This window comes from Pecten maximus, chromosome 13 (assembly GCF_902652985.1).
Source record: "Pecten maximus chromosome 13, xPecMax1.1, whole genome shotgun sequence".
Classification (NCBI taxonomy): domain Eukaryota; kingdom Metazoa; phylum Mollusca; class Bivalvia; order Pectinida; family Pectinidae; genus Pecten; species Pecten maximus.
Genome location: NC_047027.1, coordinates 22,061,470 through 22,120,902, shown reverse-complemented (window position 1 = coordinate 22,120,902; position 59,433 = coordinate 22,061,470). Strand labels below are relative to the sequence as shown.

The 59,433-nt window shown below is 35.6% G+C and overlaps 2 protein-coding genes and 1 long non-coding RNA gene across 3 annotated transcripts; 1 reads left to right on the top strand and 2 right to left on the bottom strand.

The window, feature by feature from the left end:
- Positions 1-29,920: 29,920 nt before the first annotated feature.
- On the bottom strand, positions 29,921-32,722 carry LOC117341256. Its single transcript, XR_004535600.1, has 2 exons — positions 32,557-32,722; positions 29,921-31,179 (listed from the first exon to the last, which is right to left on the bottom strand). It is a non-coding gene; the product is annotated as an uncharacterized LOC117341256 (long non-coding RNA).
- Positions 32,723-34,506: 1,784 nt separating this feature from the next.
- Positions 34,507-42,760, bottom strand: LOC117340546 (probable 4-coumarate--CoA ligase 1). Its single transcript, XM_033902305.1, has 8 exons — positions 42,563-42,760; positions 42,084-42,257; positions 38,709-38,917; positions 38,104-38,275; positions 37,315-37,414; positions 36,674-36,771; positions 35,883-36,024; positions 34,507-34,637 (listed from the first exon to the last, which is right to left on the bottom strand). Exons 1-8 carry the CDS (start codon positions 42,758-42,760, stop codon positions 34,507-34,509), a joined length of 1,224 nt encoding a protein of 407 aa, XP_033758196.1.
- Positions 42,761-51,219: 8,459 nt separating this feature from the next.
- On the top strand, positions 51,220-58,270 carry LOC117340234 (the record flags this gene model as incomplete). Its single annotated transcript, XM_033901987.1, is given in 3 exon segments — positions 51,220-51,340; positions 55,703-55,944; positions 57,918-58,270. Coding segments are annotated over 2 exon segments (592 nt in total), but the record flags the coding sequence as incomplete, so codon positions are not given.
- Positions 58,271-59,433: the final 1,163 nt, after the last annotated feature.

Here is a 59,433-nt window from a genome sequence, read left to right as displayed (position 1 = left end):
TATTCTCGTAAATATATGACAAATGGTTGCAAACATTGACTGACAAAGTTATTCGAACGAGTAATAAGGAAAGGCCAAGAATTATCTAAAATTAATAATGATGTTTCAAATACCATCGTGTGAAGCTGTGTTGAAATCATATGTTAATACAAAAAGGTCCGTGCATCAAACTTACTAGACACACTTAAACAGCTTGTTGAGATCAACATTGAACCAAACCAGGGACAGGAGGAACTTTAATATTCAACTTAAAGTACTGAGGTTCTCTATGCTTTGGTACCAGCAACTGGCCGTAAAGGAAGCGTGAATGAATTTTGAGACTTAGATACTCAAGGAAAGATAAATTAGAAGTCACAGAGAATAATAGCTTAAAGTTAATGAAAAAAAAATTCATTTACAGTGATAGTGGCCATATTAGAAAATAGGAAGCAAGGGTGTCTATATTGTACAATAAACAGTTGTGATAAAGGAAAGAGCTCAGAAACATCGGCCTAAAATGAAATGAAGTCGACGAAGGAGGAAGAAGAAGAAGACTCAGATGTAATAAGAATATCATTTTGAAACGACTTTGTTGTTAGAGAACATCTCCACGGTAAAGTCACTATGTTGACGCATATACTGTATAAGGCATTAATTGACCTCATTTAAAATATGGAGCATGCACAAACAACAGGACATTGATAGTCCAAAAATAGCTCAACGGCGTGCTAAGAAATAACTACCAGGAATAAAAGATATTTTATATGAAGAAAGATTGCGTCGCCTTACACTCCCATCGTTACTATATCGACTTAATATGGACAACATTATTGATGTATTCAAAATTTATAAGGGAGGCTATGAGTAAATAGCATCGCACGGATTTCTGCCAATAAAGCCAAAGAGAAGGCCCTGGGGGCATTCACCCAGCCTAGGTAACTAGGAAGCAGATAGGACAGGAGGACATTCGTTTACCCAAACATTGCTGACAGCTGGAACTCTTTACCAGAAAATTTAGCTCAAGGACCAAATTGAAACAGTTTCCAAAACCGTTTGAACAGATTTTGGAGCAACGCCATAACATAAGCACAAATATATTCTTGTCTAAATAGCGACTATTATCTGAATATAAAGCAATTGTGCCTATTGCATTCAGAATATACTAACTTATTCAAAAATACTTTGTGTGTATTTTTAAGTGCATATACAATTGATTATATTGTTGATGTTATGGTGGGCTGGTTAAATATAAAGATAATAGTATTGGGACAATACAAACGGATAATCAGAAACAACGAAAACATATAATTAATATTGTTGATACTGTATATCGTTTTTTTTTAGCGTATGTCAAATTTCGCGTTTTCTATACAAAGTATCATGTTTTATTTTTAGCGTATTTCATTTTTAGTGTTTACACAGCTAGTAAGTTTCATATACAACTCAAACAAAAAATACTAAGCAATCTTGTCTTGTCTTGTAATAAATGATATTTATTGACAATTCCAAATGTATACAACATGCAGTATACAATATACATCGTACGATATACTGTGTGTACCGCGTCCGCACACGCTTCGATGTACATATACATGGACACAGGGCCTACTGCACTACCACCACCTGCTTGCTGTTTGCCGATCTCGTCCGCATACCACAGCTCGAACAATTTAAAAAAAAATCCTTTGCACATTTATTGACACTAAGGTCCATTGGCTGGATATTTGTCAGTGCAGTTTGGATCGTTCGTCATTTTCAAGCGATTCTGCAAACTCTGACCTTTCCCTGGGACTTTGTTTATCCTTCGTACGTAACATATCTTAACTTAGCCATGTTTACACTGTCAAGGCCAGGCTCGTCATTATATAAACTCGGGAAACTTTATCTACAGTGATACATACAGGTAGGTAATTCCTCTATACACTAGTAGTAGGTAGATATATTACAAGCGTCAAACCAGCTGTCATGTCATACAGGGAAATATGTGTGAGTTTGTACTCATATCTTTGATCATACTGTGCCGGGGATAAAGATGATAGTATCCTATTAACTTCAATATTGAAATAGTTTATGCAAAACTTTTCTTTAGAAATATCATTATGATATGAAACAAAAAGTCCAGCAAGCAGGCTTGAAACCATGGAAGGACAAGAAGTTTAACATATCGGGACTTTTGAGAATTGTCTTACTTCAAACACGACAGCAACCATGTGAAAAAAAGGTTGTATCCCGCAATGAATAGTTGTAACGGAACGACCAGGCGTATTATCGGCCATCAAGTTAAATGTATAAGGCTAGTTTTATGTTGTACGAGGTTAGATAAGATTCACAATTATATTTCTTGTAGTGTATCTGTTAAAATAAAACTAGTCAGTTATTTCTTCTATCACCATACATTCCAGTAGAACAATTAATAAAATCAAGCAATTTTGGAAGTTACTGGTATAGTTCAACTTCCTTAAATAAATGTTCAATATACAGCTGAATGTTTATATACTGTGTCCGTGTTCAGTTTATCTAAACAACTGTTCAACATGTAGCTGAATATTTATAAAATGTATCTGTGTTCAGTTTCCTTAATTAACTCTTCAAGTTACAGCCAAATATCCATATCATGTGTCAGTGTTAAGTTTCCTTAATCAACTATGCAAGATACAGCTTAATGTTTTTGTTAAGTGTTAAAAGTTTTACACATTTGATAAATGAACCTGTTCATGCTATTCTGGAATAAAATTATCGAACAGACATTTTTTTGAATCCTAATTATGCTAAAATATTAGACATTGTCTTATAAGGCAATTGTTTTGAATTCACCTCGTATATTACACCAATTTAAGCAAAAATCAAAATATTTGCTCTCAAAACAACCACTACGGGAATAAATCTGATGAAATAAAATCGTCGAGTTCATTTGTATGGATATATATATATACCGCAAACGTACATATTTTAGTGGTAATCTTATTTATGTGATTTTCGCGCCGTGATTCTACTAATGGTTGTTTCCCTACATTGTTTGATATGGTACGCATTGTCGACACGGTAATTTATTACTCCGTTAATCTGTCTTAATTCGGTATTGTGCTAAAATTTGAGAACGCAAAAATATGTACATTTATAGTAGACAGGAATATATATATCGATTGTTTAGAGGAACAAGGACGTATCTCCAACATGGCGTGCTTAGAAGTAAAGGGCCGTATCTCAAATTTATCAGTTTTTAGATTTTGATAAAATTCCAACTGAGCTTTTCTTATAGAATATGCACATTATATCAATGGAAATTGTCTAATTCTTTTAAATCACACAGTATTTTAACAGAATTAGACCATTTCGATTGATATAATGTACAAATTTAATAAGGAAATATCACTCGTAGTTGTAATTTATTAGAATCTAAAAATGGATAAATAAACAATCGATATAGGCGTGACGTTTTAGTGCCTACTCTTTGTGACCTTCAGCGAAAAAGATGCCAAAAAAGCGTATGTAATCGTAATCAAAGCGACAAGTCTTTTCCATCTACACTAGAATCGCATGTATACTGATGTGAGCAACAGTGTATATGCCGATTCGTAACTGCAAGGTCACGAGTATATCTACAATTAGCGTTAGAAGAACATTACCAATCATTTTCATGTTGAACTGTTATCTTATCGTTGCATTTCACAAATAAATCGAGCTTCTGCAATGTAATAGACATTATTCAGAATCCCATCCATTAGAGCAACACAATCCGAATCGATATCATCATTGACATCGATAGTAGTAGATAAGAAGTTTGTGGCTAATAATGAATAAGGGGCAATAACGTTCAATGTTTTGTCCTAAGGGTTCATCACTGATGCTAGATATCAAAATCCAGATATATACTGACAACGGGCGAACCAGTCGTCCCATTCCAAAAAGCAGGAGTAGCAACTATTGCTATATCCCGATCAGGGGGACGGTGGAGGTCCCATAACAACCCTTATAGGGTCAAACGCTTAACCAATGGCCAAAAGATGAGGCAGTGTCAAGGAGACACGAAGACCTGCCATGGTTCAGCATCTCTTTATGCTAGTTTTCGTTCGACTACATTGATATACTAAAGGTTCCACTAAAAAATATGACTCAGCCAAACCCTTTAACAGTTCGCTTTCCAGCCGCTGTTGTTTTCTTGGTTTATGATGTGAAGATAATATCAGTTCCTAAATATTTCATCTGACTGAGGACAAATACAGAGAAAACCATCCGACCGTTTTCGTTCCAATGATTGGATATCATTCAGATCCTGCATTATGTACAGGAAGTGATGTCTTTGATGATAACGACAATGTAAAATGGGTACACATTATGGCTCCAAGTTTTCTGTTATCACTAGTAGTATTTTGTGGATGATTCGGCAGCAATCGTGACTCGTCTATAGTTTTCGTAAATAACAGATGCTGTTTGAGTCTGCAGGATGATATAGTCATCTGTCTGTACCGAGGTTACACACCGTGTAGTTGTTGTAAAAGACATTTCGTTTACATAAGACAGTGTTTTTTTAAGTTAGAAAAAACACTTGTGTCATCGAGTGCTTTTGTAACTTTGGAACAATAATTCACGAAAGTGAATGAAATATCATATACAAAACAATCGTGAGTCCTATTGACCTGTTTCACCTCAATTAAAAACGCTTCCGCAACTATGGATTGATCCCCGCGTGATTTGTTTACGATATTATAAAATCGGTAAGGGCATCCGGATATGACCTACAGTGGAACTTCGTTAACTCGAACTCGGATAACTCGAATACCCCGCTTAACTCGAAGTACCTCGCCGGTCCCGGCCGAATTCTCTCTTTATCTTAGTAAAATAAACTCGGATAATTCGAATTCGGATAACTCGAAAAACTCGGATAATACGAAGTAAAAATTTGGTCCCAACAATAAAAATCCTACTTAAAATGTTCGAATAACTCGAAGTAAAAAATTTTCGTCGATCGGTGGCAAACGCCGACATTTTTTAAGAGCTAAATTCCGTTTGTAATACTGAACATCTCGGCACTACTAACCTATATACTATTATAAGTGTTTCATAAATTCATCAAAGAAATTGTCGGTTGTATCTTATAACAACAAGTCTTGGTGATAAAAAGTACTGCTTTACTTACATCAGGTAATTTCCCAAGGCGGTCGCCGATATCAGTACACACGATAGTCAACAACTCATCTACCCGTTCGCTCAAGCGGAACTAATCTCTGACACACCGGTAGATCTACCCGGCTGATGTTTTTACAGGTGTAGAAATGACACAGTCACCGGCGCCTATTAAATCTTTAAACTGCTGAAACAATAGCGTAATTACTGCCGAGGTGTTCAGAGTACAACTGTAACGGTCAGTGCTGTCTATTAAATCGGATAAAACGCCAGCTCAGTTACAGTAACATTTTATACGCACATGCGCAGCCCAACTTCCGGTGCTAATACACATGGAAATGGCGTGGTTATCAATAAAAAGTAAGTAGGCCGATCAAACAGTATTTTATATATGTCCAATAAAAGGTAATGGTTCTGTTACTTTTTGTATGCAATCTGTGTTAAACTTAAACGGTTATTTGTTTTGACATTAATAACTTGTTATTTTGTCGAATTCCGTTTTATCGTTTACCTTTTGCAAACATGACTTGCACATCAGATCGTTATTGAAGTGACTAAGTGAAAGAAACTTTATCGTGACTGTATATCGGCAAAACTACACCAAATTACAAGTGACATAACGAAACATTACATATATATTTACATGTATTGACCAGTCTTCACACTAAACTGATGAGCGACAGAGCGAAGTTATAATGATTATATAATGTTGACAAATATTGACCAAACTTTTCACCAAAAACGATAACTCGCTTAATTCGAACACTCGGATAACTCGAAGTTTTTTCGTGGTCCCGTCGACTTCGAGTTAACGAAGTTCCACTGTATTATAAAATGACGCTTATTAATACGAAAAACTGACAACTTCAGAAATCAGCGGAAATACAATAATTTATTACAAAAAATAACAAGAAGTTAACGATTTTATTACCTTCAAAGCACTAAGTTGATATAAATCAATATAAAAAGATAGTTTTTTTTTAAAACAAAGCAAACTACTTTCTGTGTGTTATCATTTCCGTGACCGCGTGAATCGGCCCCGAAACGCCATCAAACCACGTGATTAAAAAGTAGTCCCAGTCAAAGTTCACCTTGTCAGTCAATCGAAATGCATTTACATTTTATTACAAGTGTGCTATTAACTGAAAGGTATTCAGCAGGTATGAGTTATCAATGTCTGGGGATTTAAATAACATCTAACAATTGTTGTAGTGGTCAACTCTATCAGAATTTTTTTCTGAATTAATTGTGATTAGCAATCAACAGAGGAAACAATATGCTGCAAGGGAAACCGTAATTCTAAAATAAATATAAACGAGTGTTAAATACAACGTACAATCAATAATATATAACTACATGGAGAACCTTGAAAGCGAATAATGATGTTACGACCAGGAGTTTCGGAGGGGAAGCGTCTTCTGCTTCATCGACGACGGTAGTCATACAAATTAAGGTCAAATGTGGGTTAAGTCATAGTCTCAAAGTGGGAACTAAGATGGTGACGACGGGAAATCATTAAGCACCAAATACGTCTGACGGCATATAGCAGAAGGAAAAGTATGTTTTCAAAATGCAACTTTATGTATGGAAGAGATAAATAAACATTCTTGAAAGTTTCTTGTTGGATGGTCAATGCTATCGGTAATACTATCAGCACTAACACGACAACTTCTTCAGTATATCTTAATCACACTTCACAAAATAATATCATTTCGAAATATCTAGGCGTGGTTAATTTAATTAAACGTTCCTTTTAGACAAGAACAGCGTGTCGTTCCGCGTTTCTCAGAAACAATGCAGCTTGTTTAACTTTGTCTTTACCTTAATTTTTGTTTTTAGAACTTTTTAAAGAAATCAGATCATTAAATCTCTATCTGCGTGATAGGGTTATGGATATGTATATGGTTAGCGCTATTTTGATGCTTACACAAAAACAGACAGAAACAGTTTATCTGATGATGTTACTCGCCTGCTTCATAACGTATATTGTGGAACGAAAATTTAATGTATTCGATCGGCCAATCACCATGCTTTAATTTTCTACATTCCGATTACTTACAGTTAATATAACCACGTGCAAAGAATTTTAAATCACACTGCAATGATGTAATCAATATGGGTCGTCAGCAACATTTTTGCAAACATGTAGGCATAGTTTAATAATTGTTTTTGAAAAAAAATTACGTTGGTTATTTGATTTTCATTACATTTCATTAAAAAATCGTGGTATCACGTTCGTTATTTAGGATATGAAATATAAAATCTAGCTAGGTAGGCTAATATGCGACCATTATATTAAATCGCAATTTCTGTGGAACGATTCAAATTTTGAATGTAGAATGGCCTATGCTCAGCTGGCTCGAAATTCGAATTCTTAATGATCAATGTCATATGTCGAGCTGGCTCGAGATCTAAATTCTTAATGATGAATATTTTAATTTTGTCGAGCTAGCTCGACATTCAAATTCTTAATGTTGAATGTCTCATGTCGAACTGGCTAGAAATTAAAATTTTGAATGTTGAATATCCTATGTTCTTAGGTGTAGGGCTAACGATAATCATATTTACTAAATTCCTTCAGTTTTCATGTTTTATCAGTCTCATTCTGGAATGTGATGCATATGCAACGGACAAGAAAAATATATGTTTATTCAAACATGATACCACTTTAACAAACATAAATAGTTTAAAGAACATAATAAATCAACATTAACAAAATAATAAGTATATATAACAGGGCTCCGTTGTTCAAAAGGTGATTAGCTTAATCACATTATTAATGAAACAATCATTTACTTCAAACCTTACGTGCGTGTATGCCTTAAAACAGGCAGGTAAAAAGAGACTAGAAGTGCTATATACTACTTTGTAACATTTTGTTTTACAGGTAATGAATTATCCAGGATTTAAAAAAAATGTTGTTAAACTGCGATTTACTGAATCACCTTTTTAACATCTGGGCCCTGGTGCCAAAAACATATATTTTCGATATGGGAAATAATGGTTATAGTGCTGCAAAATTTATGCTTTGTCACATGAAAAAAGAATTCAAAGATAAAAAAGATGACAACAAATGATTGCTTTACCTACCTAAATGAATGAGAAATTCCTCGATTATATCCTATATTTATCCATTTATCTATACTGATCTTACCCCTGCCCTGCAGGTAGGGCGTACGAATTGTACCTGCTGCCCGCCCATTGCACGATCGTAAAAGGCGACTAAATTTGGAATCTTATCTTTTCTCTTCTTTCTTAACAACTTTCCTCTTCCTAATGTCTCCCTTGACTATGCCTCACTTTTAGCCTTTAGTTGAGCGTTCGCCCCTGTGAGGAAGGCTTTGGGTTCTGTTCCCTGGCCGAGACATACCAGAGTCTTTAAAAATGATAGTTTCTACTCCTGCTTAGCGCTCAGCATATTAGGAGTGGGACGACTGGTTCGCCCGTTGTCAGTATAATGTGACCAGACCAGGTGAGGTGTGCTGCTGGGTGTCTTCGGCAGTATGCTTCAGTGAGGTAGCACTATAAATCGGCAAAAGTTCCGGCCTATCACAAGGAGACTTAACACGAACATACCGCAGCCTCAAAACACACATACGCACTCACCACACGCATGCATGTCGCACGCACGGGAGGCCGTCCGTGAATGACCTTAGCTGTTAATAGGACGTTAAACGAAATAAACCAAACCAAAATTATGTTTTCCTTTTTAACTCTTTCTTATGGTTTGGTCTATATCATTCGAACGGCCATTCGCCGTATATTTACCACCTGTGCAACGAATAACGTAAATAGAATATGATGTTACGATGGAATGATGGAACTAAAACGTTGCAATGTTAGGACAATTAATATTTGTATACATGTAGAAAATCCTTCTGTTGGTTTGTTATTGTTTAATGTCCCATCAACAGCTAAAGTCATTTATGGACGGCCTCCTTTGCGCAAAATACACATGTGTGGCAATTGTATTTGTAAAGCTGCAGTATGTTTGTGATTGTTTCCTTGTGATATCGCGGAACTGATGCCGACTTTATAGTGCAATCCCACTGAAACATACTGCCGAAGACAAACAACAGAATATTCCATCCGGTTACAATATACTGACAACGGGCGAACCAGTCGTCCCACTCCCGAAATGTTGAGTGCTAAGCAGGAGCAGATACTATCATTACTGTAGACTTTGGGTTTGTCGCGGCCAGGGGACAGAACCACAAGCCTTCTTCACAGGGTTCTTACTCACATCGTCGATCTTACTGTGTCAAGGATAAAGATGATACTTTTTAATAGCAATAATATTAAAATAGTTTTTGCAAAACATTTCTTTAGAAATTTCATGATGAGATGAAATGATAAAAATCATCAGTGGATGGCCTACTTAAAGTGAAATGGACAGTCCTTGGCCTGTATCTGTATTTGGAGGGGGCCACAATTTCACTACACATTTGCAAAATATAATCACCAACTAAAAAAATTGAATCATTTATTCAAGTTATTATGTTAATGAAAAATTTGAATTATATATTTATTTTCTTACACCATTTAAATCCCATTTAATTATGATAATCATATTGGAGTTATCTCCCTTCAATTTTTACATTTTAATTTAGATGACTATTATTGTTTTGTTGTGTGTTGAGTATGTATACTGTTAATGAATGTCTGTATTTTGTACCACTGTGTTGTTCTTAGGGAGAAGACTTATATAGGCAATGCCTGATGTCTAATCCCTTTGACAATTGTATTTTTGTCAATAAAATTATTTGAAATTGAAATGATAAAAATAATATGTATATATATAAATTGAATAAAAAAAAGATAAATAAAAGTCCAACACGCAGATTTGAAACCATTTTTGACGCATCGTTTTGCTTCAAACGCGACACCAACCACGTAAATAAAGCTTGAGTCCTGGTATTGTGTGTTTGAAAAGTTGTAACGGAACGACCAGGCGTATCAACGAGTTTTAAGTTTAAGGATAATTACTTAAGAACATTTCACAATAACATTTCTTGTATCTGTTAATATATAACTAGTTAGCTATTTATTTTATCACCTCACATTCCCTTAATAAAAGATAATAAAATCAAGCAGTTTAAGAAGCAATGCTATTCTGTAATTAATATCCTTGGAGAGTATGCTCTCTAGATATATATAATTCCCTAATTCCCTAATTGGGCTTGAATATTAGATATTCGTTCATTAATCAATGGTTTTGAAGTATCCTCGCATATTTCACCAATTGCAGCAAAAATCAAAATATTTGCTCCTAAAGCAAACAATTATTGAAATAAATATTTTGATATAAAAAACGTTTTCGTTAGATTGATAAGTATGGATATACATATCACATGCGTACATATTTAAGGGGTACTCTTACTTAAGCTATTTTCCCGTAGGAACCATTCCGCCTAATTGTGTTTGCACTATTGGTAGTTTCTCTACATTGTTTGGTATGGGAAGCATTGCTTAGAGTTTGCACTAAAATTCGAGTATGCAAACATATTTACAGTAAAAAAAGGAAAACAATAAACAAAATGGACTGATAAGCGATACGAATAAGTGCCTACTCTCTATGGACTTCATCAAACAAAAAGCCGAGGAAGCGTATGTTATGAGTGTACGATGTTGTAATTAAAAAGATAGTTGTTTTCCTTTCCACAAGAATCTTATGTACACCGATATGAGTATATATGTCGAATAGGCAAATTCAAGATAAAAATACGTGAGAAGAAGCTAACAAGATTACGAGGGTGTCATCACTCACGAACTACGAGTCATGGCGCCGCCATGAAACGTTCAGTTATTTCATGTTGAAATTCCATCAAATCACTGCATTTCACAAATAACTCGAGTTTCTGCAGTGCAATATACATCATTCAGTTTCTCATCCATAAGAACAGCACATTCCGCATTGATATCATCTTCATCGACATCGATAGTAGCTGGTACCCCATTGCTCCAGACCCATTCACCATCAACGTTCCTCAATCCAACAAGGTAAATCCAAAATCCCCATAGCTCTGTAAAAAATTCTTATCTTTAACATAACAAATATAGTGTTCGAGGTTCTATCCTGTTACAAAACAAAGGTATTGGGCTAAATAATGCAAAACCTTTGACACATCAATAGCATAATTGTAGGGGTTTTACCCCTGTAACACAATAAAGATATAGCTCTAGACCATTTACATAGCAATGGTACTATTTTAGGGGTTCTAAACGTTTAAAATATCAAAACAAACATTGGTGGTTTTGTTTGATGTAATTTTGGTAAAGGGCCTATCAGCGTCTAAGATCATTAAAGGGTCCATCCCATGTGTGCAAGATGCATGCGTGAGGTGTATACATGCGTGTTTTGGGAGACTTCGGTAGGTTTGTGTTTGTCTCCTTGTGATAGCAAAGACATTGTGCCAGAGGTTATACTACTGTATCACAATAATGATATTGTGTTAGGTATCCCAACTCTGTATCACAATGATATAGTGTTAGGTGTTCCAACTCAGTATCACAATGATAAAGTGTCAGGTGTTCCAACTCTGTATCACACAATGATATAGTGTCAGGTGTTCCAACTCTGTATCACACAATGATATAGTGTTAGGTGTTCCAACTCAGTATCACACAATGATATAGTGTCAGGTGTTCCAACTCAGTATCACAATGATAAAGTGTCAGGTGTTCCAACTCTGTATCACACAATGATATAGTGTCAGGTGTTCCAACTCAGTATCACACAATGATATAGTGTCAGGTGTTCCAACTCTGTATCACACAATGATATAGTGTCAGGTGTTCCAACTCATTATCACAATGATATAGTGTCAGGTGTTCCAACTCTGTATCACACAATGATATAGTGTCAGGTGTTCCAACTCAATATCACACAATGATATAGTGTCAGGTGTTCCAACTCTGTATCACACAATGATATAGTGTCAGGTGTTCCAACTCAGTATCACAATGATATAGTGTCAGGTGTTCATACTCTGTATCACAATGATATAGTGTCAGGTGTTCCAACTCAGTATCACAATGATAAAGTGTCAGGTGTTCCAACTCTGTATCACACAATGATATAGTGTTAGGTGTTCCAACTCTGTATCACAATGATATAGTGTCAGGTGTTCCAACTCTGTATCACAATGATATAGTGTCAGGTGTTCCAACTCTGTATCACAATGAAATAGTGTTAGGTGTTCCAACTCTGTATCACAATGATATAGTGTCAGGTGTTCCAACTCTGTATCACACAATGATATAGTGTCAGGTGTTCCAACTCATTATCACAATGATATAGTGTCAGGTGTTTCAACTCAGTATCACACAATGATATAGTGTCAGGTGTTCCAACTCAATATCACACAATGATGTAGTGTTAGGTGTTCCAACTGAGTATCACACAATGATACAGTGTCAGGTGTTCCAACTCTGTATCACAATGATATAGTGTCAGGTGTTCCAACTCAGTATCACAATGATATAGTGTCAGGTGTTCCAACTCTGTATCACAATGATATAGTGTCAGGTGTTCCAACTCAGTATCACAATGATATAGTGTCAGGTGTTCCAACTCAGTATCACAACAATGATATAGTGTCAGGTGTTCCAACTCTGTATCACACAATGATATAGTGTCAGGTGTTCCAACTCATTATCACAATGATATAGTGTCAGGTGTTCCAACTCAGTATCACACAATGATATAGTGTCAGGTGTTCCAACTCAATATCACACAATGATATAGTGTCAGGTGTTCCAACTCGAGTATCACACAATGATATAGTGTCAGGTGTTCCAACTCTGTATCACAATGATATAGTGTCAGGTGTTCCAACTCTGTATCACAATGATATAGTGTCAGGTGTTCCAACTCAGTATCACACAATGATGTAGTGTTAGGTGTTCCAACTGAGTATCACACAATGATACAGTGTCAGGTGTTCCAACTGAGTATCACACAATGATATAGTGTCAGGTGTTCCAACTCAGTACCACAATGATATAGTGTCAGGTGTTCCAACTCTGTATCACACAATGATATAGTGTCAGGTATCCCAGCTCTGTATCACACAATGATATAGTGTCAGGTGTTCCAACTCTGTATCACAATGAAATAGTGTTAGGTGTTCCAACTCTGTATCACAATGAAATAGTGTTAGGTGTTCCAACTCAGTATCACAATGATATAGTGTCAGGTGTTCCAACTCTGTATCACAATGATATAGTGTCAGGTGTTCCAACTCAGTATCACAATGATATAGTGTCAGGTGTTCCAACTCAGTATCACAACAATGATATAGTGTCAGGTGTTCCAACTCTGTATCACACAATGATATAGTGTCAGGTATCCCAACTCTGTATAACACAATGATATAGTGTCAGGTATCCCAACTCAGTATCACACAATGATATAGTGTCAGATGTTCCAACTCTGTATCACACAACGATAAAGTGTCAGATGTTCCAGCTCTGTATCACAATGATATAGTGTAAGGTGTTCCAACTCTGTATCACACAATGATATAGTGTCAGGTGTTCCAACTCTGTATCACAATGATATAGTGTCAGGTGTTCCAACTGAGTATCACACAATAATATAGTGTCAGGTGTTCCAACTCAGTATCACACAATGATATAGTGTCAGATGTTCCAACTCTGTATCACACAACGATAAAGTGTCAGATGTTCCAGCTCTGTATCACACAATGATATAGTGTAAGGTGTTCCAACTCTGTATAACACAATGATATAGTGTAAGGTGTTCCAACTCTGTATCACACAATGATATAGTGTCAGATGTTCCAACTCTGTATCACAATGATAAAGTGTCAGGTATCCCAACTCTGTATAACACAATGATATAGTGTAAGGTGTTCCAACTCTGTATCACACAATGATATAGTGTCAGGTGTTCCAACTCAGTATCACACAATGATATAGTGTCAGGTGTTCCAACTCAGTATCACACAATGATATAGTGTCAGGTGTTCCAACTCTGTATCACAATGATATAGTGTCAGGTGTTCCAACTCTGTATCACACAATGATATAGTGTCAGGTGTTCCAACTCAGTATCACACAATGATATAGTGTCAGGTGTTCCAACTCTGTATCACACAATGATATAGTGTCAGGTGTTCCAACTCAGTATCACACAATGATATAGTGTCAGGTGTTCCAACTCTGTATCACAATGATATAGTGTCAGGTGTTCCAACTCAGTATCACACAATGATATAGTGTCAGGTGTTCCAACTCAAGTAGTCCAACTACACAATGATATAGTGCTCAGGTGTTCCAACTCATGGTATCACACAATGATATAGTGTCAGGTGTTCCAACTCAGTATCACACAATGATATAGTGTCAGGTGTTCCAACTCTGTATCACACAATGATATAGTGTCAGGTGTTCCAACTCTGTATCACAATGATATAGTGTCAGGTGTTCCAACTCTGTATCACACAATGATATAGTGTCAGGTGTTCCTACTCAGTATCACACAATGATATAGTGTCAGGTGTTCCAACTCTGTATCACAACCATGATATAGTGTCAGGTGTTCCAACTCAGTATCACAATGATATAGTGTCAGGTGTTCCAACTCTGTATCACACCATGATATAGTGTCAGGTGTTCCAACTCTGTATCACAATGATATAGTGTCAGGTGTTCCAACTCTGTATCACAATGATATAGTGTCAGGTGTTCCAACTCTGTATCACAATGATATAGTGTCAGGTGTTCCAACTCTGTATCACAATGATATAGTGTCAGGTGTTCCAACTCAGTATCACAATGATATAGTGTCAGGTGTTCCAACTCTGTATCACACAATGATATAGTGCTAGGTGTTCCAACTCAGTATCACACAATGATATAGTGTCAGGTATCCCAACTCAGTATCACAATGATATAGTGTCAGGTGTTCCAACTCAGTATCACACAATGATATAGTGTCAGGTATCCCAACTCTGTATCACAATGATATAGTGTCAGGTGTTCCAACTCAGTATCACACAATGATGTAGTGTTAGGTGTTCCAACTCAGTATCACACAATGATATAGTGTCAGGTTTTCCAACTCTGTATCACACAATGATATAATGTCAGGTGTTCCAACTCTGTATCACACAATGATATAGTGTCAGGTGTTCCAACTCAGTATCACAATGATATAGTGTCAGGTGTTCCAACTCAGTATCACACAATGATATAGTGTCAGGTATCCCAACTCTGTATCACACAATGATATAGTGTCAGGTGTTCCAACTCTGTATCACAATGATATAGTGTCAGGTGTTCCAACTCTGTCTCACAACAATGATATAGTGTCAGGTGTTCCAACTCAGTATCACACAATGATATAGTGTCAGGTGTTCCAACTCAGTATCACACAATGATATAGTGTCAGGTTTTCCAACTCTGTATCACACAATGATATAGTGTCAGGTGTTCCAACTCAGTATCACACAATGATATAGTGTCAGGTGTTCCAACTCAGTATCCCAATGATATAGTGTCAGGTGTTCCAACTCTGTATCACAACCATGATATAGTGTCAAGTGTTCCAACTCTGTATCACAATGATATATTGTCATGTGTTCCAACTCTGTATCCCAATGATATAGTGTCAGGTGTTCCAACTCAGTATCACACAATGATATAGCGTCAGGTGTTCCAACTCTGTATTACACAATGATATAGTGTCAGGTGTTCCAACTCAATATCACAATGGTATAGTGTCAGGTGTTCCAACTCTGTATCACAACCATGATATAGTGTCAGGTGTTCCAACTCATTATCACAATGATATAGTGTCAGGTGTTTCAACTCAGTATCACACAATGATATAGTGTCTGGTGTTCCAACTCAATATCACACAATGATATAGTGTCAGGTATCCCAACTGAGTATCACAATGATATAGTGTCAGGTGTTCCAACTCTGTATCACACAATGATACAGTGTCAGGTGTTCCAACTGAGTATCACACAATGATATAGTGTCAGGTGTTCCAATTCAGTATCACACAATGATATAGTGTCAGGTGTTCCAACTCTGTATCACAATGATATAGTGTCAGGTTTTCCAACTCAGTATCACACAATGATATAGTGTCAGGTGTTCCAACTCTGTATCACACAATGATATAGTGTCAGGTGTTCCAACTCAGTATCACACAATGATATAGTGTCAGGTGTTCCAACTCAGTATCACAATGATATAGTGTCAGGTGTTCCAACTCAGTATCACAATGATAAAGTGTCAGGTGCTCCAACTCTGTATCACACAATGATATAGTGGCAGGTGTTCCAACTCAGTATCACACAATGATATAGTGTCAGGTGTTCCAACTCAGTATCACACAATGGTATAGTGTCAGGTGTTCCAACCCAGTATCACAATGATATAGTGTCAGGTGTTCCAACTCAGTATCACAATGATATAGTGTCAGGTGTTCCAACTCAGTATCACACAATGATATAGTGTCAGGTGTTCCAACTGTATCACACAATGATATAGTGTCAGGTGTTCCAAATCAGTATCACACAATGATATAGTGTCAGGTGTTCCAACTCAGTATCACACAATGATATAGTGTCAGGTGTTCCAACTCAGTATCACACAATGATATAGTGTCAGGTTTTCCAACTCAGTATCACAATGATATAGTGTCAGGTGTTCCAACTGTATCACACAATGATATAGTGTCAGGTGTTCCAACTCAGTATCACACAATGATATAGTGTCAGGTGTTCCAACTCAGTATCACACAATGATATAGTGTTAGGTGTTCCAACTCTGTATCACACAATGATATAGTGTCAGGTGTTCCAACTCAATATCACAATGATATAGTGTCAGGTGTTCCAACTCTGTATCACAACCATGATATAGTGTCAGGTGTTCCAACTCAGTATCACACAATGATATAGTGTCAGGTGTTCCAACTCAGTATCACACAATGATATAGTGTCAGGCGTTCCAACTCAGTATCACACAATGATATAGTGTCAGGTGTTCCAACTCAGTATCACAGAATGATATAGTGTTAGATGTTCCAACTCTGTATTACAACAAATATACAGTTTTCTATTTTTTGTATCATTCTATGAGAGGGAAGTGTCCATTCAAAAATTTCTAATGCGAACACGCTGTTTGTAAGGTGCTATTTATAATACATTTAAGATTATGTTTTAAAAAGCATTCTTTCCTCCTAATGCTTAGCTCACGGACGTTCACTCTTAATTTCATTTTGTCTTTCTGTGTTATTGGTCATGCTAATATATAAATATTAAAGAAAATAATAAAGAAATAAATAAACAAATAAATTAATAATAAATTAATGAATAGAATAAACGAAAGGACGGTTAATTGATAATAATATTGCGAATAATTATCAATTAAAAAGTATCGAATTCTTACCAACAAGTCTTCTTGTTTCAGTAGTTATGATAGAGCGTTTTCTTGGGGTGTCCAGAGCTGCCAGTCTTCCATTGAATCGGGTACAGAACATCTCACTGTATTGCTGGGGTTTATAATATATACAAAAATATACACCATCAATGTCGATGAAAGCGGTGGTGTAAATACCTTTTTGCGAGAGAACTGAAAATGAAACAGGTAGGTTGATAAATTATTGCTATAGATCAGTTTAATAGTAGCATAGAAAACTTCATTGGTGTAATATATATCTCAAAATCGTTATGTAAACACCTTTAGTTAATTTTAGCTTTTCGTGGGTATACTCATCCATGGTCATTAAGTCGACATATACTTGTAATGATACATAATGACATCATTGGGTTCATAGCGGTGATAATATACTAGCATATTTATAAACGTGAAGAGGACCATTTAGCTTATTAATGCATCAAATGTTATTATAGAAGTTTATTACGCATGTGCGACGAGAAAATATCTCCTCCATACGTTTTGTCGTAGAAACATACGCAGACGCAGAGGGTTATTTTAAATATATAGAAGATATGGAATGGTTTCCCGTTTAATATATAACATATATTTCACGAGTGTGACAGAATATTTCGATATTTTTCACTCGTTCTTCGCACTCGTGAAAATATCGATATTCTGTCATACTCGTGAAATATATGTTATATCAAACGGGAAACCATTCAATTTTCTTCATATTGCATTTTATATACTTCGAAAAATTAAAAGTATCAAAAACTGCGTGAATCAGTTACATAATTCATGACGTCATCTCTTTTTAACGTTACTCCACATCTACTTGACGGCGCCATTTTGAAAAAAAAACTGATCAACGCAATTTTAGCATTTTCTGCTGTTATCGAAGAATCTGTACATGAATAGTTAACGTCCAGTGAGTATTTTGTCAAAACTAGACTGAATTTTTCAGAAAAACAGTAAAATAACCAATTTATCTTTCTTCGCTTCGATTGGAAAAATCAGCAATTCTCAAAGAGTTGAATGCGAAGGTTCGCTCTGATTGGTCAAAAACGAAAACTTAAATTTTCACTGCAGAATCTTAAATTTTCACTGCAAAATCTTATATTTGCAGTGAAAATATGAGTTTCATTAGTTTGATACATTTCTATATTTCACTGACAAAAATGCAATAAACTATTTTGGTATATAAGATATCAAATAAAAAAAGGAGTACCCTCATTTTTTTTGTATTATAGCTCTAAATCATAAAGATATATTTGGGTTAATCCTTATACATTGTACTTGTATTTACTATATATGTACATAATCTCTTAAGATATTCACTTTTATTGACGAACTCTTTCTACTAAGAATTTACTACGCCACTGAACCGTCATATCAAAAGCGACGTAAAGAGCGGCGTCATTTTTTACGCGGTTGGCTGATCATATACATTTTCGCGCCAATAGAAATGCGTATTTAAAGAAAGATAAAATTATTACAACATTTTCCGTTTCTATAAAAGTGATTTTTTTCCTGAACACAAAATATAAATTTCAAGTGAACGCTGTTATAACTTAAAGATATAAAGATGATATTGAATAGTTTCCCGTTAAATATAACATAAATGCATGACAGATTAGCATTCATTAAAAATATCGATATTTGATAATGCTGGTGATGTATGTTTTACTCAAATGAAAATCATTCGATTGCAATTAATTCCATTTTTTAAGACGAGAAATGAGTTGAATAAGCGCAGGGATCAGGAGCTTAACGTGACGTCATCTCCTCATGACGTTAACAACTTGAAGGCACCATTGCTCACGGCAATGTCGGAATTAGCTGTTCTTAAATGTCAAGTTTTACTTGCATAACTGTTGTCAAATGAGTATTTCATCGAAAACTTAATATACCTTCGCTTCAATTGGATCTGTCAATACAACAGTTGAGTCATCATTAGTGATTATTAAGATTGTGAGGATATACTGTTATAGATAATGATAATAAGGATACGTTTGTAATTTAAGGTCCGATTGTGACATTATTTTCTTCCATCATTCATAAACTTCGATTCTATTAATCGCTAATTATTAAAGGGGAATTCCATAGGTTGTGCAGTAATTTATAAAATTGATAAATGAAAGAAGCTGATAATTGTTTTTTGGATAATTGTGATCGAATAAATATCATATTTGCACAGAAAGTCCACAAACGAGTTGTCGTTGTTAATTTCAGATAAGAATATCAAACACATTTTAAATATTTCACAAAAGCATTATCTTACTTACTCCTTCACGAAGTCCCATCAATTTGAGCAACACATGAAACAAACACATATGCAGTAATTACAAACAAACAGTGTGCATGGATATAAATGAAGGACATGACTACACATTTGGTACCAAGATAAGCCAAATACACAGTATACTTGAAAAATCATTTATTGTAGTTCGATGAGGTAATATTTGGTTTTGTCTGTGATTTGTGAGCACAGTGTCAAGTGTAACTTGAGCATAACTTTATTACGAATCTGTCAGGCTGTCGAGTATCCCGCAGAACTTTCCGGAATCAATGTGAATTTCTCGTTCGACTCGATGCTGCCTTCTCTGTTCTCTTCCCTCATTCCATCTAGTTGCCTATTTTTTTACGACTTTTTAGGAAGTTCTTTATCTTGCCGTGTCCCCATTTTATCGCCAATTCCGATTTCAGCGACCCATTAGCTAATCACTCATTGCGGAGCCGCGTACGCCATTTTCGTTTCTGGTCATTGACTTATTAGTCGTCGGCGACGATTAATTTTCGCGCTTTGCGTCAAAGCTACATTTTCAAAAATGTCTATTTTGAAGAATTTAAAGTTTGGTTATTTTTGGACTTTGGGTGTTATTTTACGGTAAAATGTATAACTTTAATCGTAACCTTAATTTTTTTTAAAGCATGAGCTTTTTCAACGACGGATTTTCTCTTTAATGTAAATCGGTAAAGGTGCAGGGGTGCAAGACTGATGTATGTTAGAGGCATTGAGGAAGGCAACATCTTTTAATACGAAAGCATAAAAAGAGATATACAGTTTCATGTGAACGTCTGTCTAAAACATAACTTACCTATATCTTTAAGACATCTATTCTCGTTTTCCAACACGACGCAGGCGGTTCCAGTTGGACATCCAGTGGTGAGACATTTCCCGCCGATTGACTGTAATCGGGATCAAATCAAAAGTAAGGAAATTGTCAACAAGGATTATTCATATTAACAGTTTTTGATTATTTAACGTCATTGCACATTAATGCGATGCTTTTTTTATAAACTGATCATTGTTATATTATCTGACTATGATATACAATTGTTCAAATAATCTTTAAATTTATTTGTTTTCCCCTTATAAATCATGATTTTCCTAAATATTGTTTACCGCAAAGAAGATATCATGTTTATATGAATGATATACGATATTAATTCTAGAAATTCATCTTCTTAAACTTGTTTTTGTGCACAGATATCATATCATGTACGCTACCTGATGTATTCCATCTCTCCTCTTGTATATAGTGGAGTCTGAAGGGCCTCAATACGCCTCACAGCCTGTAATAAAATGGAGAAAGCAGTTCTTCTCTGATTTGCTGTATCGCAGCACTTCACAATCGCGGGTAACGGATACATGCCCTCTGACACTGTATATATCCTATTGTAAACAAGGATAGGAATGGCTCCGTACATCTAATGTCTTCAGCAGAATCCAACAATGACGAAAATATTTGGTCAGCTTTCACATCGATGAGAAAGTAAATCAGCGTTTGGATTGACAATATTTTCCATATATCCATGATTTATTTGTAGTTTAGAACGCATTCAAACCAGGCATAGCGTTTGAAAATACCAGTTTGTCATACCTTGTAACTATTGTAAGCAGATACATAATAAAGTATATATATGTGAATATGTCCATCACATCAAACAAGCAGCTGAGGAAAGATGTGTGTTGTTTATGCCATAATTCAGCATCACTATATGTCACACGTGTTCGACTACATTGATATACTAAAAGTTCCACTAAAATAATAATATGACTCTGTCAAACTCTTCAACAATGCGTTTTACAGCCGCTGTAGTTTGTTTTGATACATCTTAGTATACAATATGGAAATATCTTTTCCTGAATATTTCATCTGATTGAGGACAAATACAGACAAAACCATCCGACCGTTTCTTTTCAATGATTGACTATCATTCAGATCCTGCATTATGTATAGGAAGTGACGTCTATGACGGTAACGATAATGTTAAATTGGTACACATTATGACTCCAAGTTGTCTGTTAGTAATAGTGTTTTTGGACGATTCGGCAGCAATCGGGACCCGTCTATATAATTTGGTAAATAACGGGTGCTGATTGAGCCTACAGAATGAAATATGAGTCTGTTCGTACGGAGGGATACATATATATATATATAAGTTTATCGTATTTGCTTTTTCAACAGTCTCAGTGTTTTGACAGTCCCATGCCGGAATGTAATGAATTGATAACGTGCCAGAAATATAATTCTTTTTCATGAAACTGATCTATTTGAACATCCCATCAAATACATATAGCTCACAGAGTTATAAACTTTCAGGAAAGAAATTCAATATTAGAAATATGTTAGTAATATAAAACATGGTTTCATTGTTCTAACAACTGGGCCCTGAGGGCCAATAAATCCTTTTTTTCACATGGCAAACCGTGGTTATAGTCCTGCAAAATTATTGCTTTGTCACATAAAAATGAATTCGAAGATATAAAGAAAAATGACTAAAAATAATAGCTTTAATTCCGAAAATAGATGTGAAATTATGTGATACTCTCCTATATTTATCATATACTTATCTTACATTGCAATACGACCAGTGCAACATTTATGAAAAATGATGACCAACAATGACCTAAATATAAATATTTTATTGCTCCAAAACATTGCATAAAATAGTAACACTTAAAAGCGTTTCATTTCTATTTTCAAAATGTATCATCGAGTTGATAGATAGAATGGGGTCCGATGTTGATGTTACGGCGGACCGTTGATATTCAATGTCAGTAGTATTGAGACAACATGAATACTTCAACAGAAACAACGACAAAAATATTTAGCATAATAGATACATTTTTTTTAAACGCGGGGTAACAGCTGAGTATACATGTAGATAACTAACCTATATACAAGCATTAGGTTAAGGTTTTTGGTTTCGTATTGTTTGACGTCCTGTCAACAGCTTAGGTCATTTACGTACGGCCACCTCTGTGTACGGGATGCAAGAGTGTATTGTGTGGTTCGGGAGGCAGTGTTATGTTCATGTTTTGTGTCCTGGTGATAGCGTGGAACGAATGCCGCCTTTAAAGTGCTATCTAACTGAAATATACTGCCAAAGACAACCAGCAGGACACCCCACCTGGTCTTATTATACTGACGGGAAACCGAGTAATCCAACTAGCAGAAACTGTTCAGACTCTGGTATGTCTAAGCCACGGGTCAGAACCTAAAAATGTTCTTCATAGGGGCTAACCCTAAATTAAAGGTCACAAGGGAACCATGGATACATTTGGAAAGAAAAAGCTGATAGAAAGAAGAGCAAAAATAATATATTCCAAATTTAGTTGCCTTTCACTATCATACAATGGGGTCAGCAGGTACCATTATTACGCCCTACATGTAGGGCAGCATTCAGGAGGTATTGATATCACGTCATACAGACTGCAATGTCATACAGGGAACACTATTAGCTCTATTTAGCCATACTGTGACAGGCTAGATGCAATATGTTTTTGAAATATAACTTCAATGTTAAAATAGTTTACACTGGTTACAATTTCTGTAATGTATTTACTTATTTATCTATAGTCACACCAAGAGGGCAACATGTCCTATTCTTAGTCGATAAAAATAGCACGAGTGAAAAAGTCCAATACAGGATCTTGAAATCATATTGTCCAAAATATCAAACTTTGACGATTCATATCGTTATTTTTTACGTTTATTATCGGATATTTACATATTTGCTATTTGTCGAACATCGAAGCCGTATCGATAGTTGCAAAACCCCGCAGATATTCACCGGATAATGTCCATGGTCAATAATTAAAATACACATATACTGTCAGCGACAAATGAATTATTCTAGCACCGATGAATAATTTATGAATGGGCACCACTTTCCTTTGTGATTGGAGTGTAAGGTATACCTTATTGTAAGTGTTTTTCAAACGTACCATATTTCACACAAGTGGTCACATCCTGAAATGTTCCGGAGCGGGTAAAGTGATTCGAAAAAACGGTATAAAAACAAGACGTCTTTTTTATGCGAAACGCAATGGTACCAACCTATGAAAACGGATAATCACTAAGGCGGAAAGTGTACGAGATTGTAATCAAATCGCTAGGTATATTTCGTCTACACATATAACCGTGCATGTACATGTATGTACAATGAGGTGGTGTGTTCCGCCTTTTTCACTGTATTTCACAAATGAATCGAGTTTCAGAGCCACAATCAACATCAGTAAGTATCCCAACTTTTATGGTTACACAGTGGTAATCGAGCGGGCCATCGGTATCAAGAGTAGCAGATACTCCATTGCTCCAGATCCATCTCTTGTCAACAAACCGCGCTCCAACAAGGTACACCCATCCACCCCACACAACTGCAACATAACATTTTTAAAGGGCTTTAATCCTGTAACGTAAGATAATTTGTAAGGTGTTCTAACCATGTAATATAAGAAGGATATTGTGTTAGGGCTTGTAATCTTGAAACATAATAAAGATATTGTGTTAGAATATTTAACCCTGTAATATAAGAAAGATATTGTGTTAGAGGTTTTTACTTTGTAACATAACAGATATATTTTATTTCAATGGTTCCAACCCTTTCGAATGACACTTATATAATGTTAGAGATTCTGATATTGTCTGTTACATAACAAATATAGTGTGGGGCTATAACCCTGAAACAACCAAGATATTGTGTTGAGGATTCTGAGGCTGTAGCATAATTAAAGTGCAAATATAGATTTTAAGTTTGTATTGTTTATCGTCATATCTAGAGCTATTGTCCTTTTATGGCGACATGTAATGCGATATTTGTACGTGTAGTAAATTAGTGCGAGATCCAAAAATATGATGCCTTGGCCAAGGGATATAGCAAAATGCAGAGGTGAACCTTTAATGTAATGCCAGAAACGAGTCGTTGATAAGGGGATATTTTGAAAAAGAACGCAATTCAGAAAGAAGAGGAAAGAGGATACTAATTTTACAACGGTTAACCCTGTCTGTAACCAAGCAAAGATAAGATGTAAATGTGATCTGGAATTGGAAACTTTCAAGCTGAAATTTACGTGTTCTATAGTTAAATGAATTGTTATTTTTATATGATTTTAGTGTTTGTATTTGTATATTTTAGATTTTGTTGGTGCTTTGTTCTTTGATTTTGTCGTTTTTTACATTATTTTTGTAAAGATGTATTATTATTGTGTGTTGGAAGTTGACATTATGTCATGTACCTCATTAAATTAAATTTTGTCATTACGTGTTCTTCCTTATCGAAGTACGGTTACTTTATGATAATATATTTGCAAAAAAACAATATCACGAATAACTATCAATAAAAAATGGTTAAAATTCTTACCATCAAGCCTTCTTGTTTCAGTAGATAAAATATGGCGTTTTCTCGGGGTGTCGAGAACTGCCAGTCGTCCATTGACTTGGTTACAGAACAGCTCACTATCGAACATGTTTCCTGGGTATATACCAAAATATACTCCATCAACGTCGACGTAGACGGTGTTGTGAAGAGCATTGTGAGAGAGAACTGAAAATGGAACATATATTTCCTTTAATCAAAGATTTCCTAGAACCGTATAATGGTAACATGGTTAATGTATTGGTGCAATATATATATCAAAATCGTAATGTAAATACCTATTCCTAATTAATTGAAATCTAGAAACATGCAACATCAACATTATCAGGGTCAGTGTGATATTGTGATGTCAACATAGATTTTATTCAAAATTGTAATGTATATGGAAGATCTGCAGCAAAATATTCACTTATTCGACATTTGCTTCAAATGGTTCAGAAAGAAAATCTGGTTATTTCAATGCGGTGATGAATGGGTCTAGAAAGCAATCCTCTCATTTTTCTGTATCGATGAAGATTATTGTCATGACTTAAGAGTTATAAGTTAATAATTTCTGATTTTTTACCGGTAAAATTGTAATAAGTAACGATAGCACAGATACTAATTGATGATATAAGGGTTTTATCTGCTGAATATTATAGTCGCTAAAACTGTAATAAATAATAATAGCAAATATACTAGTTTATGATTTAAGGGTATTTCTGCTAAATATCGTAGTCGCTAAGAGAAATAGTTTCGTTATCCCATTACATATAGTTTTTTGCTATCATTCACACATTTTTCTCCTTATATTCAGATTTGTTCAATATATTTTTGTCACACCATAGAGTGTGATTTCTCTGTCAACTTCTGGGGCTTGACAAACAACACCTGCTGGCACCAATGCAATGACGTCACGTCAGCAATTCGAATATGTCAAGTCAACAATTAAATCACGGCGCGTTAATATTAAATGGCATTTCAATACAACTGGACCCTATGTAAATAAAAGTATTCATCAACTTCAAATTGAGAAAGTGATATATCCAGCTGATATCGGGCTGATAATCTGCAGGGCTTCCGGTTAGAAACCAAGATATCACACCGTAGGTTGTAGATTTCTCTTTCACACCTAAGGTAGGAGAAAATTCTTCAAGGATTTGGTTGTTGCTGTTAACGATTTCTCTATCATCCCCCTAGGATGTGATTTATCTACTGTTTAGCAGATAACAGATGCTGGCAACAATCAATGACGTCACGGCAACAATTAAGTCAGACACGTGTCAACATTGCATTGCATGGCAATATCAATAAACATTTTTGAACAACACGACCATGCGTTAAATGAGAGAGCATGGTGGTAAAAAATAATGATCCCATCTTGCAAACGTGGCAGAAAACGTTTGGCCGTGTAACACCGTCAGCCTTGGGTTAGACGATCACGAACAACACTTTCCGGGTTGACGATTTCTCTACCTCACCTAGATATAGGGGAAGATTATATTACTACATTATAATTTATGAAAAGAGTAAAACTACATATATGCTTACATTTAGGGAACGCATTATATTGTAAGATGCGGTTGAAATGAAAAATAAATGAATAAATAATACGAAAGCAGGCATTTTCCAGTGAATACTTTTTAGAATATAATTTGGTTTTTGCCTTTTGCCTATAAGTACAAAACGTATATTACCTAAGTCTATTAGGCATTTATTCCCGTTTTCCATCACGACACACGTGGTTCTAACAGTTTTAGTTGGACAACCACTGGTGAGACAATAGCCTTCGATTGACTGCAACGGATAAATAGAGTTAAAGTAAGGACATTGTCAACAGGAATGATTTTTTTCTGACTTTTCAGTTAACGATTCTTTAATGTCAATACAAGTTAATGCAATTTGATGGTTCGTGATCTCATTAACAGTTTAGCATTGTGACAAATCATATTGTCATAGTTTAATAGTAGTTTCAATAATACAATTATCTAATCGTATTGTTCTTTACAGATTATATTGTAATATTATGTAAAATTATTTTCCTATTTGTTTTACTTCAATAAAGATCATAAGATAATCGTTCTAACAAAATTGTCTACGCTACCTGATGTATCCCATCTCTCCTCTTGTATATAGTGGAGTCTGAAGGGCCTGAATACGCCTCACAGCCTGTAATAAAATGGAGAAAGCAGTTCTTCTCTGATTTGCTGTAGCGTAGCACTTGACAATCGGGGTAACGGATACATGCCCTCTGACACTGTATATATCCTATTGTAAACAAGGATAGGAATGGCTCCGTACATCTGATGTCTTCAGCAGAATCCAACAAATATTTGGTCAGCTTTCACATATAAAAGAAAGTGAATCACAGTGTTGATTGTAAACATCTTCAATATAGATCCATGGTTATTTTGTAGTGTACTGCGCGTCCACAGCAGATGCAGCGTTGGAAATTTTGGTTATTGAACCATTGCTAGTATCGAGAAAACAACGCCCGATAAGCGATCATATTAATATTTCATAACATGTAAATCTAGTAAGCAGGAACATAATAAATTGATAGAGAAAAACGTGGTTTGAAATGTTGTGAATTCCAGAAAAAAAGTTATGCTATAAAAACAAACAGATAAACAATTCACATCCAATATGATGAAGTCTAATTTTCATTATGTTAGAACATTGCCCTGATCTAATATATTTTATATATATTATATAGCTTGACAGGTACATGTAGATACGTCAATGAGTTCAGGTTTGGTTATTGTTTGGTCCTACATTATGTATCAACAAATAGGGCCATACAAGCATGGCATTAGTGGTAATGTGGTTATGAAGAATACTTGCAACGACGTCACGCGGGATACCTCACCAGGTCACATCATACTGGCGAACCTGTCTTCCCAAAAGAAAGCAAACATCCATTTGGTATAGTATAATTTCCTAGCATGATGTTTTCTCATTCCACTCGCTGACATATATATATTTGATGGCCTTAACCTAATATAACCATTCTATACTCAACTTGCTAGCATATGAAATGTTGTTACTTAATTCATAATGTATATACAAGTACTCTGATATGTACTGTTATTCGCCTTTTGGTAGAAGTGTTAAATATTAAGTACGTTTGATTGCTAGACAGTATAAAAAAGTCATGACTTGTGTTTGTTTTTCATAGATTAGACATACGTCCACTCATATTCAACGTATTATAAACGACAGTAAAACAGGGACATATACAACGTGAATGCTCAATTTAGGGTAGCTTCGAGGTTAACGTATTTATTTAGAGAAATTAGATAAGTAAGCGTAGGTATTGTTGTTTACCGTATTGGCGGTATCTGCAGGATTTTACAAAAACAAACATGTTAAAAACATGTATTGATATGCAGGCTCATCCATCGGTTATCCTTGCTGGCTGGTGGGTTGTGAAGGTCAAATCGGTAGATGTTTTGTCTCATTATATTCTGTTAAGTGATTATTCTTTCGTGGACAATTCGGCAGCAATCGGGACCCGTCGGCACATTCCGTAAATACGAGATGGTGATTCATGCTGAAGAACGATATAGCCTTTTCTGTGGTACGGACGGAGATATATATGTACCTAGTGCAATTGCGTTTCTAAATTTGTTTTGATTAAAAAGCCCCACAGAAAATACCGATATGATAGCGAAACTGTAATTCAAAATAAACATCGAAAATATAAGGGCAAACTTATATATATATAAGAAATCCAGCCAGGTAATATAGTCATATATTAAATGCCTGAAACATGAATAAGCGATTGTATAATTGTTCATTCTAGTCATAAAAACCCGACTTTTGTGGATCAGATTTTTTTCAAAATTACATTAAAAGCATTGCTGATGTGATTATAAACTGGATTGCGAGTCTAGGTATGTTTTCTTTCTATTTTGTGATGCTAAGTAGTTTGTAAAAATATCATGTGTTTTGAAAACACATGACTAGCACATTATGTTACGTCATACGTCCGCTTCACATATGTATCGTCAGACACGTGTTTAATAACACGACGCCATAAACATATCACGTGATTGTATGTGGGTTACTGTTGGGCTCCATTATTATGCACATGAGGGTATTCATATAAAATATACAGTTTTGAACATTGTTGCAACTTGATGACGTCACATTGTTTACGTGTTTAGCATTTCAGTATTATTGTAAGTAACATTTGAATTGATGACCTCAGGAAATACCGGGTATGTAGTTTCAAGAAAAAGGTCCAATATCACTTTGAAAATGCATTCGTGGTTGTAGCCTGCATAGGTTGTCATAACAACGACCAGGTCAATGATTATACAACTGCATTGGCATCTACCAACTCGTACGAATAAAAAACGTTCTGCTAGATAAATATTTCTGTGGAAAGTATCTTCAAATAAACCAACTTCGATCGACTGCATAGTTGTCTATATCTGTTCCTTTGTATGTCCCCTTTTGATACTATCAAGCAACGAAGCACACCACTTTTCAACAATCAATTCTAATCAGCATTTTGAAGACTTTGAATTGAATATAGCGCAAAAGGAATATTTTGAATTGAATATCGCGAAAAGTGCCGTCCTTATTTTGCAAAACAAAAGCCTGAATTCGTCAAAATGAGAAAAGTCTTTAAATGAAATGTCGATTCGGGTCGCTTTTGCATGCTGTAGAATAACATTTTGAAATAAATATTTGGAAGAATGTAAAATGTACTGCACTTTGTTGTAGTTTCTAACAATGGAGAACAATTGCATTACATTTATTTATATACACTATGAAATACGTTAAATGTTTGCACTGGCAAGTTTTGTCGACCAAGTGTTAGTGTAGTCTCTCGAGTTTGTCATTTGACTACGTGGTAAAGTAAGAACGAATGCCATTAGACCCCGAACATCAGAATCCATCCACCATTTAGTAGAACAAACGAAGAAAAGCTGGAAGTATACACATCTTTGAATATGAACCTGTTATAATTATTAAGCACAAATGCAGCATTAACTCACATCCGTGGTACAAACCATAGCATTTAGTGGAAATGAGCCGATTCACTGGATAATAGGCCGAGCATATGATCAATCAAATTATTAACCTGGTTTGTTACATACCGTATTACATTGAAAATATTAGCTTTATCAAACTTTACATAGATGTACCATCACTTGTACAGAGAGCATTTACGTTGTGCCTTATGAAAGTTAAATATACAAAAAATCAGATCGAACGCAGATTCTACATTCTGCAAAAGAGGTTTAGACTCCTTAAATAAGCTGGATTGGGCTGAACGTCGGTGACCAGTTAGCTAAAATGGTTGGAGCGTCCGTCTAGAACTCGGAGGTTCCAAGTTCCTTTCCTGTCACATCTGTTGTCCAATCTAATACCCACGGAGGGCAGTATAGGGTGTCGTGTGTGTCTTCGGGGTCGAAGACTTTGTTGAGGAAGGCAGGAATGTAACCGAACTGGACTTGAATGAGGCAAGTGGCCTGGTTGCTGAAAGTTTTAGAGCGTCCGTTCAGAGTTCGGAGGTCCGGTGTTCGAGTCCGAGACCGGTCACTGCGTTTTCCCTTTCCTGTTCATAACTTCGTACAAATTATACCCTTCGGTTCGACTCCATTACTAGATGGATGTGTATGAATCATTGTCAAAAGAACACGTCTCATAGTCTTGTTATCAGATTCAATTATCAAATATAAACATCGAGTCGATGAGTGTCTTATTTGATTTGATTTTTTTTTACATTTTGTAGAGCATCCTCTTTATTTTAACAAATTGTTGCACAAAGGAGGAACATATTCGTGTTATCTTTACCATTTGACACAATACCCCTACTACTAATTTGATTTTTTTTTGTTTATGCACAAATGACATCATTGATGGTGGAAGGTATTCAGTAACTAACAAATATGTCCTTGAGCTGACGACGGATTATTTTACCGCTGTTTGATTTTGGAATTGTGTCCACAAATTTCACTCCTCCCGTCAGCCTCTTGTAGTGTATCACGTTTTCTGAGGAGCAATATTGAAAAAAAAAATGTCAATGTCATCAAATTGTTTTGTTTTTAGCATTGCTATAATTGCTGCATGTAGTTGTTACTCCTGCTTAGCGCTCAGCTATGAAAACTCTTTTCAATTCCGTGGATTCGAAAGCAGCACTATTTAACTTTTTGAAAGCCATTGATCTATTCTATAGACTTTAATGTGTTTAACCTTACTCTCATTGAGATTGTATATAAATCACAAAGTTCACATAATATATTCAGTATTTTTTATGTTTTTTTTTTTTTATTTTAACCAACTGTTTTTTAATGATTATCCAAATACATAATACGACTGCTTTTAAAACGAACATTTTTCTCTGATTTTAAAACTCAAATAAAATAGAATGATAGACTGTTTGGCCCTAAATGGCCCTAGCTGTCGATGCACCGTTAACAAAAGCAAACAAAATTTAAGCGCCCACCATCCGTGAAGTGAGACGACAGGTTCGCCCGTTGTCAGTATAATGTGACCGAGTGCGGTGTGTCCTGTTAATGAACAAATGAACTGAGTTTCTGGATAGCATTTTCATAACGACATCAATTCTGCGCTATCGCAAAGAGTAGTATACATTATTTATTATTCATTAATACATGTGTTTGATGAAGCTGTTCTTTTGAAAGGGGCAATGTGATGCTTTCAACGTATCCTACATAATATCTGATCTTTGCTATTAATTAATTATAAGTACAAACTTTTTATATAGAAAGTGTTATGAGCAAGAATATATTATTAATAGTGATTAAAATAGATATTATAGTGAGGGCTATACATAGCCATAGGTGTTGATAGAACGTTAAACAATATTAAACAAAACCAAATTTGGGCAGGTAGGTACCAAAAAAACCAGATCTGGCCATAAAAATGATCTATAAATCTATACAGTATTTGAGACGATGGAGGCTCCTGGTTGGAACAAATATTCAGATAGTGTATAATTTTCATGATTACAATAAACCTTATGCACGTGGTAGTTGGAACATCCAATCTCGTGCGTTGTCTTAATGTTACATGGAGCTATAAAACCATTTGCGATCTATCTGAAACACAGAGATTACAGATGCAAGCGAATCCTGTCGCACAAAAATATACATACTCTCTAAATAGTCTGTGTGAATGAAAACAAAACTTAGCTATGTCGATATCACATAACGTGGTCTTGTAAGGAAAGTAAATAATATATGCAATATAAATCCAATTATTACATTTTAACATACTATAAATATCATGATATTCAGACATTAAAATAGGTAAAATATCCAGAAATACTTGTATCAATTTTTCGCTATAAAATATACATGTATTGCTTTGTATGTTGACCAATTGTCACGGAAATTGCCAACTTACCTTCCACAAATCTGGCGACGTCCTCCTCCTTCAAACATGCATTGGGTTTAGGGACAACATAAGCTCGCGGGACCTCCCCAATACCCTCTCCTGCATCAAGACCGACAACGGCGGCATCCTGCACGCATGGATGGGTCAGTAACAAAGCTTCCAGTTCAGCGGGGGGTACCTGTTTAATAACATATTGCAGAATATGATATTATTTTCAAGCCTCGTTATCTCGAACTCTGATAACTCGAATACCACACTTTGCTCGAAATAAACGTTCTGTTCCGAAGGTGGATTTTTTTGATACAGTATACTCGTTTACCTCGAATATTCAGGATTAACTTTTATGACCTACTAACTTCGAGAGTCAGCTGTAGCCAGTCGATGGATATTGTAAACACTCATATTTAAGCTGTTATAATATTTTAGCGCTTTTCGCGTCGAATGCTTTCCGTTAAATCGTGATTGTGCTCATTGAATTTTCTGTAATATGCTTGATTTAACAAAATTATGTATGATTATACAGGCAAAATGTCTTCATGTCAATTCAATTCAAATTCTGGTCAATTTCAGGTCGATATTTTTATCCTGTCAAATTTAGTTCAAGACATTTTGCCTGTTTACAGTTACCAGCTTGTTGATGTGCGTTCTAATCAATAGCTGTTTACCCGGATAATCACTGGCAAGGATATGTTTTGTACCGTCTAAAATATATATCAGTATAAATATCTACTCCATTCGTCAACTTACATGGACGAAAACGTGATGTCTTCAAATATGATGATATACAATATAGGAATATTTAACAAGACATTTCTATGTAAGTTTAACTATAATTAAAATGAAAATTTGCACAAGATAGAAAAAGACATTGTTACGGTAGATGACAAATGTAACCATATATAATTTCAGATGAGATTTGCTTCATTGTAAGAACATTTTCATGTAATTACCAGGAGCACTTTTGCATATTTAAGTTGTAGTTTCTGTACAGAAGATCAATCCATTAGAGCGCATAAAGTCAACTCTCGGGTGAATGTTTGTCATCCCCAAAGAGAAAGACAATCGGAAAAAAGTGAGAGGAAAATTCAATTTATATTGCCCTACATACATGGTCCACTTGTACCTCTAAAATGTTACATAAAGATTTTCAGGAAACACAACATCAACATATTGCTGTGAATCAGCATTGTATTTTACGTACGTTTCCGAGGATTCCGGGTATTTATTATTCGGAAGGCTTCGTACTTTTACACTTCCAATAATTCAGCCCTCAGTTATTGGTTAGACAGACGTATATCCTGTTGATGCCGTTCTGTTTGATTTTGTTCGCCATATAAATACGATAAACTTCTTCACAACCCTATTCCAAATGCCTTTCAATTCCATCATATCATAACTTTCTGATGTGACAGACAAGACTTGTAAAATGAAACAGTGTGGGGAGGCGTATCTCATTCAATGAGTGAACTGTGTTCAGGACTATGTTAGAGAATCAGCAAGGACTTTGGACATAAGTGTCCATGAACATTAAGATAGGTCGAACCGAGCTATTTATCTGGTGAAGGGCGTATGAGACAAGTATCAGGTGACAGTGCCCACTGACCAGTCATTCAGCTGATGAAGGCCGTGTGATATAAGTATGGGGCGACAGTGACCACTGATAACTCATTGACCTGATGAAGTCCGTTTGTTATAAGTATGGGGTGACAGTGACCACTGACCAGTCATTCAGCTGATGAAGGCCGTGTGATGTAAGCATCGGGTGACAGTGACCACTGACCAGTCATTCAGCTGATGAAGGCCGTGTGATGTAAGCATCGGGTGACAGTGCCAACTGACAAGTCATTCGACTGATGAAGTCTGTTTATTATAAGTATTGTGTGAAAGTTCCCAGTCCGTGTGATGTGGCCGACATTTTCGAAGTAACGACACCGGTTTTGCTCTGTGTCATGGAAACATTTATACTACAAAGTTAATACCGTCTAGTCCCTCCAACAAGTGTATTACCTGAAACCCGCGACACTTGATGAGCTCTTTGAGTCTGTCCGATACAGTTAAGTACCCATCGTCATCATAGTGTCCTATATCCCCTGAGGACACAAGAATTTAAATAAAAAATCTATAATCATTATTATGTATCAAAATGTATGCCAATATCACAGTTATTTATAGAATATCGATATACCGTATCATGTTGTCTGTAGATAAAACTTTTTACCAAGGAAAATTCGAAAACATCAGGTATCATAGACTCCAACTACATGATCGCATTCATAATTCACGGATACTTGCATAAGCCACTGTATCTAGTATATTAATGCAGTGTGTGAATGAAGTTTAGGGCCAAAGAATCAGTTCAAGGGGATACGGAATATCTTAAACCTTCACTTTGGGTAACAGGGATCGTCTGTAACAGTTTCAGCATGGTCTATCTGACAGTAAATAACACAAATATATGAAAGACACATAAGGCAGTATCACCTTTTAAAACAAACTGAGTGTTAATAACGATATAGCCAAAAACAAATTTAACTGAATCATACATCTTGTTTCCCTTAATGAATTCTTCAGCGATATTAAGGTTCATTGATGTGTGGATCCCTGGGATTAAAGGGAGGAAACTCAAAATAGATATCTGGTCGGAGACACAGGCGTCTACTTCTGGTTGGTATTTAAAGAAAAATATTAGCCACTGCTCATATAGTAGGAGAAGGGGTTAATATTATTTTTATAAATACTAACAATTAACAGATGTATGTGTCTTTTGTAGCAGTAGGGACTAATATTGTTTTTATAAATACTAACAATTAACAGATGTATGTGTCTTTTGTAGCAGTAGGGACTAATATTGTTTTTATAAATACTAACAATTAACAGATGTATGTGTCTATTGTAGGAGTATGGACTAATATTGTTTTTATAAATTTTAACAGGAAAAGGATGCCTGTGTCTATTTTAGGAGTAGGAGCTAATATTGTTCTTATGAATACTAACAAGAAGCAGATGCCTATGACTAAAGTAGCTAACATATTTTTCAATAATTGTTTACTAAAATATATTAGCCGCTACTCCTCCTGTAGCGGCGTATATTTTTCTACAAAAACCGACCAGAAGTACACGCCCGTGTATATCGTAAGAGTAGCGGCAAATATTTTTTTCTATGAATACCGACCAGAAGCAGACGCCTGTGATGGAGAGAACAAACGAATCATAATCAAAAAAGTAATTATGATTTCAGTATTAGATTTCAACAGAACATAAAGTACATGTATAAGGTTATGTTTAACATCGAGAGTACGCCTTACTCGTTAACCCCATACATGTGTCATACATACCTGTGTGTAACCAGCCATCACGTATGGTGTCGTATGTCGCTGACTGGTTGTTTAGGTACCCCTTCATCAATTGAGGACCCTTGATTAAGATTTCACCTTTCTCTCCTGGCCCAAGGCACTCCCCACTCTCAACGGATATCACCTGGTCATGCAAGTAAAATGTACAGCAAAAAACAGGGAAAAAAATCCAAAAGTAAAGCTACGTCACCACAACATCAAGGAGATAGTGAGATTAAAAATGAATTATTAATTTATGAATGGATATATCACTTATAACCAACCACAATAACAAGTAAGCTAGCGGAGCCTTACAAATTTCAAACATCTCATCAGCACACTCGCATTAAGTCAACCGGAATACAGGATGAATATATCCTGAAAAAACATATCCGTATTATGAGTAACTTTGATAATCTTATCACATAACAACCGCGATATTCATTCTGTGGTATATAAAGTATTGCAAGTTTGGCGATTTGCCCAGATTAAGAACATACATGTATAGATATATTTTATGTTACTTTTGAGCTATTCAACATACAAACATCAATTAGGTTGACAGGTGTAAAGGATGAATATTTCCTGGAAAAAATATATATCTGTATTTTGAGTTACTACGATAGTCTTATCACATAATAACCGAAATATTCATTCTGTGGTATAAAAATTACAGCAAGTTTTGCGATTTGTCCAGATTAAGAATATAAAGACGTGTTTTATTGTCTTTTTGAAGTATTCAACATTTTAAAATAAAATTATTGGATCAATGACCTCCACTTTTATACCTGTACCTTACTTCGTGTGTTTGGCATCAGCTGGCCGACAGTCCCTACCCTTGGGGGAGCAACATCGTGATGGGTAGCTGGACTGGCTTCGGTCATTCCGTAGACTGTACAAATATACAATGTAACATTCTTACGCTGACCGAAAAGTGGTATTGGTGATTTAAATGTTGATTTATGATTTAACGAAGTGCAAGATACAGCGAAATTTTATTGATAATGACGACTGTCTATATAGGAAAAAGAACAAAAGCAAAAAACAATGCGCTTTGATAATATTGCTTTAAGTATGAAATGACATCAGAACCGTCAACAGATTGTCAAAAACTATTTCTATTTGTGTGTAACTTTCGTAAATTTCGATATACCTAACAAAAGCCCTATTCATTGCTCCATGAGTTTTTCTGGTGTGGATTCGTGGTCTTACGTATGAATTGTAAAATAAAGGTTTGAGTTAAATGTAATTTCATGACTCTATTTTAAAAAGGGACTTGGTGTTAGAAGCACTAAGTTTGTAAGATTAGCCCAATTAATTTGATAAAAGGTTTCAGCTTAAGGCTGGATATCAAAAGGGCACGCACTTTGTATTAAGTGGCAGTTTAGGCGGGAAGATACTTCATTTGAAAGTCCCGATCCTAACGGCGCCGCACCACATAAGATCCTCTTCACACTTGTGACGTCATAGTCTTGAACCAGTGGTGACTTGGCTAGAAACAGGACGACCGGCGGTGTCAAATGCATGTAAGATACCTTTAAAAAGAAGAGGATTTTGAAAAAAGAATCATTTTTAGGACAATCTGTACAGGCATATAACTTCCACTCATTTCAAGTGTGATATCTTCCGATATAAGTTTAATAAGCGATTACTGCGCTCTATTGGTAATGTGATTCGTTGTAGCTTGTATAACGTAAATCATTTTATTACCATTTTATGACGTAATTAACTTGTGACGACACAAAAATCTAGAATTGCCATTTGTAGTCAAAATTTACATCATATTGTTCTACGTAAACAACAGTGTATTACATGAGATTTTCCTCCCAAAAATACACGCATATCTCTCCGATATCATGGGAAAACGGTCCTTAAATGAATATAGCATTTGACAGGACGTTAACCAATGCAAAACCCAACCAGGTAATTCTCAAAGCCGTCACTAATATTCCATCAGTGGCTCCTATCATCATATATATGAAATGAAAATCCTTTCAAGATCATATATATACACAATTCCGTAGCACAATTACATATTCCGTTTACATTGCTACATTGTGTTATTAAACATTATAAACATATTTTTATGAAACCCGAACCCATTATTTCTAAAAGAACGAAAATATTTTGATAAAAACATACACAATTTCAGTGGTAATATAGGAATAACGGAAACTACATAATCTTGCGTCTTTCTTGTAATGATAATAGAATGAAATGTCACCTTATGTTTCTGAATTGCTCCTAACAAGGTCTGGGGATCCAAGCTAGGAAGTGTGACGAGTTTGGTCCCAAGACAAACGGATCCGAACTGTATAATACTCAGGCCGTATATATGGTAGAACGGAATTAGACCAAGTAAACATTCCCGGTCTGAATCAAGGGCCATAGGACCGCTGCAAACAGAGCGTAAATAAAAATTGTACATGTATATAAAATACAGATTTTGTACATGTTGTTCATAACTCGTTTTAATTTGTTATATTTCTCAAAGAGTGGTATTTAAGGAAATAGAACCGTTGATTTTGTGTTCATATTTTGCCATCGTTGCAATCGTCCAAACTACGCAGAAGGAAAGCTCCTGGTCCTTTTCCTTTTAACACTGCTTATTTTGGAAATAATGGTGAAGAACCGAAACAAAATTGATATATTAGTAAAAAGCATTTCATTAGTATTTTTAAATGTTCATTTCCCCATCAAAATTTAGAGATTCCAACCCTATTACAGCTTTTTGAACGCTAAAATTACTTGAAACAGAAGCATATTTAGAAAGGTCTGGAATGCAGTACATTTTGTACGTTGGATTAAAGAGAGAAAATGTTACATTACTTGATTAATTGCAGTAAGTTAGTGATGACGGTTTGATGAGTGAGCATGACGCCCTTGGGTAGCCCCGTGGTTCCACTGGAGTAAGGCAAGAAGAGAATGTCCTTATCTGGATGTATGTCTAAGTTTACCGGAAACGCCTTCCCATCATCCTCTTGTAGAACATGAAACGGTACACACCCATCTGCTGGCCCGCCAATGCTAATACACCACTATTTGAACATTAGACAGAAGGAAGAGAAGCTCAAAATTGAAATCAGTCTAAACCCGTCTACATTGTAAAGTGCAGAGAAGATGATGCTTCCTATTGAATTTTTGATGGTTTTGAAGAGATACATGTACGTTATCCTGTATACTCCTGAGATTACGTTCATGTTCTTTCTCTCAAATGAACAAACAGTAACGCAGTCCCTGAAGTATCGAGGATGCAGACAGTTCTTGATGCGAAAATTGAAATTCAGTAGAAGGTTGGAGTCAACCATTGATGTTCTATATTCTTTTGAATTGCGGTATTTGTTACACGAGGGAATATCGCTGTGTTGATTTTAAATCTATAATAAGAAATAAACACAATTTATTCTCTAGTGTATGTGTTATCTGTAACGTATACAAATGATTCTGTTGCGGTATTTTGTACCCAAATGATACTCATGTTTCCCTCTATCTATGACCTAGAAATTATACCCAAATGATACTCATGTTTCCCTCTATCTATGACCTAGAAATTATACCCAAATGATTCTCATGTTTCCCTCTATCTATGGCCTAGAAATTGTACCTAAATGATTCTCATGTTTCCCTCTATCTATGACCTAGAAATTATACCGAAATGATACTCATGTTTCCCTCTATCTATGACCTAGAAATTATACCCAAATGGTTCTCATGTTCCCTCTATCTATGGCCTAGAAATTATACCCAAATGATACTCATGTTTCCCTCTATCTATGACCTAGAAATTATACCCAAATGATATTCATGTTTCCCTCTATCTATGACCTAGAAATTATACAGTTATATATTAATTTCAAACAGATTTACCCAGATTGTGCCCTGTTGACGCTATTGACTATCGAACAATCTTTGAAATAATATAAAGCAAGGATAAAAATTACTTTAATTTCACCAGTTACTTCCTCGGACGAGTTGACTGATTGTCTGACAGAAGGTAAAAACTCGGGCATTGCGGCTATAGCTTTCGTCCTTGAATGTATTAGCTGTCTTGTTAACTCGCCTGCAATTTAAAGCAAACCCGTGATTGTACATTGGAAACTAACTATTTTCATCAATTATGCATAGCAATATCATTAATTATATCCAGAAAGCTTTTGACTTACCACGACGATTTTTTCGAATAGTGTGATGCGGTTCCCACTATGTTTGTACTGGTGAGTCAGTGAAATACACATCTCATGTCTTATTATAGCAATGTCATATCAAAACAATGTCATATTATAAATTTGTCATATTATAACAATGTCATATTGTAAATTATAATTGCGCGAGGACAGTTTCTGTGTTATAATTTTACTTTTCTAAACATTTTTTTTGTTTTGGTCAAGGATTCATTCATTAAATAAAAAGAAATACAAAAATAAATAAATAACATGCTTGATATCAACATTTTGTTAAAAATTTAGATATCAAAAACAAATGAAGGATGTAAGTAATAGTGTAATAATAAACAACAATCTCATTAGTGGTAGAGTCGATAAAGGCTTCCACAATGATGACCTGGGTTTAATTCCCACTTTACCATTTTCAACAAAAAACATGATAAAAGTTCGGATTGAACAATAAGATGAAAACAAAATAGAAAATAAACATGTACACTAGTTTATTCTGGCACAAAATTTAAGCTATTTAAGCTTTGTTAGGAACATTTGCCCTTTTGTCCAGATGAATACAAGCTGTAATTACCCAGTAAATTAACTTGTAACAAGCATTTCCATTGGCGTAATATTTTATGTTTTAACACACAATGTAAAAAATGACGTAGCTTTTTTAAAGTCGTTTTTGAATGGCTGACACTACAGCGTAGTAAATTCTATGAGAAAAGAGCCTACCAATGCAAGTAGATTTTCACAGGGGTTGTGTATAGTAAATTCAATTATATAAAGATTGTATAGAATACACAATGTATTTTATGTTGTGGAGCCATAACATAAACATTTGAGAGTACAATCCGTTTTTGTTATGATTCATGGCATGAAAATATATATCAAAGTTAATCCTTAAGATTTGTACGCTCTAAGTGCTCTCAGTCCACAAGTGAATTTTGTCAGAGTCTATACCCATCTGGTGTATAAGTGAATTTTGTCAGAGTCTATACCCACCTGGTGTATAAGTGAATTTTGTCAGAGTCTATACCCACCTGGTGTATAAGTGAATTTTGTCAGAGTCTATACCCACCTGGTGTATAAGTGAATTTTGGTCAGAGTCTATACCCACCTGGTGTATAAGTGAATTTTGTCAGAGTCTATATCCACCTGGTGTATAAGTGAGAGTCTATACCCACCTGGTGTATAAGTGAATTTTGGTCAGACTCTATACCCATCTGGTGTATAAGTGAATTTTGTCAGAGTCTATACCTACCTGGTGTATAATTTAATTTTGCCAGAGTCTATACCCACCTGGTGTATAAGTGAATTTTGTCAGAGTCTATACCCACCTGGTGTATAATTTAATTTTGTCAGAGACTATACCCACCTGGTGTGTAGGTGAAGTTTGTCAGAGTCTATCCACCTGGTGTATAAGTGAATTTTGTCAGAGGCTATACCCACCTGGTGTATAAGTGAATTTTGACAGAGTCTATACCCACCTGGTGTATAAGTGAATTTTGTCAGAGGCTATACCCACCTGGTGTATAAGTGAATTTTGTCGGAGTCTTTACCCACCTGGTGTATAAGTGAATTTTGTCAGAGACTATACCCAACCTGGTGTATAAGTGAATTTTGTCAGAGACTATACCCACCTGGTGTATAAGTGAATTTTGTCAGAGTCTTTACCCATCTGGTGTATAAATTAATTTTGCCAGAGACTATACCCACCTGGCGTATAAGTGAATTTTGTCAGAGACTATACCCACCTGGTGTATAAGTGAATTTTGTCAGAGTCTTTACCCACCTGGTGTACAAATTAATTTTGCCAGAGACTATACCCACCTGGTGTATAAGTGAATTTTGTCAGAGTCTACCTACCTGGTGTATAAGTGAATTTTGTCAGAGTCTACCTACCTGGTGTATAGGTCAATTTTGTCAGAGTCTACCAACCTGGTGTATAGGTGAATTTTGTCAGAGTCTACCAACCTGGTGTATAGGTGAATTTTGTCAGAGTCTACCAACCTGGTGTATAAGCGGGGTTCGCAGTCGTCAATACCAGTCCAAGAGCGGCACAAGCGAGGGTGAAAACTGTAAACAGAGGCGAATTGGTACATATGATCAGAACGGTGTCACCTTTCCGGAGTCCTAGACGTGTTAAACCGCTTGCAACACGGACAGACAACTCCTTTATCCGGCATGACTTGAACTCTTGACCTGTAGTATAGTCTACCTACAATGAAGGCATACAGTTTAGTAAAGAGAATGCAACAATCGTACATCAAGTAGTTTTGTATAATCAGAATTGACGACGATATATTTTGCTATACCCGATTTACCCGTGTTCGCGTGTTTCATAGGGGACAATACGCTTTCGATAAGGGATACGCTTGATTGGTCACGAATAAAGGGAGCCACCAGCATGCAGTTGTACGGGAAAAAAGGGATATTCCATATCTCCTCATACATGTTTCTGCTTTATAGAATATAGAATTTTCGAAATTTCGCTGGTAAAAATGTAATGAATAATGTACTTACCATCAATGTCTTGTCCTTGTGTTCATCCAGGTGTTGAAATATGAACTCCGCAAAAGTCAGTGAAGGGAAACTCATCTCTGGGAATGGACTGTTGAAGATTATTTCTCCTTGCGATCTCTCAATGAGTGATCGTTGTCCCATAGACATCCCACGTGATATACTATCATATCCCATGGCTCTGTCTGCTTTGTATAACATTTCCGATTTAATAGCGGCTCACTCCAAAGAATTGTTGGCGGTATTTTAAGTGATGAATGCAAAGAAAGAAATTTTCGTTGATAAGCCATCCACATTTTTCCTTCCGGATTGATGTAGTAAGAAATATTTAGACATTTTTTATTAGGAAATTATTCGAGAATTGAGAATTTTTGACCAATCACAAAAGAGCTTTGTCGATCATCGGGCTATAATCACAGAAAATGGAAGTACTGACTGGCTTGATAGGAAACGTTTCGGCTGTATTTCGGACACAGACCTACAGAATATAATAATGGTAAACATACACATATATAAACATCAAAACCACCAAAGGAGACAAAGGCTAAGCTATTCCAGGATTATTTTTGGGAAAAGACCATGACGTTACCTTTGAAAAACGAGATGTCGTAACGTTTTCCTTTCAATGAGGCAGTTGAAATGTGAATCTCTACTTAAGGAACAGAATAGGCATACTATTTTGAATACTAAATGGTAAATTGAAAGATTTCCCCCCAATTCGATGCAAATACATGTGTAACCCTTAAATATTGTTTTTTTGTCTTTTCTTTTTTTTTTTATTAGGAATGTAAATTTTAAAATAAATGTGAGATGTTTTATTGGTGAATTACGTTAAGGCTGTGTTAAATTCCTATTTATACAGCAAAGGATGGCATCAAAGCAATTATTTCATATAACAAAACAGTTATTGACGTTGTTTAGGTTAATAATAGGAATTATTAACCCCCGGGAAGGTAACATTTCTCTTGGCCTCCTTAACAAAGTCATTAATTGTTTGATATAGTTCCTACACGTGTAGTCAGGTCTAAGCTACTAGGATGTGTTTCTCATTAATAGATCATAACAATCATAGGTCGATGTCCCATGTCCGTTCCTATTAAAGGCATTAACATAATAATAACGCAATATCTTGCCGCCAAAGCAGAATAAACAAGTAAATAAGCAAATAAATAACCAAGTAAATGAAGTATGTATATAACTAAATAACTAGAAAATTAATTAACCAAAATAGATCAACAAACAAAACAGATAAATAGATAAATTAATAATGAATGAATGAATGAATGAATGAATTATTATTCACAAGGATACTGTTATGCAGAGGAAACATCGTGCCTTTCATTTTTACTGCAATAGCGTATATTGCCCTTCTGACTCGGCTAAAGGAGGATTTCTTATTTCCGTTTACATCATTCTTAAGAGTGTAAACAGCTTACTACTGCCAGTAATACTCAGATGACCTGAGTTCTATGCCCAACGAATACTTGGAATATAATAATAGCCGCTAAGGCAAAATGCGTATATCATAATTTTCATATTTTTAGGGAGAGTAATACCAATATGTTTTACACCTGTTACAAAAAAAAAAAAAAAACAAAAACAAAAAACAGACAAATATAGAATAGTTATACTTACCTATATAACTACTGGCGGTTTGTCTGCAAACGTTGGTAAAGTTTTATTCATAACTCCACACAGTCGATGGTCTCAACTCCGTTTCAACTAGTGATGGAATTAAAGTTACATCAATCAAAGGCTGATCGTAGTGTTCCATCGGTCCGCGCCCCACATTAAATTTTGATTCAATGCTAGAACATGAACAACCCATGGCAACATGTCCATGTATTTTAAATTAGGTATTTAATATGCTAGTATTATACAGTCTTCCAAATAAAGATAAACAGGTTTTTTTTTGTTTTGCTTTTTCTTTTAAATCATATACAATGTTGAGTAAATAGCGTATCACTTACCTGTAGGGTTTACCTGTCAACCTTTAAAACTACGTGTTTACTGCCAAACAGTCACCACAGATATGTGATGTATACAGGACAACGACTATGACCTTTGACCTCCTTGCATATCATTTCCATGATATCAAAATATGAAATACATATACATTTGTATTAAAAAAATATTAGGAAATAAATAACAAAATAATATCAGATTATAATATGGTTACTGGGTTCAGATCAATCAGAGTTTTTTTTATTGCTGCATTTCATATGAAGGTTTGGTCAATTATCTCGGTTTGGTTTGGTATTGTTTACCGACTTATCATCAGCTAAGGTCATTAATTAATGACAGCCTCCACTGTCTACGGTTTTGTTTAATACTGTTTAACGTTCCGTCAACATATGAGTCATTTAAAGATGACATCCCCTGTGTGCGAGATACGAGGTTGATTGATAAGTTGTGAGCCTCGCATTGAAACATTTGAATTTTGCCGGACATATTGTATTATTTTCAACATAATACCCTTCAGTATCTATGCACTAATGCCACTTGTATAGAACTCATTTTCTTGGTTGTTCAGATAGGCATCCGCTGCATGTTAGGGGTTAGGGTTAGGGTGCCTGAAATAGTTGTTTTCAGTTTTGGAAACAGATGAAAGTCTGATGGAGCGAGATCAGGTGAATAAGGCGGATGCTCAATCAATTTAAAGCCACAATCTTGAATGACAGCCATGGCAATGACAGACTCTTTCACCCTAACCCTAACCGATTTTGTCCATTTTGCAAAAGCCGCTTGTTTTGTTTATTTTAGAGTGCTTCCTCGTCGATATAAACAAATCAAATGAGACCAGTCCTTGGGTACACGGCCATACATTGTATATAATCAGAGAATAGTAGGCCTTAAAAAGAATATCCATGAGTACCTCCTTCAATACGATACTTATCAATTAGCCTTCGTATATGCGTGTGGTGAAGGTGTTTGTGTTTTGAAAAAAAAGAAGTTAGCCTATTCAATCAACGTTAAGTTACAATATGTGTCCTCATACAGGAGAGCTACATATAATTGTAACATTCCTCGCTCTTCACGTTTTCACTCTCATCAAATTCATCCGAACACACGTATGATCAATATTCTCTCAGTTTTACCATAAATTCGTTTGATAGACCTGGAACACGTCACTAGTTCCAAAAACCGCAAAACAAGTTTATTATAATGATCAGAAAAAAGTAGTCGATGGGTGTTATGTATGGCGTGACAAACGTTGTAATATTCAATAATTGTAAATATATATGCAAAAATGTTTATGTGCAATAATTGTAAATATATGTGCAATAATATACATATATGTGCAATACAAAATATCTCTGTGCTATAAAATGTATTTATGTGCAATATTTATATTTGTATTAAAAAATACAAATATATATGCAATAAAAATATTCATGCAATACAAAATATTCATGTGCATAAAAATATATATTTGTTCGAAAAAAGATTGTTCGAAATTGATATACATATGTATATTTTTGCAATAAAATTTATGTGCGATAATTTGCATTGTGGGATAGCATCTGTGACCTCATCTGAGGTTGATGTAACGGGATTTTTGATTAGATGAGGAAATCGTCCTGGCAGTTTCACATGCTGCAGCCAGAGAAGTTGAAACGTAAGTCAAAGGTGGAAGGGAGTTGTATCCGAGTCAGAAATGACATGGTCGTATGAAGTGTCTGAAGCGAAGATCAGTAGTTTGATTATCAGGGTCAGTCAACTTCTACATGGTCGATATATTGTATAAAAAGCATCGGTGTGATAAAGAAAAATAGCTTTCATGCATGTCATGTCACTCGCCATGTGCATATCACTGCAAAAGGCCACGTCACTATCGTGTCGTTTTGTAAACACTGTTATATGTCTACCCTACGACTGATATAACCTGTTGTGGTAGGGTAGACATATTAAGTGTTTACAAAACGATACGATAGTGAGGTGGCCCTGTGATCACTGCCAAGAAGGTGTTGCGTGTGTTCAGTATGTAAACACAGTTTATTATATACTTGATATTCGAGACATTTTTATTCTTATTTACAATGACATTTTAACCGTCTACGCACGTTAAAATATGCTTGGTTTGGTTTCGTTTGTTTTAGTTTAACGTCCTATTAACAGCCAGGGTCATTTAAGGACGTGCCAGGTTTTGGAGGTGGAGGAAAGCCGGAGTACCCGGAGAAAAACCACCGGCCTACGGTCAGTACTTGGTTAAAATACGCGACTTCCGAGTTAGCCTCCCCTTTCGAGCTCTACAAAAGGAGGTAGAAATGTGTTGCCGCCTTGACGTTTGGTAGGGCCAGAAAAAATATCTTGTATGTTAGGCCTACAGTGCAGTGAGAAGCCTGGCATATCATTTTATCGTGGTAGTTTATGTACTTTTTTAAAACAAAAAGAGACACTCAGTTTGTTTATTATATGTGTGATTGCTAACTTAAAGAAACTAAGAATAAAAAAATAAAAACCGATGAAAATTGACCAATTAATGAAAATAGCAAAGCCGTTCAAAGCCAAGAACCCCATTTGCACCTCCAAAAAAGAGTTCCCACTGTATCGTGGTATCTTAATTAGTATGTGTTAGTTTTAGGCTTGTAATAACATGATTTTGCTGAATAAAAATTCTCACGGGTTGTCTTGAGATGTTGGTCAAAAAGGGTCTGACACAGTGCAACTTGCCTTCGGTGTTTCTAGCGACGGGCGGGTGGATTTGCGTATGCAGGTCACAGTTAAAAGCGTCCGCAGGCGTCCGAAGATAAAATCATTAAAACTGAGTATGCGTCCGCAGATAATATGTTCGTATTATGTGGTTCATAAGACTATAATCTACATGGATTCAAAATTTCAGTTTGATATTTGAAAAATTGAGTTACGAAGTATTCAATATTCACGATTGAGGCGATGTTTAATTCACATGTGTGTATCATGAATCAAAGTTAATGGAGCGTCTTCAGACAATAGCTGGGTCACTTTTCAACATTTTACATTGAAACTTCACACAAAGATGTATCATAAACATACAAACATATTATCCGCGGACTCTACAAACCACTTTGACTTACGTTTCATCGCCGCAACATCCCAGCATGACTGTATGTGATTTGGTTTGTTTGTTTGTGTTTAACGTCCTATTAACAGCCAGGGTCATTTAAGGACGTGCCAGGTTTTGGAAGTGGAGGAAAGCCGGAGTACCCGAAGTAAAAAACACCGGCCTACGGTCAGTACCAGGCAACTGCCCCACGTAGGTTTCGAACTCGCAACCCAGAGGTGGAGGGCTAGTGATAAAGTGTCGGTACACCTTAACCACTCGGCCACCGCGGCCCCTGACTGTATGTGAAAGCGCCAGGATGATTTCCTCATCCAATCAAACACGCCGTTACAGCAACCTCAGATGAGGTCACATATATGCTACCCCACAATGCAAATTATCGCAAATATATAAATTTTATTGCACAAATATATTTTTTCGAACAAATGTATATTTTATTGATCATAAGTATTTTTCATTACATATATTTTTTATTGCACATATATTTAAAATTATTGCACATAAATATTTTTTATTGCACATATACATTCTATTGCACTCATATTTACAATTATTGCACATAAATATTTTTATTGTATATATATATATTATTGCACATATATTTACAAATTATTGAATATTGCAACGTTTGAAACGCCATAGTTATGTGGATATCCTTTTGAAAAGTTGTGTAGTTGGCGATGTCCATGTGTTAGGACTTCAGGCTTCAGCTGGACGTTCGGAGGGTCCTCACAGAAAAAAAAATATATATAAAGCTCCGTGGTGCATTCTAGGGGAACACATTTATTACGTCGTCGTGGTTTTCATGATCATTAACAAAGCTAGACTGAATATTGCCTGCAAGAAAAAGAAATATACCAGGTAGTAACTTTACTAGTTGAACTAAAATGAGTTAATTTTATTAATAATGTACATGTAACAATTTATTCAATATCACCAAACAGTATATTTATCAAGTGATTCTAACCAATAATAAGATAATAGACTAGTACAACAATGTAATCATTTGCAAGTTGCAGCATTGTAAAATACAAATTATTGTCACATACTGAATTATCTGACAAGGTATTAGAAATAGCCTGAGTGTGAACATTTTTATTGATTTTCAAAATATCAAAGAGAACGGATGCTGGACCAAAGATCTGTGAAAACTGTATAAATGTCAACCAAACGCCAATCACACTACCTTGACTTGACTCTCCATTTCTTTTTATATAAATGATTTGATGTAATTCTGTTGGGGAATAGCCATAACTAATTACAGTAGGCCAATTAGTAGACAATATTGTGTGTTGTATGTGCGGGTACAAGAAACGTATTACTTTATTCTATACGATATGCTGCCTTCTATGAAAGTTTTTTTTTATGTATTATTCACCTGTTAGTTATAGCTAAGCTACATACTCTGTATTCAAGTTATATATATATATACAGTCTGTGTATGTAAGTGTGTGTCTTTGTTTCTTTCTGTATCATGTAATTACTTTTATGTGGAAAATCTGAATAGAAATGTCAAAAGTAAAAACAATATTACTGTTGCAAATTAATTGAATACCAAGCAGTTATCAATTGATTTGATTAGAGATAACCTTAGCCTTAGAGACGGACTTGTTCCCCATCCTAGCTGGTCACAAAAAGGACTACATGACCTGCTGCCAATAGGGGTCAATCTAGGGATCTTTTAGTACCGTTTATGGGTAGTTTCCCCTCAGGATTTTGTTCCATTTTTCCTCTCAGACTTCTGTTAAATTCACTGAAATATTGTATTTTCCCTCATTTTTATGGCAATAATATTCCCAAATACTCCAGATTTGCCTTCCTAATTAACCATTTGCTGTTTTTACTTGGAAAATGTGTTTTTAAAGCAAAAAACTGAAACTTTGTGATGTTTAAATTTCCCCTTTTCAGAACTGATTTTCCCCTATGGTCCAAAAAAGGTAGTTTACCCTAAATTCTAGATTAATGCTAGCAATCATTTGTTAATGATAGCCTAAACAAATTCAATACATACAAGAATTGTACTAGGATTAATACTCAGTAGGAACAGTTACATATGTAATACTACTTTCGTACGTTTTCAGCCAATAACAATTGATCAACAGATAAATGAAATATTTCATCACTATATTTAAGACAGAACATTAAAGCATGAAAAACAGTATAAAGTAAGCGAAGGATAATATACTGGTACACGTAATGTCACATGTCTATCTAGTTAAACAGTATTTCATTTCTTGATTTATTTGCTTTGTAAATATATATAGCCAGGTTTTGAATAATGGTACAGTTCCCTGGTGACATGAGATCTACAAATAAACATATTAGGTCTAACATTATATTTCCTATACAAAAAAGGACCTTATTTCTGAGTAAAAGGGACATTCCATAATAAATTGATGTTCGTTTTCAATTTGGGTACAAAAATTACAATAACGCATTTCCGGAGGTATTGGAATCGGGCGATGCCATCTTCCCGCTTCTGTATTTGATATATGAGAAGATACCCGAAACCTTCTTTATTTTTTTCACTTTTATCTGGCCTTTTTTTTCTTTCCTTTTTTTGGTGATATTAACGATATTAAGATTTCTCTTGTAACCAAATTCATTTGAGAAAAGTAACTTCTGGCTCGTGGTGAGTCTACAAGCTCTCCAAGCCAGTCACGTATAAATATGTCTCGTACCCTTGATTGGAAAAATGATAAAAAAATACATCATTATCTCCAACTCTTTGTTCAAGCCAAACATAATCAAAACCATGAGTACATAAAATGTTCTTCACTAGTTTAGCCCAATTTATGGTACGATACGTCTCCGCTTGCGTGTAAAGCTCGTTATACTTAACTTAGACTTAACCAGTACGTTCTTTTATGCACGATTTTTAACCAGTAATTAATAATCTTGGTGTATCTGATAAATTTAAAATTGTTTATACATGTAGAGGACTAAGTTGGAGATTATTCGTCTGTTCTCAATGAATTTGAATTATCGGTGCATATTACAATGTATATGCCCCCCCCCCCCCCCCCCCCCCCCCCCCCCCCCATAAATCCGTCACTAGCATATATACATCGTAGTATACTGATGAAACAGCACATTGGAACAATTACACAATCTAATAAAGAAAGTTTTTCAAATGTACATGCTCAGTGCCAAAGAATTGTTTTTAGATTCTTTGGAGTGGACTGGGTCTGAGGCCACAGGGACTCGAGAATATGTTAGACATTTGTGATTGAACCCTTTCGCTAGTGTATATATAGCACATTTCAGACGTTTATGGAACTAGATTAAAATTCGGTAGAAATAGTACCCCTTTGTTTTCATGTTATAATAAATGAACACCGAGGGTTTTTATTCCTACCTAATTAGAAATAATGATTTATAGTAATATTATTATTATTTTACACTGCAACTCTTAGCTTAACCAGATTGAAATTCAACAATCTATTAAAGATATTTTAAAGATGTTTTCTAAATTTCTGTCAATGAAAGGGCATACATCATGAATTTTGTGAGCACGATCGAAGTATATATTGATTGCAGCAGTAAATTACGATTATGAAAATCCGAAAAAAAAAAAAAAAAATTACGGCGTCCGGGCATATTATTATACACGTTCGTGGCAAGGGAGACAACTCCCAAATCAGTCGAGAAAAACGAAAGTAAAAGTACTTTTCGCCAAGGACTTGGAAGGAACCGGATAAGTTTAGTATTCAAGACAAATATAGACTTTACCAGAGGTAAGTTCTCAGAAGATCAGTACGTCTGCTCTAGATAATGTATTTTCTATACTGTGTCTACCATAGATTCAGGCAGAACCTGTAAGACGGAAATCAATACGACAGGGCTACTTCACGGTCGTATCGTTTTATAAATACTTGCTTTGTCTATTAATACTAGGCCTATGACTCTTAATCTGTTGGTGCCCCCATGGATCCCTGTTTTACTATGACCACTTTTGTTCATGCCCACTTGATTCGTCCTCGTATGATCCTGACTGTTGGCGCCCGTACATGTATATGAAACCCCTGTGGCTGTACTTGTTTATCCGTTACCTCACATTTGACCACTGTCCTCACATGGCAATGACTGTTTATATCCTCTCATTTGACCCCTGTCCTCACATGACACTGGCTGTTTATATCTCTAATTTGACCCCTGTCCTCACATGACACTGGCTATTTATATCCTCTCATTTGACCCCTGTCCTCAAATGACACTGGCTGTTTATACCTCTCTTAAAACCTCTGACCTCACATGACACTGGCTGTTTATATCTCTAATTTGACCCCTGTCCTCACATGACAATGGCTGTTTATATAGATTTGACTCCTGTCCTCACATGGCAATGACTGTTTATATTTCTTATTTGGCCCCTGTCCTCACTTGACAATGGCTGTTTATATCCTCTCATTTGACCCCTGTCCTCACATGACAATGACTGTTTAAATATTTCTTATTTGACCCCTGTCCTCACATGACAATGGCTGTTTATATCTCTAATTTGACCCCTGTCCTCACATGACAATGGCTGTTTATATCTCTAATTTAACCCTTGTCCTCACATGACACTGGCTGTTTATATCCTCTCATTTGACCCCTGTCCTCACATGACACTGGCTGTTTATATCTCTAATCTGACCCCTGTCCTCGCATGACAATGGCTGTTTATATCCTCTCATTTGACCCCTGTCCTCACTTGACAATGGCTGTTTATATCTCTAATTTGACCCCTGTCCTCACATGACAATGGCTGTTTATATAGATCTAATTTGACCCCTGTCCTCATATGACAATGGCTGTTTATATCTCTAATTTGAACCCTTGTCCTCACATGACACTGGCTGTTTATATCCTCTCATTTGACCCCTGTCCTCACATGACAATGGCTGTTTATATCCTCTCATTTGACCCCTGTCCTCACATGACACTAGCTGTTTATATCTCTAATTTGACCCTTGTCCTCACATGACACTGGCTGTTTATATCTCTAATTTGACCCCTGTCCTCACATGACACTGGCTGTTTATATCCTCTCATTTGACCCCTGTCCTCACATGACACTGGCTGTTTATATCTCTCATTTGACCCCTGTCCTCACATGACAATGGCTGTTTATATCCTCTCATTTGACCCCTGTCCTCACATGACACTGGCTGTTTATATCCTCTCATTTGACCCCTGTCCTCACATGACAATGGCTGTTTATATCTCTAATTTGACCTCTGTCCTCACATGACACTAGCCGTTTATATCTCTAATTTGATCCCTGTCCTCACATGACACTGGCTGTTGATATCCTCTCATTTGACCCCTGTCGTCACATGACACTGGCTGTTGATATCTCTAATTTGACCCCTGTCCTCAAATGTCACTAACTGTTTATATCCTCTCATTTGACCCGTGTCCTCACATGACAATGACTGTTTATATCTCTAATTTGACCCCTGTCCTCACATGACACTGGCTGTTTATATCCTCTCATTTGACCCCTGTCCTCAAATGACACTGGCTGTTTATACCTCTCTTAAAACCTCTGACCTCACATGACACTGGCTGTTTATATCTCTAATTTGACCCCTGTCCTCACATGACAATGGCTGTTTATATAGATTTGACTCCTGTCCTCACATGGCAATGACTGTTTATATTTCTTATTTGGCCCCTGTCCTCACTTGACAATGGCTGTTTATATCCTCTCATTTGACCCCTGTCCTCACATGACAATGACTGTTTATATATTTCTTATTTGACCCCTGTCCTCACATGACAATTGCTGTTTATATCTCTAATTTGACCCCTGTCCTCACATGACAATGGCTGTTTATATCTCTAATTTAAGCCTTGTCCTCACATGACACTGGCTGTTTATATCCTCTCATTTGACCCCTGTCCTCACATGACACTAGCTGTTTATATCTCTAATCTGACCCCTGTCCTCGCATGACAATGGCTGTTTATATCCTCTCATTTGACCCCTGTCCTCACTTGACAATGGCTGTTTATATCCTCTCATTTGACCCCTGTCCTCACATGACACTGGCTGTTTATATCTCTAATTTGACCCCTGTCCTCACATGACAATGGCTGTTTATATAGATCTAATTTGACCCCTGTCCTCACATGACAATGGCTGTTTATATCTCTAATTTGACCCCTGTCCTCACATGACACTGGCTGTTTATATCTCTAATTTGATCCCTGTCCTCACATGACACTGGCTGTTTATATCTCTCATTTGACCCCTGTCCTCACATGACAATGGCTGTTTATATCTCTCATTTGACCCCTGTCCTCACATGACACTGGCTGTTTATATCCTCTCATTTGATCCCTTGTCCTCACATGACAATGGCTGTTTATATCTCTAATTTGATCCCTGTCCTCACATGACACTGGCTGTTTATATCCTCTCATTTGACCCCTGTCCTCACATGACACTGGCTGTTGATATCCTCTCATTTGACCCCTGTCCTCACATGACACTGACTGTTGATATCCTCTCATGTGACCTCTGTCCTCACATGACAATGGCTGTTTATATCTCTAATTTGACCCCTGTCCTCACATGACAATGGCTGCTTATATCTCTAATTTGACCCCTGTCCTCACATGAGAATGGCTGTTTATATCTCTAATTTGACCCCTGTCCTCACATGACACTGGCTATTTATATCCTCTCATTTGACCCCTGTCCTCACATCACACTGGCTGTTTATATCTCTAATTTGACCCCTGTCCTCACATGACACTGGCTATTTATATCCTCTCATTTGACCCCTGTCCTCACATCACACTGGCTGTTTATATCTCTAATTTGACCCCTGTCCTCACATCACACTGGCTGTTTATATCTCTAATTTGATCTCTGTCCTCACATGACACTGGCTGTTTATATCCTCTTATTTTACCCGTCCTCACATGACAATGGCTGTTTATATCCTCTCATTTGACCCCTGGCCTCATATGACAATGACTGTTTATATTTCTCATTTGACCCCTGTCCTCACATGACAATGGCTGTTTATATCTCTCGTTTGACCCCTGTCCTCAAATGTCACTAGCTGTTTATATCCTCTCATTTGACCCGTGTCCTCACATGACAATGACTGTTTATATCTCTAATTTGACTCCTGTCCTCACATGACACTAGCTATTTATATCCTCTCATTTGACCCTTGTCCTCACATGTCACTAGCTGTTTATATCTCTCATTTAATCCCTATCCTCACATGACACTGTCTGTTTATATCCTCTCATTTGACCCCTGTCCTCACATGACAATGGCTGTTTATATCTCTAATTTGACCCCTGTCCTCACATGACAATGGCTGTTTATATCTCTAATTTGACCCCTGTCCTCACATGACAATGGCTGTTTATATCTCTAATTTGACCCCTGTCCTCACATGACAATGGCTGTTTATATCTCTCATTTGACCCCTGTCCTCAAATGTCACTAGCTGTTTATATCTCTCATTTAATCCCTATCCTCACATGACACTGGCTGTTTATATCCTCTCATTTGACCCCTGTCCTCACATGACAATGGCTGTTTATATCTCTAATTTGACCCCTGTCCTCACATGACAATGGCTGTTTATATCTCTAATTTGACCCCTGTCCTCACATGACAATGGCTGTTTATATCTATAATTTGACCTCTGTCCTCACATGACACTGGCTATTTATATCCTCTTATTTGACCCCTGTCCTTACATAACACTAGCTTTTTATACCCCTCCCTTGACCCCTCCTCATGCATACTGGATGTTTGAGTCTTCTGCTTCGACCCCTGACAAAATGTATATATATATCTTAATTTTGTTTAATGTCATTTTTCTTACTCTTACAAAAATACATTGTCAGTGCCATTTAAAAAAGAGGTGTTATTTGTAGTATTTCTATAAAAGATTAATCATGGTATATAAGAAAACATGTTGTATTTGAATTTACATTCAAGCTAATATGTCCTATCTGATGACCAAATGAATGTAGAACTTGACCATGGTTATTGAGAATATAATGTAATAATGGTTATGATGTAATTTTATACACGTAAAATGTTTCTTTTGATGATGCTATATTGTATTATTCCACAGAAGATGAAAGATTCGAATCTACAGAAGCGTACAACACTGATAGCCGAGCTGTTAGAAAAAGTTGGAAAGGACTACAAATGTCCACCTGTCAATATCGTTTTGGTTGGACCACCTGGTTGTGGAAAATCGTCCTTCATCAATTCCTTCGCAGCCTCCATTGCAAATAAATGTTGGCAGGAATTTGCTTACAGCGGAAGGCTCGGAACAGGGGGTACTAGTCAGACTACCGTCCGAGTTCAAAGGTCAGTTTGGACAATGACACTTTGCCATTTTTAAGATACTGAAGTATCTAATAGATGAAAACTATCAATTGGGCAAATGACATTCTTGTATTGGGAACTACATGTTAACAAGTTTGTTTACAACTTCTAAATTATTGATTCCATATACACACCAGCACCTGGGCAAAGCTACTGGAAAATCAAGTCCTTTTCGGCATAGCCATATAATAATCTTTTGCCTCCGGATACTGGTCAGGATGAAGTATGTGATTGGTTAATGTAACGGTAAATGCAAAATGCAGATATGCAGTTAAAAACGAAACAAGGTTAAGATTGAATGCAAGCTGAATAAGAGGATGTATCTTTTTAAATGACACATTGATACAATTATATTCCTTATTCAAATGCAGTCTTCTTGTCATCAAAAATTATTCAAACTGATATAATTTTGATATCCGTGCTGAAACGTTAGTTAGTTGATTTATTTCACCAGCGGTTTTTCCATTATAACCACCAGCATTAAAACTATGCCGTTTATCTTTTTTTTTTTAATATGTCTTGCTTTTAAATGATTAGCCTTGGCATAAATTAAATAAGTGAATAAATGAATATGATTTGTATTCTCTTGACATTATTTTGACAAGTTACCCAGAAAATGCACATGTTAGTTTAACAGGCTATAATCCAGGCTCGATAATCCAGTGGTAGAGTTGAGTACAGTCTGATGCACTGCAACATGTCACGGCAAACGTGAACACATACAACTAGATATTTGATTGGTGTCGAGAAAACAGCCAATCACTACAAGCTAAACTATTTCTTTTAAAGGCGTCGACATTCGTTTAAACCAATATCCACATGCTTAAGCATTTGTTTTGAAGACTTCGACATTCGTTTGGTGCAATTAAATTCGTCTGTTTTTTCAATCCAAAACAAGCAGTTTATTTGTCATAAACATTATCGTTTGAGTTGATAACATAAGCAATACTCACAACTATGGCAAGCCAAGTTGTCATTTATTCACTGAGCAACGTTGATCCAGGATTTTACCAAATTATATAAGATATCTTATATAATCATATAACATATCTTACATTATCATATAAGATATCTTATATAATAAATGAGATATCTTATATACTATTCATGATAATATATATTTTATATAATATATCTCATAAACGATGATATATATTTTATAAATGAGATATCTTATATACTTTTCAACATAATATATATTTTATATAATATATAATATATCTCATTAAAGATGATATATATCGTATATATCTTATATAGAAAATTAGATGAGATATCTTATATATTATCAAAGATATCATATATATTATATAGGATATCTTATAAAGAGCGAGATTTGAATTTGAGATAATGAACTCTACCCCACACGATGAAGGGACCGATTTGAAGCTTAAACTAAATATAATGGTTTGAAACAGATTTTTAATTGCCATATATTCATGTTTGCTCAAACACATCTGCTCCGTGCCTAGCCGATCATGGTCGCGACAGAGGGTTAATTGTGTATGTTCCGCGTGCCTTCCAACAAAACGGAAGTTACCTTACAGAGGGAGCAGTCGTTCTCGAACTTTTATTTTTTGCCGGTCTCACGAGAGTCTCGTTCTTTATAAGATATCTTATAAGCTTTTCTTTATAAGATATCTGATATATTACATAAGATATCTCATAAAGAAAAGTGTATAAGATATCTTATAAAAGATATATGATATCGTATATCTTTTATGAAATATCTTACATATAAGATATCTCATAAACTTTAAATATTATATCTCATAAACATATAGGATATCTTATATAATATATGAGCTTAATATATTAGATATTTTATATAATTGGTAAAATACTGGATCAACTTTGCTCCGCGAATAAATGACAACTTGGCTTGTCATACTCAACAGTCCATTGAGACTGCATACAGCACATTGGAAATGAATATGTTTTTTTTTTTTTTTAAGTATTGTGGCAGCCGACTATGGAACAGCACCTAATGTAAAGGGCTACTCCCTGCCAACACTGATAGATCTTACTGGATTTGAAAATATGGACGAAGAACTTACAGCCGAAATTCTTCGGCTGATATTTTACGGCAAATTGAAGAATGCCACAAACATACATTCGGTTTTCTCGTTTGGAAACCGATACGGTGTCAATGCTCTAAGATGTCGGTACGCCATGTTTTATCCGGAGATCCATTTCAAGGTTGATCGTGTGGTGTTCCTAGCCTCGGCAACTGGGGAGGTGGTTCCGGAAAGGCTCATTGGCTGTGTAATGAAGGCCGCTCGACCCCAAAACGATATCTACAAAAGAGGTGAGATAGATTTATTTTAGGTTTAAACCATGTTCGTTACGATACCGTTCATTCCAGTATGGCTTGAACCTTCAGGTACGTCATTACAGCACAACAATGACATAAAGAGTTATACAGTTATTGGGATGTTGAAACCTGCAAGAAGCAATTGATCAATTTCCGGAATGAGTCCAAAAACAAGAACAAGTGGAACGCAATTGCGTTACAGATATACTTGCTTGCCAATTTCTGTGTTAAAGTCATGTGATACTTCCCGGGGTCTTATAAAATTTTCATCCGCTATAAAACTCTTATGTAAAGTCACATATATATTGTCTGATTTATGTAAGTGTCTTGACATTTGTTTCTGATTCCTTTTGTATCATATGTTGTATATATATATTGGAAATTGACAAATAAAACACAGATTTTAAAACTAGATTCTTACCTGGATGAATATTTTAGGGGGAGGACAATTTTAAAGGACACCGTAATCCATGGTTATGATTTGTACTCCCACAATGCCATTCGAGATCCTTTGAAATTTTGACCTGTAGGCAAAACCTGCATTATATAACGTTTTGGACAAAATGTTATAAGCATTTTTAATTGCCATAATTGATTAATATTCATGTTTACTCTTCATTAGCACATTGTTCATAGTAATGGTATAGGGATACATGTTGTAGGGCATTATTTTGTCATGTGACCATGAACTATTTTGATATTATTAGCCTCATCAACTTCTTTCTTATTTGAAGCGCTTCAAAAACTAAAGTTAGACAAAATATAACAACCCAACTTTGTATACTTTTAAAATAAAAAGTAATGGAATAGAACGCGTTAGTAACACGTAAATAATAAATCCTACATTAATATTTTAAAAACATAAAATATGGCAAAATTTACTTTTTTATGAATAACAAATAGAATAACAAAAAATATTAAATCTCAGATATTGAAAGAAAATGTTCTTCGAAATTCTGAAAGTTTGAAAGACAGTTTGATATAAGCTTTGACTTTATTGAAATTTAATATAAGCTTTGACTTTGTTGAAATTTGATATAAGCTTTGACTTTGTTGAAATTTTAAACGACTCTTTATTTGTTTTTTTTTTTGTTTTGTTTTTGTTTTGTTTTGTTTTTAACTTTAATACTTTACACAGTAAGTCATTAAAACAAAGG

Excerpts from the sequence above, each read along its gene's own strand:
- LOC117340546 (XM_033902305.1), bottom strand. The coding sequence starts at position 42,760 with ATGTTATACAAAGCAGACAGAGCCATGGGATATGATAGTATATCACGT. Across the intron at positions 36,772-37,314 it reads TGTGAAGAGGATCTTATGTG|TCTACGGAATGACCGAAGCC; the intron begins GTGCGGCGCCGT and ends ATATTTGTACAG. Across the intron at positions 34,638-35,882 it reads TGATGGCTGGTTACACACAG|GGGATATAGGACACTATGAT; the intron begins GTATGTATGACA and ends TTGTGTCCTCAG.